The sequence below is a fragment of the Vidua macroura genome, chromosome 8, assembly GCF_024509145.1.
Source record: "Vidua macroura isolate BioBank_ID:100142 chromosome 8, ASM2450914v1, whole genome shotgun sequence".
Taxonomy (NCBI): domain Eukaryota; kingdom Metazoa; phylum Chordata; class Aves; order Passeriformes; family Viduidae; genus Vidua; species Vidua macroura.
Genome location: NC_071578.1, coordinates 24,478,469 through 24,529,928, shown reverse-complemented (window position 1 = coordinate 24,529,928; position 51,460 = coordinate 24,478,469). Strand labels below are relative to the sequence as shown.

At 41.5% G+C, this 51,460-nt stretch overlaps 2 protein-coding genes across 2 annotated transcripts; one reads left to right on the top strand and one right to left on the bottom strand.

The window, feature by feature from the left end:
- The first annotated feature begins 6,881 nt into the window (after window positions 1-6,881).
- Window positions 6,882-13,616, top strand: TMEM254 (transmembrane protein 254). The gene is made up of 4 exons (XM_053984390.1): window positions 6,882-7,053; window positions 8,598-8,701; window positions 9,878-9,937; window positions 12,068-13,616. The coding sequence occupies exons 1-4, from the start codon at window positions 6,952-6,954 to the stop codon at window positions 12,186-12,188; spliced, it is 387 nt and encodes a 128-aa protein (XP_053840365.1). The 5' UTR covers window positions 6,882-6,951; the 3' UTR covers window positions 12,189-13,616.
- Window positions 13,617-18,160: 4,544 nt separating this feature from the next.
- On the bottom strand, window positions 18,161-50,878 carry LOC128811117 (putative threonine dehydratase). The gene is made up of 12 exons (XM_053984432.1): window positions 50,745-50,878; window positions 45,893-45,919; window positions 42,349-42,691; window positions 38,113-38,229; window positions 36,968-37,209; window positions 32,673-32,838; window positions 32,134-32,230; window positions 31,158-31,233; window positions 30,405-30,530; window positions 29,024-29,191; window positions 28,655-28,712; window positions 18,161-20,981 (listed from the first exon to the last, which is right to left on the bottom strand). Exons 1-12 carry the CDS (start codon window positions 50,876-50,878, stop codon window positions 20,883-20,885), a joined length of 1,653 nt encoding a protein of 550 aa, XP_053840407.1. The 3' UTR covers window positions 18,161-20,882.
- Window positions 50,879-51,460: the final 582 nt, after the last annotated feature.

Sequence of the window (51,460 nt, the reverse complement as noted above, 5' to 3'; positions counted from 1 at the left end):
CCTTTAAATGTAGTGTTATTTCATGCCCAGTACAGTCTGGCTCACGGGCTACCTTATTTTATGGTAATCATTTTCCCTGCACTCTGTGCTGTCTCCTTCCCTGTCTCCTTTCCTTTGTGAGAAAGTGTCTGTCATCATCCTCACCCATGCTGTTTATGTAACTGCAGATACATCCTGTGACTGATCAGCACTACTGGACTCTTAGACCTGAGAGGATAGGACCTCTGAACTGCAGATGTTTTAGGAAAAGGACTATCTTTTTCTTGTGCTGACAGAATACAAGCACACCACATACTATAGACCTCAACACTGTAGTCTGCTGAACTTGATTATGATAACTAGTCACCTAAAGACGAGTGAATTTGGCCTTAAGGCTCGTCTGCTGGGACTGGAGACAAGTTGTCTGGAGTCTTCTCCTCCCAGTTTAAAGAACTATTGCTCTAACCTCCTTTGTCAATCCTATTCCTCCTCATCTCCCAAATAACATCCCCACCCATGTGGCCGTAGTGAAACACGCTTCCCACCTATCTCACCCATCTGCTAGTGAGCGACCCCATTTATTTGCTAGATCTGTGCTGGCTTTTTTCTACTGCATTTAGTTTTTCCATCACAATATTCCTATTCCAGACACATTGGAAAAAATATTCAGGACTATAAAACTGTGTCAATTGACATGACTTGTTCATTAACTGAGAAGCACAAAAAAGATCCATTAGTTGGTCCCAATGGACCCTCAAGAACAGTAAACTAAATGGAAGCCTTTCCTTTTTCTCAACATTGCACTGTCTGTTTACTGCCATACCACTTGGCAACATAAGGCAGTGTCTTTCCCAATAGCAAGCAGTAATAAAGAGTTAGGAATTCCTACAGAGAGAAAGAAGAAATAGTGTCAGATTCCAAACATTATGTATTAAAATACACATGCACTGTCATGAAGTGGTTAAAGGCCAGAACAAAGCATCAAAATGCTGAGGGTTTGCTGGAGATTTACTCTTTCATCCTGTTATAACCATCGTATGTGCTGTAGGACACTGGTGAGCAGAGTCTTGGCACTGGACCTGTATGAAATATGCTTTTGGATAGTCTAAGCTGCTCAGGTTTTTCCAACATGACCAATATGAATTAGGCTGTCTGTCACAATTTATCGTTGCAAAGTATATTCAGTTTTAATAAATACCCTCCCCAAATGACATAAAATCTTTTTTTGCTCCCATACCTTCAAAAAAAATCTTGTAAAATACTTGTAGTTCATATCAATTTTTTAAAATTCCACCAGATCCATGTAGCATAAATCCAACATTTATAAACTGAGATTTCAAATGAATGTTACTTGTTAATACTTCATTTTTTAAAGCTACCTCACATAATAAAAAAAGACATCAGAGATGTCCACAAAATATTTTTAGTAGGACTCAAGTTACTGACTTCCAGCAGATATGGGTAAAAACAAGTAGAGAACTGTAAACTGCACAGCTGTGGTCAAACTGAAGCTCTCTATGCAACCTGGACTTCAAACTGGTGAGCCTTGGCTGTCTCTTTACAAAGGCTTCTTAAGGCAATGTTGGTTGAAGCACATCATGATAAAGGTGGCTGTTTCACCTTCCTCTTCCCTTTTAAAAAGAGAAAAAAACCCACAGTGATATTGTTAGGATGAGCATATGGAACTCTGACATAAATTCACCTCTCAAATGCACAAACTGAATTTGTAGTAAAACCAATTACAATTTCATATGTTTATAACTTATAGGCGTTACCTAGTTATTAATCTTTGCAAAGAAAAAAGTATTTGGCTGGGACCTTTATAGCTGACAATCTCCAAGACTTGAGTTATGCTCATAATTGTGTTCAAAATATGATAGAAGAGAAGCAGTTTTATCAAACATCCAAGGAATCCAATGAGAAACAAGAAGGATACAGCAGACATATGCAAAGGTTAACTGACTTGAAGTTGCAAAGGCTATTCACCGCAGCAACAAACTGAATTAGTGTAGCAGATTGTTTCTTCTTATGCACATCTCATTACACTCAACATTTCCTGTAAGTATGGGAATCTGCTGAAAATCTTGTCCATGAACCTCAAAAATTTAATGCTTGTCAAATTGCAACACAAAGTACTTTAAAAGACTATACATTTTCCTTAGCTTCTCTAGTCTTAGAACTAAAATATTAAAGCGATACAATTCTGAGTCCCCATTAAAAATGACAGGTTAACTAGCTACATTAGGAACCAGACATTGCTTGCAGTGGTTTCATTATAGCACTGTGCCATTTAGCTCTGATTTACAGAAAAGTCCTGTTGATAATTCTATTTCCTTAGGTAGCTTTCCCTGAACAGATCCCATCTCTTTTATGCCAGCTTCAAATCCAGTTTAAAATAGGCTCCAGTTTATTTCCAAGTAACTTCCTAAGAAAAGCCCAATCTCTAAATCCTTACTTATAAAGAAAGTTGCTGTTTAAACAAGTCACCTCACTGACTCTAGCATAATGACTCATGCCATAAAATTTGTTCTGAATTTGACTAATCCTCCCTCTCCCTCCTCCTCTTTTTTTTTTTTTTTTTTTTTTTTTTTTTTTTTAAGGAATTTTGAAAGACAGAGAAGAGCTAAGGTGTCTCTATCTATTCTCTGGCATCCACTGAGAACACCAAACAAAAGAGGCCGACTACCTGGCAAATACCCTTTGTACTTCCCGATGGAAGTAAGATAGCCAATATCTCTAAGTTAGAGATAGCAAATGTTTCTAAACTGAAGAGGCAACAATTTTCTCCACTAGTAGGTGCAACAGGAACTTCAGTATTTGAAAATTGAAGAGAGTGATCTATTGATGTAAACAGCATGTGAAATGAGGCAGCTCTGTCTCAGGGATTAAGCAGAAAGAATGTACAGGTCCATCTGGTTGTTTCAGTAGAATTAACCCATCTCAGTGTACACACCCAGCCGCTGTGGAGACTTTGGGACCCCCTGGACACAGCTTCAATGAAAAAAAAAAAAAATTAAAAATTAATGTAGCTGTCTTTGAAACCTCAAAGAGGATCTTATGTCCCATCCTCATGGTACCATATGGTTACTTTAGCTATTGATTTCATAAAGAACATCTCTTTCAGTTTTAGATTCTTAATAAACACTTGAGTGTTTAATACCAACCTAATTTGAAAATTAAACCAAGTAATAGAAATGCAAGAAAAAGAAAGTTTATGTGCAATTATGAGGGAATAGGCTTTTTTAAGCTTTTTCTCCTTTCGAACTTTTTTTTTTTTTAAGATTATGCTTTCCCTCTTTTCTATGGCCTCGACTACTATAAAAACAGACTCAGTTTAGCAATCTCTGCAGGCTGCAGCAGGGTGAAGCTGGGGTAGCTCATCTCCAGGGCTTACCTGTCATGGGGCTGGCAGTTGTGTTGATTGCTCCCTACCAGTATCTGCGTGTTCTCCAGCACAGGAAAGGCCTGAGAAAGGACGGGAGGTGTGGCAATCCTGTCACAACTGCCCTGTGTGTTCCAAACTACAGCTCTGCATCTGCCTTTGGTAAGCATGGCCAGAGCTGTCTGCACTCAGTTTTGGTGGTGTTCTGGGGTGTGGCAGGCTGCTGAGAGCTGCCAGTTCATAACAGCATGCCATTCACTCACTTTTTGGCACTGATCAGGATAAAAGGAAAGGAAATCAAAGTAGAAATCTCAGAAGTTATGGTAAAATAGTTTTATTTTCTGTAAACTCGGCAAAATGAATTTGTTCTGCATTTCTTCAATAAATCACATAATAGTTTTTGGGATTTGTTGTTTCCAGTTTAGATTATACCTGTCAATAAATGCAATTCACTGACAAATTACATTTCCAATGCAGAAGCCACAAAGATAACTAATCTGTCAAAAATATGAGGGCAGAATTGCAAACCTTCGCAAAATATGATAAAGCAAGCTTTTCAGCTACTCTGGGAAATTACTCCCTCAAAATTAGTCATCAGCTGTATCTAACAACACCTAAGAAACACAAGAAAGATTAATCACTGAAAGCTGTGGACTTTCTGTTTTATGACACCTTCAAAATGCCCCTTGAAATGTATCCTGTAAGTGCAAGTCACTGACCTCTATTCAGAAAAACAAGGTAATATTTAATGGCGTATGCTGGCCAGACTAGATGATGCTACAGGTCTTCTGGCTTTAAATTATTAAAACTGGAACAATATTCAGCTTCTTAGATATTCTAAAGATTCTTCTCTTTGTCAAGAGAAATAGCCTGTTTTAAAAAGTCAGGTCAAAGATACTGTCCTGGATTAGAAATGGAATCTCTGAATGTCCAGCCCCCAGAAAAGGTCTGAGAAGGGAGTTGTCTTCATGATCTATTTCACATTCAGGTTCAAGGCTGTTGAGATGCCCAGGGCTGGTAGAGCTACCCGTGACAGTCAACAGGACTGGCAGCGAGTGGGGGCTGCTGCCTCACGTGAAGCTGGAAGAATATCACTTAATAAAAAGATGTATCAATTATTTTTGGCAACAGATAAACAAAAGTAAGCCAGCTCCCTGTCCTCTGCCCACGGTGCGGGCGGTCCTCGCTGGAGTGTGGCAGTACGGGAGACACGACACCTGACCCCATCTGGCCACTCGTCGCCACCAAGGCCCGTCTAACAGGGCAAAGGCAGCAGCAGCGGCTGGCGCTGAGGGCCCGTGCCTTTGCTGTGCATCCACTGCCCTCTGCAGTCACCGCCGCGCAGCAGCCCTGCAGCGCTGCCCTGCAGCCTCGCCCGCGCTGATGGTCCCGGGGCGGCACCAGCTGCGCTCTCCTTGTGCGGGCCGGTCCCAGGCTCTCCTACCACAAAGCTCGGCCCGTCTCAGCATCTCAGCACCGCCTTTGGGCACGGCATTACAGGCACGCAGAAGCAATTGTGTAAAATGTTCTAAAGTGGAAGAAATTAACTAATGGGCTACTAAAAACTCAAACGAAAACAAGGCAAGCCAAACAAACCCGGGAGAAAAAAAACACAAAAAGTTTAATTTCAGAAATTTCTCCCAGATGCTAAGACATTAAGTGGGGCCACATACTCTTCTCTCCTGCATCAGCAAAGCAACACAGGGAAGTTTATTAATCAGGTGTAAGTCCACATAGCCAGCCTCACTGGGTTTTGTAGATGGGATTCCCAGCAACAGTTTTACCACAGCAGGATTTTTTACCAAACTCTCTTGTAATCTCCAAAGAACACCCCAGAAAAAGGAGGAAAAAAAGAAAAGGGTGGCGGCGGGGAAGCATAGGCATGTCATTAACACATCAGAGCAGCCTGTTCAGCATTCAGGCAAGGAGAAACAAGCACAGTCAACATTTTATAGTGTGTCTACACTGTCAGTCATGCCAAGCAAACAGGTAGCAAAGCTCAAAGGAAAGCATAAACCCGCTCAACCCACCCCCCAACATTTCTACCCCTTTCCAGCACCTTTCCAAAGGCCCTGGTGAATCATCACCGAGACCACATTCCCCAAAGGGCACAGAATAGAAAATGCTGGACTTAAAACACTTTGAATCGCCAGTTTTCAAAAGGGAAGGTACTCTATACTGTTCTAGATAACGACTGAACTCTGGCCTTCCTGCATGGCTCTGTCCAGCCTCTCCCCTGCCTGGCCAAAGCAGGGCCTCTAGTTTCCTTTTTCCCCCGTTTATTTTAGGGAGCGGCATTTCCGCGGACACGGGGACGGTGCAGGGAACCTGTTCCATGCACCCCGCGGTTTCCGTACGATCTCCCTCCCTTCCTCCGTTCAGTGGTAGGAAGGTCAATAGCTGTTTATTCTGTCCCAGGAGCGAGCGCCACTGCAGCCTGCGAGCCGGGCTGTGCTGCGGCAGGGACAGCGCGCGTGTCCCAGGGACAGCCCCGGCAGCCGCCTCCGCCCCGCGGCGCCGCTCGGTGCCACCAGAGGGCGCTCCGGCCCCCGCGGCTCCGGCCCCCGCGGCGCGGGCTGCGGCCGGAGCCGGAGCTGCCCCGGAGCCGGGCGTGCATCGCGGGCCGCGTCTGCTGCGATTGTCCCTTTCCCTGCCTTTCCTCCAGCCCTAAGCAAACTGCTGCAGTAAAGTAGCAAGGAGTCAAGTTGAAAAGCTCACTCCAACTTCTGTGCTGTTCCACGCTGCGTTCGGTACAGAATCGCAGAATCGATTAGGTTGGATCTGTGACCGAGCACCACCTTGTCAACTAGACCATGGCACTGAGTGCCACGTTCAGTCTTTTCTTAAACACCTCCAGGGACGGTGACACCACTACCTCCCTGGGCAGCCCATTTCGGTGTCTAATCACGCGAAAGTTCTAGTGTGGTTCTGGACTATGTCCTTTTGTCCTGCCACTGTCTGCCTGGGACAAGGGACCAGTTCCCACCTGGCTACACCCTCCTTTCAGGCAGTTGTACAGAGTGATAAGGTTTCCCCTGAAGATCCTTTTCCCCAGGTCCTCGCAGTGCTTGTGTTCTAGACCCCTCACCAGCCTTGCTGCCCTTCTCTGGACACATTCCAGCAGCTCAAAATCCTTCCCAAAGTGAGGGCCCTGAACTGGACACAGCATTCGAGGTGTGGCCTCACCGGTGCCAAGTACAGTGGGATAAACCCTTGCCTGGTCCTGCTGGCCACACTACTGCTGGTCCAGGCCAGGATGCCATTGGCCCTCCCGGAAAGCGGGCACCCTGCCGGCTCACGTTCAGCCAGTGTCGACCAGCACCGCCGGCCTTTCTCCGCTGGGCCACTTCCCAGCCACTCTGCCCCCAGCCCCGGGCTTGTAGAGGCCCAGCGCAGGAGCCGACACTCGGTAACAGCGGGGCTCCGTCCAGCCCCGGCAGGCGGTGCCGGGCCGCTCCCCGCCCCGGGCCCGAGGGCAGGGCCCGCCCGGGGCTGGGCGAGGCCGCCCCCTCCGCCCGCCCGGCCCCGCCCCTCTCAGCCCGGCCTTAGCGGCGGCGGCGCGGCCTCCGCTCACAGCGCGGCCCGGCGGGATGGCGGCGGCGGCGGAGCGCGGCCGCGATGGCAGCTGCCACTTCCAGCGCTCCCGGCTCATCTGGATGGTCGCCATCATCTGCGGCATGATCCTGCTCGGTGTAAGGAGCGGCCCGGGGAGGGACGGAGGAAGGGAGGGAGATCGTACGGAAACCGCGGGATGCGTGGAGCAGGTTCCCTGCACCGTCCCCGTGTCCGCGGAAATGCCGCTCCCTAAAATAAACGGGGGAAAAAGGAAACTAGAGGCTCTGCTTTGGCCAGGCAGGGGAGAGGCTGGACAGAGCCATGCAGGAAGGCCAGGGTGAGGGAGAGCCCAGCTGGTCCGCGAAGGGAAGCGAGGCCGTGGCGCTGGAGGCGCGTCCCCGGCCCGGTCAGAGCATCCCGGGGCGCGGCGCGGAGCGAGGGTTTGCGGGCAGGTGCCCTGGGAAAGGGGCTGCAGCATTCCCAGAACTGGGAGTTGAGGCACTGAGCAGCAGCACAGCTCGCTCCGGGACAGCTGTGCGGCATGTCAGTCCATAAGGTGCATTTACAGGTGAGGGCTTTAGGCACAGGCTGTACAAACTGGTTGTGTTGGAAAACACGCGAGTTCAGTCACCACGTCTTAATTTCAAAAAACAGACTTCAGCTAAATTAGGTTGGATTACTGGAGCAGGAATATTAAGGGCTTTTTGATATATCTGACAAGGGATGACTTTCATAACCTCGACTTTCACATGTTGCAATTTTCTTTCTGTTTGCACAGATTTTCTAAACTTAAGAACCACCACTGTAAAAATGATGGTGAAGGCATGGCAAGCCGCTCACAAAATAGTGTTTGGGCTGTTTCAAGGAACAGAATGAGCTTTAAGCAGATTCCCTGTTTAAACTCACCACCTTGCCACATCTTTGGCATAGCTAAATTTACATATAGTGCGAATCTGCAGTGTTGATACCAGAAGCAAGATAAGGCAGGGTGAACTTTGGCCTAGCGCTTACCTTACATCCCCAGTGGACTGTGAAGTGCACAGCTCATCACTCACTGCCTGCTTCTCCTCCCAGCTTGTGAAAATCAGGGTGCACAGTGCTAAACACTGCGGGCAGCTCTGTGACAGGAAAGAAACCCAGAAAGAATTTTTGCACCTCTGGTCTTGGGATTCATGCTCCGTTTTCTTCTGTACCCTGTTAAAAATAAACAAAGATCTGGCATTTTTTTTTTTAGGGGACAAAAAAAGAAAGACCAGTCCCCTAGTTTTAGATAGTTATTCCTCCTAAACATTCATTTGGCCTCCTCAGGTCACTTGTCTCAGATTAACTTCTTCAGGACAAAGACAATGTAGGTTTTGCAGCTTCCATGTCTAATAGGTAATGAGCTTACAACTTAAATACTACTTACCGTGCAGATGCACTCTTGGTACCCAGACAGCAACCTTAAACTTATCCCCTTTGCATCTGGTATGTCAAGGAATAGAAATTTCCTAGTTGGAGGCTTTCAAAGGCTACTGGAAGAATATGGTCCTTGGACAAGGTTAATGGAATGAAAGAATTTAAGTATTATGAACAAATGAACTCTGAACTCATGGGGCTCAAAAATAAATCTGTTTTGAAGTTTAAATTGATAGCACTTCTACCTTGAAGTAAGATAACTAATTTTTTTTTTTTTTTTTAGTGGGTAACACTTTGGCCTTCAACTATACCTTATAGTTACTTGGGATTATTTGGTACCTTCCTTAATTATTTAGTGGAACACCACCACAAATGGGTATGCTACGGGTAAGTTATATTTGACTGTGTAATTATTTTGCCTCTCTGACTCTTGTACTTAGTCTGTGTTAAGCTTTCCTGTAACCCAGTTGTTAATTAGATTTAAAGATCTCTCCTTTCAAGCTCATTACAATTAAGGGTGTGGGGTAATAAGTATGTAGAGGACTAGACAGGCTAAGACTAGCTTGATAGTTTAAAAATTCAACTTCGAATTTGGCATCACTGATGGTTTAACAAGACAGGGAAGAATGTTAAGATACTACTTTTGATGACAGTTATTAGTCCAAAGTTATACTTGTAGCGTCTACTGCAAGTCTTTTTCTTCTCTAGTTGTTACTTGAGCAGTCCAGTTCTTAGTTTAGGAATTTTTTTTATCCAGCTTCAGTTATAGAACATTTTCTACCCTGGTACTCACTTCTGATCTACATGAGAAATAACCTGCTGAACAAACTGCATAGTGCTAAGTTTTGCTGGGTTACAAAACTTAGTTTTGCTACTTTAATTAACAAAAGAGCCAGAAAATATTTCCTTGAGCTCGCTGACTTTCTGTAAAGACAGAAATCAGTAGGGCTTTCTTGTTTATTTTACCATGCCTCATGGAGAATCTTCATATCTTCTCAGAGCATCTTTTGCTTTGGCAAGGTATTGAATTGATCCTAACTGAAGATCCTTTTTTTTTTCCTACAAAAGCTTCTATATAACAATTCGTAGGCCAAGTGTAGCTTATCGAGTCACATTATATATTCTGAATCTATACACACAGTTGTTTCTGTAGAACTAAATCTGTAAAAACTTAAGTAGCTCCTTAGGACCACTAAAAATACTTGTGTAAGTAAAAGGATAGATTTTGCATGCTTAACTAAGATTAACTTGTACTGCTTTCACTAAGCATTTGGCTTTTTGGCTTAATCTAAGTGCTGAAAATTTTGGAAGCCTAGTGGATGCTTCAAATAGCAGGTCAAGGCTTATTGCACAAGTTACAGTTGCTCTGATTTTCTCAGTGGGCTTCAGTTTCTTTTAAGCGTACACTTGTTTTTCATGATGAAAAACACCCCTTCCTTTCTTAGGTTAAGATAGGTTGTCGCTTCAGTGCTTCCAGATTTATATTCTCTGCATAATGCATCTTGGATACAACAGTCTTCTCCCTAATTTTCAGCAAAATAAACCATGTTTTCTTTCCACCAGGTTCTGGATATCCTGGTTGATTCACATAGTGGAAGCTCTCTACGGTATTAAGTTATGCCAGTAAGTTGTTCCCTCCTCTCACTCCATCAGAGATTCTCTGCAAAGGATTTCTGAATCAAGTAACATAAGCTATAGACTGATTGTGGTGGCTCTCAGCAGCAGTGAATTCAGAGGATGCTGGTAGAATGAATTCCTGCTGCAGTGATAGTTTGCTGTCCTGCACAGTTGGTTGCTGCCAGTTCTCCCAGTGGTTACTCTTGTGCAGGGCAGCAAAACCAAGGGCTGGCAACTTGCAGAAGTGGCAGCAGCAAGGTTTGCCAGAGCTTGTCTGGCAGCCTCTGAACTCCCTGTTCACTGGGTAACACTGCTGCTCAGGAGGCAGAGGGAACAATAGATAGTGTAGAAACAGTCTGATAACTTCAAGTGTTAAAATTTTATCAGATCTTACCTCATCAGGATTGCGATGAATTACACGCTTAAACAATTGCACTTGTATTGTGAGAATACAATTGGGCACTTTCATCTGGGACTCTTTCAGATCTGCTTGCAGATCTGCTTGCATCTGTGGGATAAAATACTTGAACTAGTCGGACCGTGCAAGCAAGGCCATCTAAGTCTTAGGTTAGGATAACAACTTACCTGGAAGAGAGTGCTGTCCAAGCACATCATCCTTCTGTTCATTTGACTTGTGGTTGCAGTAATTCAGAAGAATGTAGATACTCATTATGTTCTCATGCTTTACATAGTCAGGCCAGTCTGTTTGCCATGATGGGTTTCCACTTCATTTGGGTGCTGTCTGTCCCAGGCTTCTCAGGTGACAGCTCTTGGAAGCAACAGGATCTTCTTTCATGGAACACTGCATGAGTTCTTTTTTTTTTTTTTGGTTTTTTTTTTATGATAGTAGAATATGGATGAATAATTTCTGCCTTCAGAATGAGAGTTAGTAAAAATTTAGTGTTTATCAGACTCTAATTTTAAGTCTGAGTGTGCAAAAAAATGGGTATGTGGGCCTAAGTTGATTATTTTAAGTATAAGGAAACTTGACTACCAGTGAACATACCAAATAAGTGTGTTGTAATTAATTTTTCCAATGAAGTTTTAGAGAGTAGTGTTAAAACCCACAAAAAAAAAAAAAAAAAAGCAGAAATGGTCTGCCCATTATTGTCTAATCAGGAGTGCTGCTTTAGATTACCTAACAGTTGTAACAGTTGTACTTCTGTGAGCACCAAACACCATTTATTTTTACTTATGTAAAAGTTATGTCTGCTTGGCAACATCACAAAGGAGGCACAAGGAAAAACTTGTGAGGACTCATACAAATTTGTTAATCAGCAGTAGTATTGTCACTGGCTCTTGGCCTGTATTGCTGCATATGGTTTATTCATTAAGCTTGCTTTGTAGCAACAGGTAAATTTCTTGAGCCCTTGTTCTCCAGGTTCTGCACTAATTTGAAAACACTGCAGCTGGGATTATAAACAAAAAAGGTACAGCTATGCCTGATGGAATTGTTTACTGGAAATGTGAAACCCCTTGGGGTTTTGTGTTTATACTTGTTCCTTTCAGGAGGACTACTTCTCAAGAACAATGGAGGAGAAAATGACATTTTCTGTAACATACAGAAAAAGTCATATGTTACATTGAAACTAACTAACATAGGAAGGTCTCTTCTTCATAAATTAAGTGAAGTGCCTTCAGCCCTGTTACCTATCTAGCCACAAATTCAGGTACCAGTGTTTCTCCATCCCTCATTACACAGTCACTGTCAGGTCTCTGCCCTGCCAGCATTGTCTCCCTTGACTAACACAGTCAACAAGAAATTATATTCAGACTTGTGTATTAAGATCAGTATTAGGATACTCCAGTTTCTTGGTTCTTTGCACACAAACTTCTGGGCTAATGTCAAGTAGGACAGATGGAGATTGCAATTTATATATTGTTGAGGAAATTGTATGCATAGAATGTCTGAAAGAACTTTTGTTCAATAAATAGCTTAAAATCCTAAAACCACAAGAACTGGTATGTTTAGTTAGCACAACAAATGTCTCAGTAATGGAAACTAATGTGCTGAACTGAAATGTTCTAAGCAGTCTGAATCTCAAGGATGGGTAGAGATAGCTAACCTTACTTTCTAAGTACCAGTACAGCCTGCAGGAGCATAAGTTTTTTGACACATTTGTGTTTTTGTTACAGAGCTAAAGGAATCACTGACCCGTCTGTTCAGTTCCAGTGGTTCGTTCAGACCCTTTTATTTGGCTACGCTTCCTTTGGTCTCCTGGTGTCTTACAAGCCTGCAGACAAGAAGCAGTACTAGAAGACTATGAAAGAGGTCACTTCTCACGTACTTAATCTCGTTTTTCTAAAAAGACCCCCACATACATGTCTAGGTGCTGTAATTGTCTAAATTACATTCCTTCTGCATGATGCAGTGCCCTTCTACCCAAGCAGCTCTCCTCTTACTAAGCAACACAATTAAAATTCACAGGGCCCTGTGGATACTTCAGTAGAAAATCAGATCTTCAATCTTGGCACTACCAAATTTTAATCCTATTTGTTATGCAAGAAGCCAAAAGTTGCTCCTTTGCAGATTTTGACATGTATACTCTGTCACTGACAGCTGGTAGCAGTGGTTGATAAATTACCTTTTCATGAGGAGAATTGTTCTTCAACAGGGAGGGTTATTGACAGCCACAAGGCAGCTTGCGCCCATTTTGTAATAGGATTTAAATTTACCTATATTTTCTCTGTGGGACTGACATTGTTGTTAAAGCCTGCTCTTTGCACTTTGTTTTGTCTGCTTATTTTGTTCCACAAAGGACAGACCACTGTACTGCTGCAGGCACATTGAAAAGACCAGGTCTCAGCTCAGGCTGAGGTACAGTGAGCTTGGATACATAAAGCACTTTAACTTGGTTTAATACAAGTGCCTTAAAATTCATGCAGCATGACCTCATCTTTTTAATGAAGATTTTAAGTTATCAGTTATTATAGTATAAAGTAGCTTTGAGGGTAGCTTTTTTGTGGAGTGATTTATTATCCAAAGGGAAAAAAATTATCATTCAAAAATCTAGCTGAAAAATTGCTATTTGGGAATGAAATTAGATGTAGTGAATAAACATATACCATTAGTTCCCAGATGCTGATCTTCTGAAACCTAAGGTTGAGAGACCATCATAAGCACACCCCAAGAGTATTTCCTGTATGTGTAGTGAGTCTTCCATCAGATTGTCTTTTACTTTTGAATATTTGAACAAGAATTTAGCCTGTGTAGTTTTAGCACTTTTAAAACAAATAACTATTTAAAGTACTAACTCTGGTGTGGGGAGAAATTTTACCATGCCACTTGCCATGCTACTGTTCTGGAAGAAAGGGTAAGAAAAGGTTGTTCTTTCTCTAACCTCTAAGAGCTCCACAAGGTAACTTTGTGCCTCGTGCAGTACCTACAGGCTGTAACACTTCGATGTGGGAAGGCCTATTCAAGCACAGATACATAAAGATTTTGCTTTCAGTGGGTACTAAAAGCATAGAGAACTGAAGGGTTTGAAATGGTGGTTTGTTTATCATTTGGGTGTTTTTGTTGTTTAATGGCAAACTGTTTAACTTAAACATTTTATAGAGAAGTAGAAACTCATTTAGTGGCTAGAAATCCAACAGGAATGTTAAGAGCCTGAGCTATGTTTTACTGTGTAACCTTTTGTCTTAGTCTGTGACCCTGAAATAAAGATTTTTAAAAAGTGAAGAAGTTGTTTTTAATACATCCTAGAAATAAAATGCCCATACAAAATACATAGACACCTTCTTGACACCAATATCCGTGTTCACACTTAGAACGTGCAGGATCAGCTTTCCAAAGTAAGTCCCATCACTGATACCACACTGCCTTCCCCTCCCATGGCCAGGCTGCACTCCAAGCACTGCTCAGGCTCATTCTCAGCCCTTTCCACTGGGCTGTGGAGTGGCTACAGGTAAATCACAGCTCTGAGAAGTTAACCACATCCTGTTAGACTCCCTCTAATTAGACAGGCTTCCTTTTAGACAGGCAGTGGCAAAGCTTCCTCAGGGCAGCCCAAGGAAGCTACAGTAGAAAAAAATATGTACTGCCTTAGTTAAAAAAAATGACCAAGTTAGAACAAGTTTTAGCCAGGCACTGGCATCAGCCCCATTTTTTGAAGCCTCCCTGGAATTTTTGTTTAGCATGACAGATTTCAGCAGCTTTCTCCATGGAAGTTGCTGGGCATTGCTTATCAAAGATTCTAGAAATGCAACTCCCAGGTATTCATCCACCTTCAGACACTTTCTCTCTCCCCAACCTTTACTTCACAGAAGTTCAGTTGTAACACTTGTTTAAAAAAACCACAAAACACCCACAAAAATAAAAACCCAAACAGAAACGAACCAGTGTTTGCTGTCAGCCTCTGTCCCACAGCTGTAAACAGCACCAGTGCCTGTTTGTTGAAGTTTTAGAGGCTTCACAACACGATTCCCACTGCAAACGTGAGGATAGGTAATGGTGCCTGGCCTGGAGGAAAAGGAACAAACCCACAGCATCACAAGACTGAAAATAATATTGAGATACCATTTCTAAGTGTTTATAGTGCCCTTAACAGCACAGTAAGATAAACATACCCTTAATATGTTACAAAATTATTTTTAAAAGCCAGCAGGAACACAAATCCAGGTTGGCACCTTGCCTCACAAAGACACATTCCTGGCTTCAACAGACTCCCTGGAAATGCTGCTGGTTATACCAGGCAACAGAAGCATTTCTCCAGGCTAGTCCAATATCAACAATAAAGGATTACTCTTAATCACTTGGAGCAACTCTTTCCATTGTAATCAAAATGTCCTATCCACAACAGAAGGGCAGAGCCACAGAAACGCACCCTGCATTCCCAAAGGTTGGGCTGGGTGTCAAACCACCCCCATCAGAACCCAACCTGCCCCGCTTGCCAAAGGAAAATACTTCCAAATTAAGTAATTCACTGTAACAAAATGTTTCAAAATATCACTTCCCATTGAAGGGAAACCCCAGTGAAACATACAAAAGAGCTTTTACTAAGCTTCTTCTAAATAAGAAGGTAAATCACCAAAAAAGCTAAGATGACATTAATAAAGGTTTTTCAGGATGGATATTTCTGCCAACTTGGCTCGTGACAGCACTGAAAAATAAATCCTGTTTAGACATCCATTTCAAATTGGAAAGAAGAAAAAAACCAACCCTTGCTATGAAAGCTAAGTGCAGGACTGGGTATGCCTTATATTAACAATGTAAAGTAGATGCAAAGAAAATTGAAAAAGCAACCATGCCTGTTTTTTTCTAGACATTAAAAACCACCCCCATTCATTATTTATTTGGCCTGCATTGGTGATCAAAGAAATAATTTCATACAAGTCAGAACCACCTCGCTTAAAACAGTACTTTAATGCTGTGATTGCTTGGTAGTTTTGTTGCGGAAGAAAACAAAGAAACCACCCAGATCCATTTTCACCCTTAAATCATAATATATGGAAATGAGTGTAAATTGCTCCTTAAAGTCAGGTTATCCAGATCAGCACGTTTGGCAAATCACTGCTCAAATCAAGCTCTGTTGAGGAGTTCTGGATGTGTAGATCAGGACATGCAGCATTACCTCAGAAAGACTGCAGAGCCTGAACAGAAGCAGTGAGAGGTCTCCCACCCATTTTCAAGAACTACTTCTAAAGCTTTCAGGGCTGTAGCTCATTTTTGTGAGAGTGATGAAAAACTTTTCTCAGAATCTCAATATGTTGTCTTGCTTTGCCTCTTTTTCATGCTGACCTAGATTTTTCTAAACACAACAGGAGTCGACTGAGCCAGACTTTGGAATACCCAAGCACTGATTAATTAAGGACATCTAATTTGCTCTGGGGCCGGGCAGCTGGTCCCTGCAGAGCAGTAGAGCCCTGGTGAAGCTGGGGGAATGGCCTCCTTGGTCACTGCCGTGGAGTCTGCAGTGAATTTGCTACTATAGGCAAGTCCCACAGTCTGATGTTTGTGGGCATTCTGCTACAGTCTCTTTATGCAAGAGCTACATGAACAGCTCAGGAAATTACCATAGCTTGTTGAAAGCAAAAGAAACAAACTCCCTCAGTATTTCCTTCACTTCTGCTTCTCAGAAGAGCAGTAATAATATGGCACAATCCACATGCTGTGCTAGGCCTTACACAGCCCCTGCAACTCCAAACATACCTACAGCACATGCATGAGGGGAAGGAGGAGGGGAAAGGAGGAAATGGAGGTGCAAGGAACATTATTGTATCATTTATCAGCCTTCTTTGAGACCATTTTCACAAAGGAAAACCACTCAGGTGCCCCTTGTGGGAATACACAGGGTGACCAGTTTACTAAGTTTAGCAATTACACAATTTAAAATGTCCTTCTAAAGACACTCTAGGCCTCTTACCAAAAGGAAAACTGTGTCCTTCTCCAAAATTTCAAAAGTGGAAGGATAGGGATTTTCATCATTGCAATCTGCCCCTGCACCCCCCACACCAGACAAGCAAACCAGAAGGAAATCAGATTGCCTGCATTTAGAGGAGCTTTCAGACATCAACAGCACAGGACAAGCCCTCGTATCCTTTGTGTGGATGCACTCAGATGTGACTGATCTGGCTCTGTCCTTAAGGACTCTTGGTTTCTTTAGACTGACAGGCGGTATGGGATGTTGATCATTATTGACATACTTCACAACATTCATATTTGATTAGAATATTTTCCAAATACTGCCACCAGTTTTTGCTGTAGCTTTAAAAAAAAAAAAGTGCTTTTGAACAACAGGAAATTCATCACCTCAGGAGGGCACAACGTACTGAAGGATTCCTCCTCCTCTGAGACGTAGCAAAAGCTTGGGAGCATATGAAAGCAAAGATTTGTAATAGAAGAAAACTCTAAAAACTTCAACACCCTATACATGGCAGAATGCTTACACTTAAACAAACTGCAGAGAAAGTGACAGAAGAACCAAAGCCATCCAATAAATGACTGGCAGGAATTACAGCCCAACCCCTGAGTGTTGCATTTTACTTTTCCATTCAGTAAACCACACACCTATGTTTGGGTCCAGCAAAAGTTTAACAATAACGTGTCAAATGCACTTACTGTGTTGTAGGATGGGGAGTTTGTGAATCTCCCAAAAGCCAGAAGGCAAGGTGCTGCCTGTGAGGACATGCCATCTGCATGGGAAGATAAACTGTTCCTGATGATGCAAAAACATGTACTGGCAGAGATTTAGATGTTAATCCCCAGCTAACAGGACCTGGCTGAAAAAAATTAAGGCATTAGTGTGGGAAGAGATTTTGTTTCAATTTCAGATGCACCTTGTTGGTAGCAGTCCTCAGGGAAGGAGTTGTGCTGTGCCCCTGACAAGCAGTGTGTGCCTAGGACAGCTCCCAGAGTGGCTTAGCTCCAGTGGAGCTACCTGGGTCAAGGCATCTTGTGCCTCTGGAGACAGGACTGTGCATTTTAGCCAGTGGCACCCTGGAAGTGAAGGACAGGTTCCCCAAAGTTGGTGATGATTGCAGTGAGAATCCCAGAGAGCTGACTCAGCTGGTTGCAGGGACCTCACTGACCCAGCTGAGCCCAGCCCAGGACATGCTGCACCCACACCCTGCCCACTGCCCAGGAGCAGAGCCGGGCCAGGGCAAGGAACAGCACCTCCATCTGTGCCACTGAGCAGAGTCCATGCTGGTCTGAGCAGAGTCCAGAGCCCATGCTGGACTGAGCAGAGCCCATGCTGGACTGAGCAGAGTCCAGAGCCCATGCTGGACTGAGCAGAGCCCATGCTGGTCTGAGCAGAGCCCATGCTGGACTGAGCAGAGCCCATGCTGGACTGAGCAGAGTCCAGAGCCCATGCTGGACTGAGCAGAGCCCATGCTGGACTGAGCAGAGTCCAGAGCCCATGCTGGACTGAGCAGAGCCCATGCTGGCCTGAGCAGAGCCCATGCTGGCCTGAGCAGAGCCCATGCTGACTCCCACCACGCTGGGGAGTGGCCAGGAGCCTCCTCTGCCACCACACAGGTCCAGAGCAGCCATCCTGCCCAGCTGCACTCTCCTCCCTGGCAGCTCAGAGCTCCCCTCTCGCATGATTGATGTGGATTTTGAGCCAATGTCAATGACACATAAAAGAAAAATATTAACTCTGATTTTTTAAAGCGAGGCTGCTATCACTATCACACGAGAGAATGACAAATCTTTCATTGCTGAGGTGGCATAGCAGAATTTTAATTATTTTTCAAATAAATACAATGCTTAGATTTATATTTTGCTGATTTAACCAGTAGTGACATTTTTACATAATCATTAAAGTTATTTTTCAAGGTACACAAGAATACTCTATATAAAAATACTTCTTTAAATAAAACATTCAAAACCACATTATTAGATTTTTGAAATGTCATAGATCTTATTATATTTCATAATTCAAAAAGGAAAAGGTTAGCAGCACAGGTATTTAATTATTCTGTCCAAGCATACATTCATTTAAATGTCTCATTTTAAGTTTTTTTTCCCCCTTGGAAGATCTTAATTTTGTCTTTTAAGCCAATGAGACTTCAATGAAGGCAATATAGAATGTAAAACACCTCTGGTATTATTATATTCACATATAAAGTGTTTAGTACTGAAGAGTAATTTACACTTTAAACTGTGTTTACACTTAAAACAATAAAAATAAAACCAAACTGCAAATATAATGTTTGATATTTTAAGCACCTTCTGGACATCACCTTCCTTCCCCCCACCCCAAACACATTTCCAAAATCATATAGTGATTTCAAGTGCATTGATTCTTGGTTGCTCTATCTGTTATATCTTCTTGCCCCAGGTTTGTGAAGACTTGCTAAATGCAGTTCCCACTGATTAGGAAAGAAGCTGTTAATGCTCTGAGCTTCTAAAACAATGAAGTCCAGGATAATATAAAATTTTAAACCAAATACCCAGACAGCAGAACCTGTTGGCCACTACTGAGAACTTTGGTTATAAAGCTCCATTTTCTTCTCATGTAGGTACTTGAGACATCCTGAACATTTCCTGAGACTTTTGCCAAAAAACATGAGAGGGTAGTTAGACCCTTATCAATAGTGGGTTTTCATCCCCAAATCTGCTCTTTGATGTGGTTCATTTCTCATTCCAATGGAAGTAGCAAGTATGTAATATAGACTCTGTCATCTATTTCCATACAGATTTCTTAAACTCTTCTGACAGTGGAGAAAGGAGCTGTGTCTGACAAGACACAGCTGTGATTTACAGAACCAAGGCCTATACCCATCATTCTGGATGGCAAGAAGGGAACAAAACTATTGGGTCATCAAAAATTTTTAGTTCCATGTGCAAACCAATATGGTCCTTTCAAAAACAGACTGAATCTGTAAACTTCTATTTTTTGCCCACCATTTGTCAGACTCTGTGCTCCTGCTCCTTTGTGAACCACAAGAAGAAGGAACAGATTATTTCTCAGAAAAATACTACTGCAGAGACAGCCACAATGCTGCCCTTCTCATCCCATCTTGCTTGTATAAGCTGTGGAGAGAGATGGATCATGGAACCACAGAATGATTTCGGTTGGAAGGGACCTCAAAGATCATTTAGTTCCAACCTCCCAGTCGTGGAGTTCTGTTCACTAGACCAGACTGCTGAAAGCCCCAACCAACATGGCCTTGAATCCTTCCAGGGATGGGGCATCCATAACTTCTGGGCAACCTATGCCAGAGCCTCACTACCCTCACAGTAAAGCATTTCTTCCTAATACCCAATATAAATCTGTCCTCATTCACTTTAAAGCCATTGCCCCTTGTCCCATGCAGCTTTCCTGTAGGCCCCCTTTAGGCACTGGAAGGTGGTGTAAGGTCTTCCAGAGCTGAAGTTAAATGCTGCCTCAATGGAAAGGCACAACTGTGTTGTGTGCACATTCAGAAGAGGGCCTGGACTTCTCTTGCATTTCTTGCCATCCCACTCTGTTATATTATTAGTTGGTCTCTGCCTGTAGTGATAAAAATGGTATTTAGGTCAATGTGTTCTTTGTTAATTGCATTAGCCATGTGCCTAAGACTTAGGCTTCCTCTTCCCCCAGCACTGCCTTTGGCTGTTAACATGTGGTCTTTAAATATATGTGGCTATTAGCAGTGTACTCAATCTGTCAGGTGAGGTGGATAGAGCTTGTTTTAAACAGACTAAGATAATCAATGGAATGCTATTTACAAAATTTACATGGGTAGCAAGACCCCTTTTTATATAGAAATACAAGCCAGTTGTTACTTTTTATACTTTTTGAGCCTCCAAAAGGAGAGGGAAGAAATATATTTGTGTTCCATTTGTGAGCTCTAATCATACTCAATACTTTTTTTTTTAATTTCTGAAAAATATTTTGTAATTTTATTTTGCAAATAGGATCATTTTCCCTTGGGAAAAAATTATTATTCTATTGGCTTTTATCTTCCAAGGATTTTTCTGTGTTTAAATCATCTTCTATTAGCATAATTTTTCCTCATGTGGTAGCAAAGATCAGAACATATTCGTGTTCAACCCCACACACATGTATATACTTCCTGAAGCAGATTTAGCAAACAGAAAACTGCTCCTGGCTTGGAAACAGAAACTTTCTGCACTTGTAATGTGGTTAAGTCCAGCAGAAGGAGCTGCATTACTTCAACAATGGGCATCAAAATCAAAAGACCTTTGAGAGGTCTATATTCAGATGTAAAGAGAAATGGCTTCTCCCTGTTTATGGAATATCATTGGATTCTACAAACTAGCTAAAATCCAGGCAGCCAGCTGCTAATGAATAGAGGAATTCCAACACCAGCAGAGACTAAGAGCTTCCCTTAGCTAAACTGAAGTTTTGAGTTTAACATTTTTTTCCCAAAGACATTTACTACATTTTGAGCAGGAAATGAATATCCTGAAGCTATTTGCTAACTGTTCAGCTTTGAAAGATAATATTTGTTGTGAAAGCCTCAAGGCTGGCCCTCGTGCCCCCACCCCGCGCTGTGCCCGTCACCGCTCAGTCCAGGCAGTTGTGGGGTAGCGTTCCAAGAGCGCGTTCCTCAGCTGGGCTGTGTGGATCTTGTCTCTGGTCTCCACAGTGCAGATCACCTGGAAAAAGAATTAGGACCATTCCTGATGGCATGGCAGCAATCTCAGACAAAGCCATTTCCAACTTAAACCTAAAATACACCCATAAAAACAAATCAGTTCAAAATAAAAACTCTGGCCCTCACATCCGCTGTCTGTGCAGGTAAAAGAACTGACATTGCAGACATCTGGGGCTCTTCCAGCCCATCTGCATGGCCATAAAACCTTCCAAAACCCTACTTTATTGCCCTCAAAGTTTAAAGAAGACAGGCTGATCCTCTGCTGGCTCTTGGGCAAGGTACCTCTCTGCTCTTGGCCTCTCTGAAGACATCTGTTAGCAGCTTCTCTTTTCCTTTCCCTGGGGTATGTACGTGGCATTGCTGCCACCTCACCCACCTCTGACTCTTACCTCATCACATTTCTGTATTTCTGGCAAGTGTTTGTTCCAGTACCTCCACCTTTCAAGTTTTTTGTATTCTCCTTCTCTTGTCTGTCATGGAGTTATCCCCCAGTTCTTTATCATCTCTGCAGTATTTTGGCTGGCTTCACTTCTCACACACCTTCTTGCTTCATTCTGTTTTTTGTTTGCTTATTGCATCACTTCTAGTTTTCTTTTATAATTGTTCTGCTGCTAAATAAAACAACTTGGGCAAAACCAATCTTGATAGTTTTTTTTTATTTCTTCACTTGCCTCCACAGCTACTATTGAAATCCTCTCATGTAGCCACTAAAGATAATAACATCAATGGCATTTTTTCAATTTTTTAATAATCTCTCTTTTTTGCATACTCACATCTCTGCCCTATCACTTGAAAGCCTGGGCACTAGCAACGATGAGGCACCAAAGTAAAGGCACAGAAGGAAAATTATACTTCACAATTTGAGACTCCTAACTTTCATTACTGATAGTCCTGCTGGAATAATCACTAGTGTTGAAAGTGCCACATGGAGAAAAGTGGAAATCTAGCAAGGAAAGGACCCAAGAGGAGTCACAGTGCAGCTACAGACTTCATTGTGGCAGGAAAATCTACAGAGAGCAGAGAAACAACGAGCCACAATAACCTGATGGTGGGCTGCTCCAGACATGCCCTATCAAAATGCTCCTATCACAGCTGCCTCCCTTCTAGAAAGCAACAAGGCAAGAAATACTTTACTTTGTTTATAAAGACATTTCTAAATAAGAACTTCGAATTCATGTTTTCTGAAACTGCTTTAAAATAACAATAAACCTTTAGCAAAACTGTTGAATGACAATATTAAACACTAACACTCCAAATTAATCTAAATAGCTCACTTAATTAGAAAACTGGCTACAACTTCTCAAATACCCATCATAAAATAAGCCACAATTCTGATCTGGTCTTGTAATTCTTCGCCTCTTGTACTGCACGTAGTACTGTATTTTTGGTTCTTTGGAATGCAAATTAGATGCTAATTTCTTTCTTCTTCAAAAAAAGTGGGATTTAATCTCAAGACAAGGGCTGTCATAGAGGACAAGTAATAATGAGGAAGGGGGAGAGAACACAATGATTGGGAAAAGTATCTGAGAGTGCCAGTGTACCAAACACCCATTATCCATTCCCTGGTTCATATAAAATCCCTACAGCTTTGCAATCAAATCTTCAAGGGGACACACGCATCTCACATGGAGTCTGTAATTTAAAAAAGCAAGATTTTTCCTTTTCTATAATAATCATGCCTGTTTTGTCCTGAGTAAATCAGTTGCTGCTCCTGGAACCAGTCTGGATGTGACAGATTCAGCCTTGAATGTCTGGTAGCAAGCTGTTGCTCTGCCCTGGGAGCAAGCATGGGGAAGCATTTTGATTCATGGCTAATTATCCTCTCTACCCTTTCCTTTCTGCTCATGATGGAAACCAGGCAGAGCTCACTAGACTGGAGCCAGAGAGCTTGTGAGCAGGTTGGATAAACACTGTCATTTTGTTGTAAGCATGCACCACAACCAGCAGCTGATAAGGGAGATACTACGCTGTAGTGTATCATAAAAGTACTAACAGCAACAGCAGTGATAAAAAACAACCCCAGAAATTCACCCAGTTTTTCACAGTTGTCAAAGAAAGGAATAGAGAACATTGGGTCCCAGCAAGAGTGAAGAGGTACACAACACCTCAAGGCAGCTACAGATCTCAGCAGCAAGGAAGGCAAGAATTTACTTACTTGCTTAGATTAACCCAATTTACACTGCAGTTATCCTTTCACAAACTTTCTCTCTTGCTTGCTTCACCTGGGACACATAATTTACACGAGTGTCCAACAGAGCAACCCTCACATTCACAGGGAGTTTATGAGGTTATATTTTATGTGGGATGCAGAAGCACCCCAGTGCCACTCGCTATAGGAGGTTGCACAGCCATCGATGACCTAAGAGTAAGGGCCCCAAAATGGTCTTATTTAAGAATAAATGACAGAATCTATTGCCTGATCTTTCTTGTACACCAGACAAGGTAACTTATGACAACTAGAGAAAAAATTACTTTAAATATTTCATACTGATAAGCACTCAGAGCTACCCATGGGATTTTTGAACCTGCAGAGCTCTTATTGGCTGTGGGCCCAGCTGTGCACAGCACACCTTTCTTTACTGTGTATCAAAAACCCCACAAAACCATCAACAACAGAGTGCATTTTACGAATTTCTCTCCTACATAGAATATATTTGCTGGATTAATTAATTAATTAAATAATTGTCTGGTACAGTAAAACCATTAAAATAACCAGACAGAAGGATCTTTTACTGCATTTAGAGTTCCATTCCCTGTGACAGGCAATCTGAAGATAAATTTCAGCCAAAGGGTCTAGTCAACCTGTAAGTTTTTTCAGAGCAGGCCTACAAGTAATTAAAGACAGAAGAGATTTCACTGAATATTGATGGTTGAGGAGTTTATTTAATGACTAGAAATTATTGAGGAAGCAGGACAAAGGCAAAAAAATTAAACAAAAAAATTTATGACAAGTTATTAATGTGCAACACCAAAATCCAGATGCATCAATCCAAACACTCTTCAGAATTACACTGACTTCAAAGAGAGGAAATTCCATAACTTCACAAAAGGGAGAAATTTGCAAAGTTCTGTGCTGAAAAGGGTGGGCACCTCTACTCCCTTTTAACTGCAAGATCTCCTCGTGGAGACACTTCACCTTTTAGATCATATTTTCCTAGATTTTAAAAATGAATCTCAGCTCCCTGATGCCTACTATCTGTAGGCTACGTGTGCTAATAAAAACAGTGGGTGAACACGCTGAGCCAATGCTAGAGAGCAGAGGAAATGTGAGTAGTACTGCTGAATCAAGAGATTTCAGTCTTTTGTGCTTTTCCAGGCTTCATGTAAAGCTAATCCTAAATAAGTAATGTACTTCTTTATGTCTGTGAATCATCCATTGAACCTTTGTATCCTTCTTCTTTAATTCTAGAAATCATATTCATCATCTTAAGCTGTCTTTTTGCACAACTTAGTATTCATGAAACACCACATTTAGCAACATTATAGGTTTGTTTGCATGAAAGTCACTGGAGTTAAGAGTGAAAACTTGATTTATATACACTGGTTTCTGTTCTATATTTAGAAAAATGGGTTTCTTTTTAAAAAATTCAACAACTGGGCAATTTTCTGAATTATTTGGTAAACACCCAGTATAGATTACTTCACATTACAGATTATTTGGTAACAGCAGCTCAGTTGATGGTTTGGGGATCAGCTGCCAGATTGTCCGAGCAATGGAATGCTTGAGAAAGAGTGCAGCAGCTGTCAGCTGGTTGTGCAACCCGAGCCCTTATCTTTTGGCAATTGGGGCATTCAGGTGGGTGAGCACGAGCAGGAACAAGCTACAGCCACATTACATAAGGCAGGTAATAACCAACAGGAACACTCAGACCCTCCCCAGAGCCAGGCTCTCATTCTCCAGCTGGGCCAGGCCACCCTGTGCCACAGTCTGCTGTGGAATGCCATCGAAGAACGTGACAGAATTCTTCTGGAGGGGCCTCAGAAGAAATGGAGTGTTGAACTTCCCACTCCCAGTGTCTCTTCCCCAGTGCTGGGGAATGGAACATGGAAACAGAGCCTTGCCCGGGGTCATGCAGGAAATGCTTTGGGAATGATAGCATCCTTCTGCACATCCTTCTGTACAGCTGCCTGCTCCTATGTATTTGCTTCACAGCGCAGTAACAGGCAATATGTTGGCAACTGTGGACTCTAATCCAAAATATTCCCTTCTATCCTTTACAAAATGCAAGTTGGCCCAAACCAATTCATTCAAATTGACCAGAGCAGACTAAAATAATTTACTGAGTTCTGGCCTCAGGTGAATGAACTGTATGAGAAAAACAGGCAGCACACCACACAAAGCCAGGAATTTCAGCACCACTGGGAGAATGTGTAATGTTACTGAAAAGAAAAGGAAATATTTGATTTATGATTTAGTATTTTTGTGCACAGACAAGAGGGAGAAGTAATGTGGTGGATGTTCTTTTTACAGCTGGTCTCTTCCAAGTTCTTCAAAACCACAGCATAGTGAAGCTCCCAAGAGGTCTGAAGTGAACAGACCAGACAACCCATAATGCCAGACAGGAGTGAGCTTAGAGGAGCACTGCCACCACTGCAGTGCAAAAGCCACCCACTGAAAAGCTGCTGGGGCAGTTCAAGACCTTAGAGAACCCTCCTAGACCTGCCAGTTTGATTATGGTGCAGTTTCAGTGGTGAGAACACTTCTAGAAAATTGATGAGCTCAAAGATATTTTTTTTCAACTAGGTTGCCTGAATCCAAAAATTACACACTTATTAAGCAGGCAAGATGCTGATCTACTTCACAACAAAGAATGTCCTTACTTTATTAAGTTGCTTATTGATTTTGCTCATTGACTTCTCTCTGAGTCAATAGTAATATGAACTTAAAGGGACTTAAATGGTTTTAAAGAGGTTTACATATTGAAGCTATTTAAGTGATAAATTGTCCCAATTGAATCTGAGGAATATTACTGATGGAGAACACAGAAAGTTCACAGAAGCAAGCTGTATCTTCCTGCCATGAACTGGGTAGTCCTTTAGATATCTGTATCCAGTTAACTGGTGATATCAGATTATTTCATTAGCTCAGATCTTTTTTCTGTCTAGATATTCCCAGTCATATAGCCTTCTTCAACAAGTGTAAAATGTGAAGCTTACCAGACTGGTTATTTGTCTGATTTGTTATGAGTTATCTATTTCAATATAGGGACTTTGGAAGTAGTTTCCTTACCAGTCAGGTAAGACTGAATTAGGGTGTAGTCCTCTGTGAGAAAGAAATCCAGAATGAGTCACAAGGGAAGAGAATCTAAACTGGAGGTATGAGCAGGCAGAACCCTAAAGAAACTCCCATAATATTCCATAGAACAAGAGCAGCTGATCCCTCTGCACAGGGCACTTCTTACTCTAATATAGACATATTCCTTCCTTATTTTTTAGTAAAGAAAAAATCTCTTATTTTTGCCAGTAAAATGTTCCAAAAGCTTTTTTTTCCAGAATTTTTTGAACATAAAATTTCATTTTCGAAAGTCCTTTTTCATGAAATCAGACTATCAGCAAGGATCTTCCCACAGTGTGTTCCAAGTGTGCACTAGATGAACAAACACTAACCCAAAAAGGGATTTCAATAGAATAAGTAAAACCCCAACCAAAGCAGCTCTATCATCCTGATGAGAGACTAGAAGCCAAGTTTCCCTCTGTTAGAAATAGAAAGATAAATCTAAAAGGATGATTAAATACTGAGGCAATAATCTTGACAGGACAGATTTAGTGTTTCAAATCAACATCTATGCTCACTGCCCTGGTCTGTCAAACACCGCAGTCAAAAGTACACATTAAAGTGAGAATGAAATGGGTATAGCTGAAATGCCTTTCTTGTTCCTGCCAGTACAGCACAAGGTGGCAATTTTGGTTCTTGATCCAGGTTTAAACTCATGCCTTATTTTATGTGCTGTGAGTTATATAACAAATGCTTAAAACATTTTGATGACACAGGTCTTTGGCTCTTAGAAACAACAAAGAAAAAACCAAAACATCCCTCACAAGGATTAGCTTTACTCTGAAAATTGGTATTTTTTCTTGTACCTGGATAGAGTAAATTCAATTTGATGCTTACATATAAACTCCACATTTTACCCTTTTTGATTACACATGTTTTAATTTTCAAAGAACGCTTCACAATTCTCTAGATATCACCAGACAGAGCTGCCTGCAGAGGTCTGTATGGCTGGGTCACTACTTTGTACTTCACATCTAATTATCCAATAGCCTCTGCTAGACTGATTGAAAGCCATCATGCAAATCCAATATCCAATTAAATTATTCAGGCATGCAAATTCCTCCCTTCAACCCTTTTGTACAGCACTGTCCGATTCTTGAAGTGAAATTAAACCGTGTTTAAAGTGCAGAGAATAGTATATGGCACTGTTTTCATTCAGGGCCTGTATTTACTAAAAACTAAAAAAAACCCCAACAAACCAACAAAACACCCTAACAAACAAACACCTAAATAAGCAAAAAATAAACATTGAAGACAGTAGATTTAATTTAATTTGCTTAATAGCATTAGTAAAAATTACAAGCCTCACTCCATAAAAATAGCATTGAAAACTTTATAAGAGTTACAGGTTTTATTGAATCTAGCCTTCAGTGAAAAGCATTTCAGAGCTAAGTTAGTCACTCAGAGGGATTTATCCACCTCATGCAGCGAGTGTCACGAGTGTCACGCTATCTCCAAATCAGCCAAAACTGGCCTGTCATTATGGCACACTGCAGAACAATGTGGGTTAAGTCCTAGATGCTTGAGAGTATTGATGATATCATGTACTACAGTGATCTTTAATCTAGCTCTTCTTTGTATCTGCAAGTGAAAATATTGAGCAGGCTTTTGCATCCAGGCAGGAAATGAAATTTAAAGGCCAAAATCAAAGACCTTGCTTACCCAGTAACATTTCTGCACCCCAGTTACGAGCCCATTTAGCAAAGATCTCTAATTTGACTTCCACCTAGCAAAGATCTCTAATTTGACTTCCACCTGAGGTTTCACAAACTAAGTCAGGTTGGATGTGGACAGCAATAGCATGAAATCAGTAGGACCACACCTTGCCAAACCAGTTGAAATAAGAGATGCACCAGGAGAGAAATGGTCCTTTTAAGAGACACCATTAACTGCAAACACCTCTTCACTGTTTCTGCACCCAATACTCAACAAAGGGCTTTCCTCTGTTCTCTTGGTGGATAAGAAACAAAACGGAGTCCCTAGTTTAAAGCAAGGATTCCTTAAGAGTAAGGGTGTTCTCTCCATTGCTTTAAGGCAAACATGTCAGACAATTACAGCCAGCCTACACAGCTGGCTCTTCAAGTTCTGGATGGATGCTGCAGCTTGCTCACCTCCTCCAGCACCTGCCACACATGTCAGGAGGGTTCATACCAGCAACAGTGCAATACAACACCTGGAGTACCTCACCAGGGTGTTGCAACAGCAAGTAAAACTGGTCTTGTGTTATTTATATGCCTGCTAAGTGCTTGGCAAGAAGCTGTATAACACAGAGGAAATAATCTCTGACACTCTGCACACTCTGTTGGACTTCTTCAACATAGGCATAAAGAGACAGGAAAACAGAATAAACCAGGAGAGGCCAGCACTATTAGAGAAACTGAAATTGCACCTCCTCTTACCTTGACAGTGAAGAGCTCAGATGTCACAAATGTGCGTTCTTGTTTGATATCCAAAACTCTAGATCAAATAAGGGACAAATTAGAGATCACAACAATCCCCTGTCATTGCAAAACAGTTTCTGTAAGTGTTTGGAGAATAAATATCTTTCCTTATTTCTGAATTAGGCACAATTCTACGCTACAAAGGTGTTTTCAGATTGGAACAAAAATGAAGGAAACAAAACTTTTCTGCAATATAATAAGAAAAAAACCTTTGATTAATTAATTACTTACAGACTTGGCTTCAGAGATGTTTGGAAACATTTCCCAATCTTTAATAATCTCTGTGCTAGTCTGTGATTTTATTTCCCAACTATTAGTCTGATTTACCTTGCTTCTTCCCGAGCCAAAATCTCCAGTAGTTTTGACATGTCTCCTGGGCAGTCAGAAATCACGAGGGAAAACCTGCACACTCTGTTATCCAGGGTCAGGGCACGAGCTATGCACTGTTGCAGCAAATGTAATTCCAGGTTTCCGCTGCATATAACAACTGCCACTCTAAAAACAGACAGAAAAATAAGAGTTTTGATTAGCACTTGCCTGTGTAAAGGAACTATAAATCATAAAGACCGTGCCAATATCAGCCTAAGGTCTGCCAGAGCCTCCCCTCAATAACTATTACAGGTTAGAGGGCTCCTGCCTCAGTATCCATTGTGAGCAGGTAGGGGAGGCCTAGAAGTTGGCTGCATTAGTTGGTCTGAAATGTTTTCATTTCACATTTCCTGGAGATTTGAGTTTTGTTAGAGATAATTAGCTGGAGGACTGTAGGTCTGGGTTTCACGTTTTAAGAATTTGACATAATTCTCACCTGGAAGTTGTAAGTTTCAGCCTCTTACTGCTCAGACAATGTGTATGTTCAGACTTTGTGTAACTGTTGATTAAATTCATCACAACACCAAAAAAATGAGTGCAGAAATATTTGAAGTGCAAGTGAAGAGCCACATGATCAGTCTATGAAATTCTCTCTGCAGAGTCAAACCTAACCTCTTTGCATTTACCGTTTTATTTTAGCTGTACTGAAATACATTGCTGCTCTGTGTGTACTGTCAGTCTCTTCCAAAGAATTGTCTCAGTATTTTAGCGTACAATGCTGTGCACTAGAAATTTTATTCTGTCTTGAGGGCATGTATGTTTAAATGTTTAAATACATTCTGGACTATGACCTGAGCCAAGGCTCAATCCACTTAAGTGCTGAGTCCTCAAGCTGAGAGGCAAGGCAGCACTTGGCCACATGTTCAGCACTAAGCACAAGGATAATCCCCCTGACTGTGTGGACAGTTCTCAGGACTGGGAGGCAGGTGCCACTGGGTCACTGCAGCAGACAGCCTAGCTCCTGTCCACCACAGACAGGGCTGGATCCCACAAGTGGAACGAGAGGAGACAACAGGCTGAGCAGAGCAGGACACTGTCCTGGCAGGTGCAACAATGCCTCATGGAGCTGTGACTGCCTTTCCCCCAGATATCTGAGAATTGAGGAAAGGGACAAGATTTGTCAGGTCTCCAGGCTGGCATTTGTCTGGTTCAGCACAATCTTACCACCTGTGACAGGTCCAGTCAGTCTGAAGTTTCTGCCACCAGATGAACCCCTTGCCAGTTCAGGGGCAGGAACTGCCTTGTCACCCACAGAACAAGTAGATTGCCACCATTTCCTAGGACCAAGGTGCTCAGTCCCATGTTTTTGCCAGTTCCCTGTTTGCAGTGGCTGCTGTACCTTTTGCCCTTCAACTCAGGCAGCTTCCCTGCCACCAGTGCCGCAAGCCCAATGGCCCCTTCTGCATCAACCGTGGCTCGCTCGTACTCCAGCAGTCTCAGCATTGAAATGAGGATGTCCTCCTCCCTGAAAGCAAGAGACTTGGGTCAAAACAAATCACATCAATAGAGTTCCCAAAAGCAGAAGATAATACATTTATGTGTACTGGGTTCTTGCCATCCACCCAGATACATGTGATCCCAAGGTGGTGTTACAGCTGTGCTGCTGGGCGTGAATGTACATCTCAGACTCATTCTTAACTGAAAGACAGGATGGCTTTTTTACTAGAAATATTACCTAACTCCTAGTGGTAAGTGTATTTCACAAATGTGGCCTTTTTGTGAAGATGTAGAAGAGGTTTGTCAAGGGCTGCTTTCAAGTATTGTAGAACACAAGGACAAGTTTTACACCCAGAGCATGACCAGGTAGTGGTGGCAGGTGACATTTTGGCCAAAGGGTCAGTTTGGACAACACTTTTTGTCATATCACTTAGTTTTAGGTAGTCCTGTGAGGAGCTGGACTTGATAATCCTTCATGGATCTCTTCCAATTTGAGATATTCTGTGATTTCTACGGTATGTGGGTCTGGGTTCAAAGTCTTCAGTGCCCCTCCTGGAAGGAAAGGTTCTCCATCCTCACACTCTCCCACGTTGCATTTTTCTTATACAACAATGTCCATCCCATATTATCCATGTCACTGTTTTTCTTCACCTACCTCACAGCAACAACTTTATCCACAAGCTTCCCAGTCAGCTGCAAAGAATTGCTGCCAAAGCAAACTCCACTCACATCTGCAGATTTCAAAAGACAAAAATATGAATTTGGCTGCTTTAGACATATTCAACATTTTTTAGAGTCCTGGCTGGTTTGTGCCCTTAATGAGTGCAGCACACTGCTGGTACATGACCTTAAGTTGCTTGATTTTTTTCACATGACAGAAATGTGTTTGGTAATGAAAGACCAAATCTCACAAGAAGATTTGGCCACTTTGGACCCCTTCAAGAAACTTCTGATACTTCACTGGCATTGCTGCAGTGTGAGAGTGACCCTGCAGCCCAGTGCTTTCCACTGTTCAACAAGGACTGAAGGAGAGGAGACCCAAGCACAGCACTGGGCTTGTTAGCTCCAGCAGGACAGCTGGCTAGGAATGCAGACACAGGCAGAGCTAACCAAGAGAAATTACAAGTTTCTTACAAAACTCCCATTTAATCAAAAACTTCCAGAGATTTGAACATCAAGCAAACAGGATGTTCTTAAGTTGCTTAACAGATGAGGTTTTTTGAGCAAAAGATATGGAAACAACTCTACCATTTATAAACACTTTTGTTCTGAGAACAGTTTTGTGTCTAAATATTTAAGCACTGCATCATTTTCCTGCCTTTTCCCAAATCAGTTTTTTACACAAGAGCTTTCCCATTGATTTCACTGGTTTAGATGCTGCATTGTGAGCACAATGTTCAGACAAATACTCTCATATTTCTAAGTATTCATGTGCACTGGAAATAGTATTTTACCCCATTAAGGTGAGAGGAAAATGTGGCAGAAGGTGCTCTTACAGCTTGAACTAAATGCTGATTCTTCAGAGAACTCCCTTAAAATATGTTTGAACTGGAATAATAAGAAAATAATATAGTTGGAGAAATCTGTTACAACCTTTATTTTACCTCCAAAAGAATACTGCATTTTCTCACCTCCATAGAAGTGATGATTGTTGCAGGCCTGGTCGTCATTTGGGTGGCCAGCCTTTAAGGACTGTTGCAATACTGGGAAACTTTCAGATTCAACTCCCTGAGGAAGAGAGATGTTGTCACTTTTTTATTGAACCAGTTGTAACAGAAGTTGCCACCAAAGTAGATAGCAAAACCTACAGAAAGTTCCTCTTCAAATTAACAGTTAATTTCAAGTGGCAAAACAACCATGCTACTTATTCCGTGGCTTACTTATGACCAAATTTTTCCAGTAAGAACTTATTTCAAAACACAGAACCGGATTTTATTTGCTTAGGAAGAGTCTTCCCACACTTTTCTCTTAAATCCAGCCAAACAGCCAAGGGACAAGAACCTCCCTGGTTCTTACAGGGTCTTCTCTGAGGCAAAGCCCATGGGATCAGATAGTTCCTGTCCCCAGCACAGGCAGTCTCTGCAAGTCTCACTAGATACCAGCGTCTTGTGTAAACAGCTGTGGTGAAAGCCACCCAAATACGATGCTTAATAGGTGAAAGGCAACTTACAATTACAGAAATATGTGGGTTGAGGTGTTTGAGTGCAGCAGCTGACCCTGCCAGCAAGCCACAGTGGCCTCCTGCAGGGAAAATCACCGCGTCCAGCTTTGGCACCTGCTCGTACATCTCCAGCCCCACGGTTCCCAGGCCTGACAGGTACACAGCACTGTCCTCCCTGGGAGAGGAAGGGCACAGATCAGCAGAGGTCACAGCTGTCAATGCAGAAATAGTAAATCCATCTACTACTTTCAAGACATTGTTCAGCATATAAAGATAAATGTGAGAGTAAATCAGCAGCACATGAGGGGAGGAGGTGATGCAACAGGACGGTGCCATCAGGTGGACCACAGCATGCTGCTGCCTACTGGGAGAAAACCTGTGCCCTACTGGGAGAAAACTTGTCCCCTACTGGGAGAAAACCTGTGCTGTAGACAAGCTCCTCAAAGAGTCTTCAGACTGAAGAGCACTTAACTTCCATTGTTATCAGGGGTCAACAGAACTGGCAGGGAGAAGTCATATTTCCATTGCCATCACTTCCTTCAGCTTCATAAATTTTAAATATTGCAGTCTAAACTAAAAGCAAAGCCTCAAAAAAAATCCCCTCTTTACTTATCAGTGGATTTAGTGTTTGTGATGAATGGAAATTTTCATGAGATTTAAGCAGTGTGTTCAACAAATATCAAAGAGATTGCTAGAGTTGTCTTTCCACACTTCAGAGCCAATATCTGATACCTTTGCATTAAGCAAAGCATTTAGTCATGCCAAAATATTCACTGGTAAAATGCTTTCAGGCAAATGTAATATAAAGTATAGGGACAAGCAGCATCAAAAACATTGAAGAAAACTTGACTATACAGTCATGACTGACTTGGATCTATTTCTAAAAGCTGGTTTGCATTTTATTTACAAGTTAGCAATGATGTAAATGTAGAACATTTACATCATAGACATATAAGAAAAGAAATATGAGCTCTCTGTGCATTCTGCTTTTTCTGGGAAACAGAATTGTAGATCCAATGACTGTACTTGATTTACTTGATCCAAGGATGTTTGGGTACTAGGAAACTGTTTTTATTACTGTACCTGTTAGGCACAGAGAGGCTCAGTGTAGGAGCACAGAATTCCTGCAAGGAGGAGAGCAAGGCCCTTGAGAAGTTACCTCACATATATATCAAGACACAGAAAATTCCTCAGGGCAAGGGTCTATATAACTACATAAGAGAGGACAGGATTAATGAGCTTCCACTCCTGTAGCACAGCCAAAGACAAAGGCAAGGAATCGTAGTGGAATGAGTCCTTGTATTTACTGTCTTTATCAAGATACTGAAGGAGCTCTCTCCTCCTCTTTATATGTGGCAAAATAGATCACTGGCCTCCTGAACATTCTGGAGACTTATTCCCAAATAAGTTTCAGATCCAAGTTTGTGGAGCTATCCCTGCCATAGTTACATGGGGTACAAGGGGACCTGCAAAATGAATAAAGGCTTGGGATATTCAATGAAGAATAAAACCTCTCTAACAACTGAAAACTGTCCAAACAAGACTGCTCTGAACATGGAGAGCTGTTAGCAATTTGAATCAATATTTCAGATCATCATATTTTCCTTGTTAACATCCAGTTGAAACATCGGTTCACTGATTAGCTTTTATAAGAAAATGGGTGGGTTTTTTTGCATTTTGACCGATAGCTTTTGCTTTTTGAAAGTAAAAAATATATCATATGCCATTGAGGCAAAATGAAGGAAGAGGGCAGATAAATCTAAAGATTGTAGACTGAAACAAGCATTTTTGAGCCAGAGCAGCTAGAAACTTGGATATTTGCCTTCTGAAAGGTGTGATACATCAGCAATCAAAGATGGGCTGTCAGGCTTTAGTTTTCCAATGAAGTTTTGGTATGGCAGCTACAAGGCTCTGTTCCTATCTGTTCCAAGTAAAGGACTCAGAGTCTGTTGGATAAAGTAACAGAGTAACCAGATCACAAATGATCAGGTTTGGTCAGTATTTAGATATGGAGTTACACAAGAAAATAATGGGCTCTCAAGGATGGAAGGTGTGTAATTCAATCTGCACCACTCTTTTCTCCCTGATTCACAAAGGAATCTTTCTCACATCCTCACAGAGGTACTGAGTTAGTTATTGGCAATAGTCACATTGCATTTATAATGAGGCCCTGAGCCCTCGTAGTTAGTAAAAATTTCATGACACCTAGGCAGCAATTAGGCAGACTAAATGATTGAATTCCAATTTGAAAAATCACATTTCCTTCCTGGAATTCCCCAGGAAGTTGCAATTGAGCAACAAGTGTCCTTCATCTATTTGAATTCTTGCATGGTCGTTTTCATGCCACAGTGTTTTAATTGCACTGGAGCAATGGGCAGAGCTGGCAGTGACACACCCAGCTGCAGGGCATGGCCCGTGCGGGTACAGCCCAGCCCAGTCACGTAGGGTCTGCTTCAGGAAGGGCAGAATGAATTCCTGGGTGAGGAGACCCAGAGACCAAATTGTTAGGGATTGTATCCAAGCTAGAATTAAACTGAAATAAAATGACATTTCACAAGTTCCATTCTAACACTCGGGAGCTCAGCTGGTATTTCACAAACAGCTTTGGCAAGTGACAAGAATGTGTGTCAGACCCACATTGGAGAAGAGTGGCTATCCAAAAAGGCATACATTACACTGGGAAATATTTCCAGGTCTACACCTAACAAAATATTTTTCATATATCCCATTATGAAAAGCCTCATAATTGAAGTGGAGAATTTCTTCCTTTTTTTTTTTCTTTTTTTCAGTGAAAAATTGCATCTGTGAAGTTTTAATTAAAAACAGTCTCAGATTGAACAATTTGTTTCTTGTAACCTGAAACAAATCAGAGTATTGTTAACAATAGTGTGTACATTTAGAGTTCCTCAGTGTTGGATGCTGAAGTTCTACCCAGGCATTGCCCCTGGAGCTTCATGAACCTGGAAAATATCTACCTTATGTAACTTAAATGATTATTTAGGGATGAGGGGAAGATTAAACATCAAATTACAATAAAATAATTTAGTTCTTATGTGTGAACATGATAGTTGATGCAAGCCAACTGGAGGTTAACACATCAATTGAAAAATGGCTGACTGATATTTGGGAACCACCAAGATATGGAAAACTGTGGTTTTCAAAGGAGCTTAAAAGTGTTTAAAATTCAGTGGGATTCAGGGCACCCCATTCCACACTGAAAATCCCAGTCTGGGACAAGACTGTGCCCATGGTGGCACACCAGGCCCACGAACCAGCCCTGCGTGTCACTGGCTGGTGGCAGAGCTAACAGAAGAGTTGAACAGTACAATTTGTAGTATTGCCTTCCCAATACACCAGCTGGGAAAGAAGTGAGGACTTCTTCTGTTCTGCTCATTCTGGGATCTTCTTCCCAGCCAGCACCCCTCACCGTTACTGCTTAAGGCAGCAGTGCTGGGAGCTGGAGGGGAACGGGCACTCCCTGCAGGAGATGCCATACAGACACCAGGAGTGGGATGAAGCCTGCACAGAAGCAGCAATGGTAGAGGGACAATAACATTCCAGCCCAGGGTATCAGAGGGATCACTGTTAATGATTCACCTCTCTGTGCTTTTGGAAACCTTTCTTGAAGAAAGGTCAAAAAAGAAAGGGGGTGGGGCAGGGGAATGCCTAAGAGGCTACAGTGAGTAAAGAGAAAAGGGAAAAGGTATGAGTTCTAAGCAGTTTTGCCCATCTTATTTATGTTTTTTGTTGCATCTGCCTTGTCCAGTGACCTCAAATAGTTCAAATTTAGATTTATGCTCATCCTTAGCTACTTTAAATGTATGTGTGAAGTAGCCTTTTAATCATCTTTTTTTCAAGGCAGTATCAGTATTGTTCCTCACACCAGATATGTGAAAATCTTAGAGCATTAACCTTCTCTTGCTCCACATTATCCCACTGACCCTTTGCATTAAAGATTAACTTTTACCCTCCTAACTTCAGAGACCAGAAATGAGCACCAGCCTAAATGCTTTCTAACAGAGTTACTAAAGAATTAACCTATAGCCACCATCATATTAGCCCATAGAAATCCCTAATCACAGAGTTTGCTTAATTTAGGGGTAGAGAAGAATGTTTCATTTTGGTCTCCATCCCCAGCTGTTACAGAAAGACAAGATTTGTGCCTGGGAACACGTAACTGTCCATATTCCAGGCAAGAGGAGCATTTGGATGAGCTGTGATAACGTTTTAATGAAACTAATTGCTTTTGCAGAGCTGTGCAGGCATCCAGTGAGATCTTTCTAATGCACCTGGCTTTCACTCACTCTTCCAGGTAGAGGTAGCCGTTCTCCTGCGCCAGCCTCCGGGCGTGCACCTGGGAATCCTTGGCTGTGGTGCCGTAGGAGATGACCATGGCTCCGTACTCGCGGCACATTTTCACCCTGGCCGGAGCCGTGCTGGTGGACAGGATGACAAACACGGGAATACGGAGCTCTGAGGCGTGGTAAGCAACAGCCATGGAAAAGTTACTGTCCGAAGCCACGATCACCCCTTTTCTTTGCTGCTCCTAAAAACCAGGGTTGTTGTTGCACATTAGACAGTGTCACATAGCTGCCCCATATGATCCTGGATCATTCTAATGATCTGCCTTCCTTTTTTCCCTTTACTAGCTGACTGAATTGTGATATTATGGTACACTATATGCATGTCTGGTATGATCTCAGGATTTACACACAAAGCTAAAACAGCACGAGATCAATCCCTGTGCCTGCACTCCTCTGGGTTCAATTCTTGCTCCATGGGAAAGAGCTGAAAAATTCCAACTGATCACAGAAGAGCTGATAGCTGATCCCCCAGAGCTTATATCTCAGCTCTGCCTGTATGAAATTGTTTCATTTCAGGCTTCCTTTTAATAGAAGATTTAATTTACATTATTGCAAAAGGCAGGAATAACCACTGCTCTGGGCTGCTGTCTCATGCCTATTTTAACAATTATTACTGCAGAGACTCCTATGACAATGGCAATAACCTCCTATGACAAATGATAAACAAGCTATTCATGTAAGAAAACTGAAATTCATTACAAAATCAATTGGTGATCTAGATCTTTGTCATCACTCATTGTAATTCAATTTCATCACCACTCATCAGTTTGGTGGTTTCAACACATCAGAACTACAATACACATAAAAACACTTGCATCTTAATGCCTCAGGAAAACGCTGATGTTTCCATTTTGCAAGCTTTTGTTTCAAACATTTTAAAGAATTTCACCAGCAGATCAGCCAATTGTAAATAAAGTATTATTTTACATTCAGACCTGTCTCTGTTCACATGCTGTGTTCAGTACAATGATTCTAAAGACAAGAAACACTGTGATTTGATGGAGATTAGAGGTAAATTTATCTTCAACTCTGCTCCATTTTCATGAAGCAGAACAATCTGCTTCCTTTTGAATGCTTTGCTATACCTGAGGCAAAGACATCAGAAGGTAAAGTACACCTCGTTCCTTCACAGACCCCGTGTACTGGAGGAACTCCTTCTTCAGGTAGATGTCCATTCCATACTGCTTGGATAGCCTAGAATACTGGAGTAGATAAATAGTATTATGTCAATATATCTACTATTAAGAAAAATCTTCCACACCCCATCAGCTGCCTGGTGAGGCATGAATTCTACTGCTATGTATGAGCTCTAAAAAGGAAAATTCATCTTCTGGTTTCTTTATAAATTCACAGCAGTGTGCTGTTACCTACCAGGTCCTTCTGCTTTATGGAAGTGATTGTCAAACTGACAGCAGCGAACTATGGACCACATGCCATTAAGAACTCTGAAAATAGAACTTCCTTTGGATCTTACTGTTCAAACACTGGCATTAAAACAAATATTTTAAATTGTCTCAAAACCCATGCTTCTAGTACTTGCCAGAACTGGATATTGAATACCCAAAAAATAAGGTAATCATCTAATAGATACAAAAGCCATCAGAAAATATCTCCTTGAGCCCCATTATGGCTCTGCTATGGTTTCTGCCACTGATTCACTACTGAGTGTTGTCTATTTTGCATCCTAAGGCCAGTAGAATATTAGTATAGACATTTCTTACTCCAAGAAAAATGGAAACAATAAAAAAACAATTTCCCAGGACTGCATGTGCAAGGCAGCAGCTGTTTGGAAAAGCTTAGTGCTTGGAACAGAAATGATGCCTGAGCCGAGGCGAATTAGCAAGCACATTACATGTGATGCAGTGCCTAAGTGCATGATTTTTAAAAATTTTTGATGACAAATATTTGTTAAGCTTTATAATAAGACACTCCCAGCATACATCAACATATTAATTTCCCATTACCATTTTCATTAAACCAAGAGTTTTACCCAAGATAACTTGTGAAACAGAGCTGCAGTAAGCCTGTGGGTGCCAGCTCCCCCCGCTTACTGCAGCTCTATTTCAGAATTGGCTCCATCTCCTCTATTGGCTGCCAAAGCAAATGAGGCCCTGGTGATTTAGGAGATCAAGTCCTCATCTAAGATAAGTCATGAAGTGAGACAGATCCAAAAACAGCATGACAAAATATTTATCTCAAGCAATTATCTGGCAGTGTCATACATACAACGTATAGTGTACACACTAATATGTACTGACATGGTTTTCAGGCTGCAGGACTTTCCAAGTGAATTTATAAACTAAACATATCTGAAGCAGATACCTGCTTTAGAGTATACAGTCAAACTACATGTTTCAGGTGAACGATTCAAGGCTTTTTAGTGGATTTCCTAGCACATGTTAAGTTCCTCACCCATAGGTGGGGCCAGATTCTCTATTTTGCTCCTGAAAATCCTGACATAAGAGCTACCACTTGCTGCTCCTTTGCAAATCTGGCTGCAGAAACTGAAACAATGGAAAGTGCTTAGCACACTAATAGGATAATAGTTTATCCCTAAACATCCTAATCTATGGAGAATGCCTATGCAAAATAGAACAAGAACACCATAAAAGAAATGTTACTAGTGCTTCACATACCATACTTGTATTTGTAGAGAATCTTTGATTCTAGAGCAAACAATCAGAAAAAGGATTTAAGGAGATTAATCCTGTGCATAATAAATTTGCTAAGTCTCCTACATTTAAAACTGTGTCATTAAGTCACTCTCCTACAGGAGTGGTTTACTTTAGTTTGATATTTATCTTTAATTTTGATACCCGGGATTTTAATTCTTTAGGTTATCCTTTTTGTCTTCCTTTAACTGAGGATTTTTTCATATAGCCTAAATATAGCAATTCCTTCTAAGAAAGCATCTATGTGCTATTTGCAGTTGAACTGACCTGATGTGTGACCTCCTAAGACACATGGAACCGGCCTGTAAGATTTCCTTTTAGTCACTGTGATCTTATCTAAGGACTACAGATACCATGTCTAAGGCACAACACACAGCACAGCCTCCCTCTGGCATCCACAAAGCTAACACAACACAACCCTTACAGCTCCTTCATCAGTAGCCAAACCAGGTTCCAACTTGATGTCAGTTCCTAGTTTTCTTATGCTTACTTCCTCTTGGACATGTTACAATTCACTCATGATGCCATATCTCAGCTCCAAGGCAAACTCCTGCCTAAGGAACCAGGATGTTCCATCCATGGTTTTATCTGCAGGTTAGAAATCACCCTGCAAAGAGTTTCTCCCTTCAATTAAATAAATGGATTATAGTCACACTCACTCTTTTAGTCTAAATAAATGTCCTTGAAAGGGCCTCTTATCTCTATACAATGAGTTAAAATAAAGGTTTTCTGTTTTTCTTGACATCACTCTGTGCTTTTGAAACAATGCATGAAATGCACTAATAACTTCAGCAGGAATATTACTTTGAATAACAACAGTCATGGGCTATTTTCACACTAAAATATATTGGGGTTTATATGGATATAGGTTTTCCACTATTCTGATAATTTTAAAAGCATAGTTCATAAAAAAAGACTGAAGAAAGTGAGACTGTTTAGCTTGAAACAGTAAATGCAGAAAAGGGATACAACTGGGTTGTATAAATCTGCCAGGGACACCCAGGAGAAAGGAGTTATTTAAGTTGAGGGGTGTCATGGTTTAACCTCATCTGGCAACTAAATATCATCCTACCACTTGCTCATTTCCCTTCCCTGGGGGAGATGAGAATTGGAAGGGTAAAAGTGAGAAATCTCATGGGTTGGGATAAGAACAGTTAGTAAGAATAAATAAATAAAATAAAAAAAATAAATAAATAACAACAATGTAATTAAAAGGAAAATAACAAAGAGAGATAAATAAGACCCAAGAAAGACAGCTTATGCAATTGAAAACAATTGCTCACCAACAACCAGCTGATGACCAACCAGGCCCTGAGCCACAGGTTCCCAGCCAATTTTCCCCCTAATTTTATTGCTGTGCAAGGTGTCATATGGTATAGGATGTCCCTTTGGTCAGTTGGGGTCAGCAGTTCCAGCTGTGTCCCCTCCCAACTCCTTGTACATCCCCAGTCTTCTCACTGGCAGGATGGAGTGAGGAAAACACCTTGACTCAGTGTAAAAGCTGCTCAGCAGTAACAAAAAACATCTCTGACTTATCAAAAATATTTTCATCACAAACCCAAAACACAGCCCCATACCAGCTACTGTGAAGAAAATTATCTCTACCCTAGGCAAAACTTCCCTGCAGTCCAGCCAAATTTTTTGTGCCACCTTACAGCCGCAAGCTGTCTTGTACCACATCCTTTGGCACAAGACACACTTCTTCGGTAATGTGCTACAAAAAGCACAGCTGTCCTTATTTTGGGAATGCTAGGCTAAAAAACCCACAGTGGAATTAGTTATGATGTCTCTGGATCAGAAATTGGGAACAAAGACAACTTTGAGGACCTAACCACTACACTCCAGGGACTGCTAACCCCAAGCAGATTGCAAAGTTCTTACCCTGTGCATGCCAGAAAAACAACCCACAAGGATTCATTGAGAGCGTGATTTGGGACTGCTGCTAGGAATTGCCATTTGGCAAAGGCACTCTTTTCACCCACCAAAAGGAAAAGAGATTACCCAGAGAGCCCAGAGTAGCCTGTATGAAGAGCTCCCAATGGTAGAAAAACACTATGAAAAAGTACAGAAATACAGTACAGCTGGCCATTGTACTTCTCTTATGCTTTAGCAGGCCTTGTACATTGATGGGATATCTCAGTCATTTCTACACCGACAGGCGCACATATTTGTGTGCATCCTTATTTTGCTGAAGGCACCTGTGGCAGAAATACCTGGTTACAGAACATATCCTGGTTGGCCTGACTGAGAAGGCAAATCTGTACCTTCAAAGCCTCCAAATATGAGGGCTGGTTCCAAACCAGACCCTCCCACAAGAGTGCTTACCCAAGCACTCGTAGTCTGCCACCTCCAACTCAGGTTCCTTCTAGCAGGAGTTTTTCACTGGGAGCATAATACCACAGTGCATTAAGTCTATGCCTAATGTGGTTTATCCTTTGTTTACAGGTCACTGCAATCTTTGAGGATTTAGGTTAGTGTAAACAGATAAGAAGGAAATTATTATTGACAGTTAAATGCAATTAATATGAACATGAGTCTTCTTACACAGATCTATCTGCTGCAATTCACACATACCCTTCATTTCTGATCAACTTTCACAAGGAAAATGAAAAGAAACACAGAGAATACAAAACCATAAAGATTCCCTACCATGCAGGGGGTTTTCTGAACACCACACTGGATTTTGAAGGCTGCTGCACTAATATCTTCAAATCGAATCAGCCTGTTACAGCTTGCCAGGCTGGTCCTACTGCTTGGCTGAGGGATGCAGGAAAGGGCATCCCTAAGTAACTCCTCATTTCGGCTCACTATCTTCATTTCCCAGGTCTTCACATCCCCGTTCAGGTAATCCTCCTCACCAAAATCCTTCAGTCTCTCGGGGTTGATAGAGGGTGGCTTCTGCCCAATAAGGCCATTTCTTACGGGCACGTCCTTACAGCAGTGAAGATCACAAACTGCTGGGATATCCTGTTTCTTTATTTTATTGTCATCCCTGAAAACAAATAAAAGAAACTTGTTAGAAAGGCTTGGATGATTAAAGGCTTGATATTTAGCATTTTAGAAGGATGCACATCTCAGTTGCTCTTTGCAAGCCGCAAACAGGCAGAGTGAGTTGCTACTGACATAATACCTACCTGTAGGTGCACTGAAAAATATTGTAACCTTCCAGCTGTTAGAAAAGCCACAAATAACATGTGGGCAAACTGTGAAACTGTCCTACCCAAGAAAATAAGAAATATATCATCTGTGCTGTCTGGACAGCAAGACCTTCCTTAGTACTCAGTATTGAACCGGCAGTGATCCTAGTTCAGTGCTTCCAAAAATTTTGGAACAACTGGAATTCTATTTTCTGTACACAATTCTATCTTTTTCAAAAAAGGCAAGGAGTTGCTGCAGACCATTCCCATAAACTATTAATAGCAGCAACAAAAGCCACTACGTTGTACACAAGAGGTCTGCTCTCTGCCCTTGCATACTTGCAGAGCGTACTCTTGACAGCCATCAACTGCCTCGTGATGGGAAGGAAATTACTTTGATAAGATATAATAATTATATCCTCCTACAGAGCTAAAGAATTAGGTCTTCTGATCTGTGGGTTTACATTTCATGGGTAAATATCTGTGTAGATATGGCAGAAATGTGATGGCACAAAAAATCTCCTTCCCCAAGAAACATACGAGAGACAGCACTGCTAGAAAAATTTGCCAGATTTGCTACCTTCAACTGCCTGACTCTATGATCCACAGTGTTCAGTCCACAAGGAACAATGTACTGTAGTGCAGGATTTTGCAGTCCTGCTAGCAGATAAATGCAAAGCTTCTAGGAAGTCTTGGAATTTGGAGATTATTATGGGGAAAGGGAGCATTAAGCAGAAGACCAGTGATTTGGAAAAGAGCTGATACCACCCCTGGTTTGTGGCTGTGATTAGACAGACGGTATAAGCTCCTCTACATGATTCACTATTAATCTATTTGGTTGAAATGGTTTTCTAAAAACAAACATGTTAAATGATGCCAGAGATTCCAGCATTATCTCCAACAAAATCTATTTACCTTCTTCCTAAAATAATTTGGGTCTAAGTTTTGCAGCTATCCATCAACAGGACTGGCTAAGGCACATTTTACAACAATGATCAACACCATAATATGCTTTTTTAGCAACTTCCAAAAGAATTTTAAAATATTTAGAAACATCTCTTTTTTGAGCAATTGCCCACTCTGGGCAGTATCATCCATTTCCTTAATGGTATCAAATAATCTGTGCCAGTAGCTCTGGTTCCTATTACATTTCCAATTTTTCCACTGAGGAATTCACATAACAATATGGGAAACATAAAATGTTTTATTATTAGAATAAAGTAATATACCGTAGCATCAATCATTCTGCATATCTTCACAGGAGAAAATTTTTGTAGCAAGATCTTCTCTCTCTAAAATTAATGAGAACACTAATTTTCTAAGATAAATAAAGTATATGCACATTTGTAACCTCTTTATGTTGAAACTTGTGATCTAAAGTATTTTCCCAATACTGTATCTTTAAGCTGATACAGCCTAACACCAGGTGTTCTGCTTTCAGATCAAGTAACTTATCAAGGAGCTCTTTTCTACACTTTTCTGCATCTCTGCTCCATTGGGGTTAGACAGCTGGAACCCTTCATAAAGATGTTAAGCTTCCAGTGTTAGCTCGGGTGCACATTATTAGTCTGCTTAATGCAAAGCTGAGAACCAGATCAGATTGCCTCCCTGTGAACTTGATAGAGCACAGCCCCCAAAAAACAACAGCAGCAGCAGCATCCAAGAGGCCACAGTGCTGGTAGAGTCCATTCCATACGTCTCCCTTCCGAAAAAATATTTTCCATATCACAGACTCTCATAACCACTCCAAAAGGAAGAACAGATAGGTCTTATTTCTGAACATACTGTCTAAAATATTAGCAAGCATTTGCAATTAATTATGTTCTTACACTGGAAATGCTTTAAAGGGGTCTGTGTAGGGTAAAAAAATTAGGCAGATCAGAAATGTGCGAGTTTATGGGTCACATTTTTTTAACCAACTGGCATTTGAGATGGAAGAACAATTCTCATTTTTCATTGCATCTGTTGCAATCAATAAGTCTATAAAAACAACCAGCCAAAGATGACCACAAGAAGTTTATCAATGAAGCAGGATTCTGTGAAAAAGTAGAAGTGCATGGTAATGCCTCATCACACTAGTGCCATCAAATCTGAAAATAGACTAAAATGGTATATTGATTTTTTGCCCTAGTCTTAGGTTTCCCTTTTTTTGGCAGAAAAAAAAAAAGGAGGGAAGTGAATCAGATTCTCAGTCCTTGATGTGCAGTACCATTCTCATGACCAGTGAGTATCTACTCAGTACTCCAATGGAGAGAATACCTTGTTACCATTGGAAAAGAGGAACAGAAATCAAACAGCTGGAAAATATGTATAGGCTTTTCAGGCTTGAGTTAGGTTTAGAGCACATTTGAATTATTACCATCTTAATATTTAATACAAAAACTATCATACATCTGCATCTGAAAGTCAGCAGCCTCTTTATCAAGGGGATGTCATTCTACTGTATATATATGTATTGCATGTATTTATTTCAGAATAACTTTGATTCTTCTTCTACACCCACATGTTTCATTTACATTAGAGAATGACATTTTCCCATATTGAGCCCACATGGATGTGCCACAGACCCTCCTAGAGCTCTCAAGCTCCCAAGGTAAACAGTGGGCTGAACTTTGATCACATGTCACAAATGGGCAATTAATGGCCCTGTTTGGTCAGAGTATGTCTTGCCTCAAAAGCATTCTACATGCCTGGCAGAGATTTATATGGATTTCTTTTATAGGAACAGCCAAAGCAGGCAGCAAAGCATGCAAGTGCTCACAAAAAACACAGCACGTGACTTCTCAAGCACACTCACAAAACCAGCAACCATGTCCACCAGATGAAGATCTGAGCCAATATAAATACAAACCCCAGCATTATAAAGCACTGTTCCTTTCAAATGGAGCTTTTCCTTTTTTGGAGCTTATCTCAAGTTTTCATTAAAAGGTCTGTTTATTTCCAGACATAAAACAAATACCCAGCTGGCAAGCTTTGTTACATGGTTATAAATCACAACATTTTACCTTTAAAATGATTAGTAAAAGCAAACATGAAAATACAGTTTATAAACCTACTTTTTCAAGAACAGCTGCTCAGCATAACTGGAAAAAAATGAGAAGATCCATATGCAGACTTTCCATAAACAATTAAGGCACAGGAAAAAATATTATTTGTTTAAGTAGATAGCTATACATATTTTAAAATCTCAAAGTCAATGCAAAAACAGTATGTACCAAAATGTACTCCTACAATAATAAAAAGTAACAACTTGGAATGAATCATTTTTCTATTTCCAGTTTGGTTTTTCAACCATACTGATAATATTCATCAAGTTAAACAGCACTAGGGAAAAGATTTAAAAATAACAATATTAACAAACTAAGAAAATGATAAAACCAGCAAAAATAATTTTGGGAAGATGACAGGCAATAATGCATACTATACCTAAAGACCACAACTGTTGCCTTTGTTAGACAGAGAAGTGTCCAAGTGTGCAATGATGGACCATTACATGTCCCCATTGTGAAGCACATTCAGATTGCCTCCCTCAGGACCCGCAAAACACACAAAACAGATTAAACTGATGCACGGGATCTCCTCAGCTTCTAAAACTGAAAGAGCAAAATCTGCAAAATCACGCATGTCCAGGGAATAGCAAAGTGTGAAAGACTAGTCACCATTCTGCCCAGTATAAATGCTAGGGGGAGATGGTATTAAAGTATCAGGTAGAAAATTTAAAATTTCCCTTCTTAGAGAAAATAATTATCTCACAGAACTCATTGCAAGGGGACTCTACAAAGAACAACAATGTAAATAGCCTCCTAAAAAATGCACAACTAAATGGAAGTAGTGACCAATACACACATCATTCAAGAATTAATCTGTGACTCAGGAAGCCCCTGAGCATTTGGCAAACTCTATGAAAGCATGTGAGAGAAAGTGTCTTAGGTGGCTTTTATTTTTCTCCCAGTTCTGTTACTGGCCACCCCTAGAGAGAGGACACAAAGTACACACAGTAGGACTGCTCTTTGGCCTGACCCAGTGTTGCCATTTTATTGCAGATGTACCCAATGCCAGCAGTTGGCCCATTTGGCAGCTTTTACACTTTCAAAATGAGTCACAACAGCATGTTTTGAGGCAGACATGAAGTGAAATTATAGACATACATTCCCATGTACTGGTTCACAGATGGAAATTCAACTGTCACAAAATGAAACTAATTTTAATATAAAACTGAAAACTCAGCCTTTCTTTGTCATTTCTACAGCAGCTTTTCTCATCTGCATTCACAGTGATACGCATTCACTATTAAGAGGGACTGACAGTGTTGCAAAATGTGCAAGTATAAAAGTTTTCTTAAGCAAGGATGTTTTTGATGTTTGATGCTTGTGTATTTTCAAGTCTAATCAACAAGAAGGGAGATTTAATCCGTGAAACAGCAGCTAACAAGCTCTAAGTGATGTTCATGTGCTAGAAAAGTAAATTACTTGTTGGTAGAATTGCCCCAGTAATGTTTAAGGCTTGACATGCTTCAGTGATCTCAGACCTCACAGGAGATTACCAAAGCTTGGGGAGAAGGATGTACCACTGATAGTGGACACAAAAAAAATAGAGAATTTATGGGCCCCAAGGGCATTTGGCAGAATTCTCAAGACAAAGGAGAAACTAACAAAGCCAACTCAGCAGCTGTGCTGAAATCAGCTCGGACTGGGTACAAGATGATCCTGGAAGGGGCAGATTGCAACCACGAACCCAAGAAACCACTGACTCAAAAGAAGAGAAAGACTGAGCACAAGGACTAATTAGCATGAGAAACAAGAGAATCATTAACCAATAGAAGAGAGAATGCTAATTAATAAGAGAACTTGTAGCAAATGAAAGCTAATTCTTTTGTTTGTTAAAATGTATAGATAGTAAAAAGCATTGATAGTTGGTGTGCTTGATTTGTGGAACCCACAGAACACCCAGGCTTGTGCAACTGTCAAGTATAATGAATGGCTCTCTCAGTGTGTAATTACTGGCTTGTTGCACACTAGGTAAGGAATTGGATTTTTGTGGACAACAACAGTATGGCACAAGTTCTGTGGAATACTTTAGCATCCTTATAGGCCTGTGCCACAACAAGAAGTTCCAGTTCCAATGCCCAGCTTGGGCTGAGCAGTCACAAAATGTTAAGCTTGAATACCACTTCAAACTCATATGCACATGTTCTCTACGTGTGGATTTTAATTTTGTCCTTTTTTAATGTTTTGGGTGTCAGGGTCTCTTAAGGTCATATGTATATGCTGCCATCATCTTCAGGCTCCCTGAAGACTTTCCTGGAGCATGCTGACCAAGAGACATTGGTAAGATTCAGCTTTAGACATGTTTGTCATCTGCTTTCAGGTAACTGTGCTCAGATCTTACACCTGTAAGTTCAGAATACGTGTTAAGGCAAAAGGTGACCCCATTTAAAGTCACTTCTGCCTCTTTCCTCAGTGTTGAGCAGAGATGGGTGATGTACAGGGGGCAAGGCAGGGTGAGCAGCCTGCTGCAGGTAGCAGTCTGCCTGGCTTATGACTGCAATGTGGCTGGGGCTGGGATCTCCTCTTACAGGAGTGAGAAAGAGGCAATCCCAGGATATGACAGAGAGGGCCCTTTCCCTCATCCAAATCCCTTTTACCCAGAACCTCTCCAGCTCCATTAATCCTTCTAATTCCATGTCCCAGCGCTGTCTCCTCTGACCCTTCTCGCTACCTGAGCTTCCCAGACCCTCTGATACTTTCCTTGTTTGTTGCAATCCCCTTTTCCAGTAGCTCATAAACATTCCTGTTCCATCTCAACTCCTCCTCTACCTTTTTACCCATTCCCAAATACATCCAAATACTGCAAGAGCAGCAATTCTTTAAAGCACCTCAGCAACTTGTGCAAGTGTGACTTTATGAAAGACAAATAGTAGAAAAATAGAGGCTTGCTGAGATAAAAGTATCAAGAAGGATCATACCAAATGTCATCTTCATTACCAGAAATTCCAGGTTATGCACTCAATAGTGTCTGAGTGCCTTGCACACCACTACAGGGTGACAAGTAAACTCCTGCAGGCACAGGGAAGGAACACAATAAATTTGACAATTCTCTCTCTTTGACAATAAATTCAAAACAGATCAAGACAATACTGCACATTAAATATGACTGTCTTGAATTGTCATTATTTTGATATTGAATTATCAGTATTTTGTGTAATACTAGTACTTAGAAACACCCATTCAAGACTGCATCACTCCAAGTAGTGGCACATACAGGATGGAAATATAAAATGCATGTCTGACCTTTATATACCTAAAGCCTTTGCAAAGTGATTGTAACTAAATCACATAGGAATCACCAACACCTTCCCCTAAACAGAAGGACAAGTTCAGCAAATGTGAGCTCAACTTTATTGATGGAAACTGGGACACAGCCAGATCCAGTGACTTGCCTAAGACTTCCGCAGGGCTATTTATCAGTGTCTTAAAGACAAGGTCGGGGCAGAGTAACCAGCTTGGATGGCAAAAGTGTAAAGCACTGTGACCATCCAGCACAGCTACATAATAACCAAGCCTTGACACTGAGCAGGCCTTTAGAACTCTACTCACCATATGCTGTTCTGACAAACCTGTATGATGCTGCACCAGCAACACACACAAAGCAAGCTCAAGCTCATGCAGCAAACAACCAAGGTGTATTATCACCTCTGATAAAATCTATCCTTACTTTTAGCAAGTCAGATCTAGCAGAGCCTGAGCCTAGCACTATATATGCTTCCATCTGTGGTCATAATCTATTGCCATTCTTCTGTACACACTATGCACGTGTCATTGCTTACTGCTGGCAATGGCAACTGGGTGTCAGCTGCTAAATAGAAAACACTAGGAAAAGCAGTCCGAAAGCAAGAAGAATTCACAAGGCCACCCATCACAGAAATGCTGAAGCAGAGGTAACCAACTGTCCCTCAAACAGACTCATCCCTCTCAAAAGTTCCTACAAGACATTCATGGCTGTGAATGTCAAATGATCACTATTCAACACTGCACAGAGTTTGGCAGCTAAAACTTATTAAGCAATTAAACTTTTTCCTAAGTTGAATGTATTCTGAGTCTAGAGGTTTTCTGGTGACTAACACATCTCCATAATTCACTTCCAATTAGGAACTAATAGCATAACTCAAAATAGAGGAAAGAGTGGTCCTGTGCTGAAAGGAGAATCACAGTGCACTGCAGAACAGGTCATATCATGGGTGACTTTGGGCAAGCCCTTTTCACAGTGCAGACGACCTTGTCTTCTCCTTTATTAACAGCATCAGGCCCACTGAAACAATTTATGTCTTAAATGTTAATAACATCTGTGACAAGGAGATGCAGGAAATGAGAATTGTTCATTGTTTGTACCACATCTGGCAAAACCAGAGAGTGATCTCAATAGTGGTGTCCAGATAATAAAATGGAGGGGAAAACAAACTATGGAAAAGGTTAAGAATGAAGTTACACAACACCACCATGCCATGTGTGTGCACAGCTTCAGCTCATGCTACACAAGGACACTAGATGACTCAAATTCCAGCTGCACCATCCAAGTCTGAAAACAGGAATTTAAGATCACCGTAAGCACCATAACAAAGACAACCACAGAACTGTAATAACAGGATCTGACAAGGGCTATCCCAAGACAAATTTTCAACAGTGCACTGGCCTGTCTAGAGTTATTTCTGATACCGTACTCATGAAGAAATAAAAAAGCTGAACTCTGTAGGCTAAAAATATTCAAATCTCCACCACTTCTATGGATAACTCCAAGAGCAACCCATATCCACAGAACCCTGGGAGATTATGGAAAATTACAATTTCCTGGATTTTTTTGTTAGGTTTGATTTTCTTAAAGAAATTAAGGAAAGGAAAAAGAAAGCATTACCTATACAGCACAGCGACTAAATAAACAACGAGGTGAAGCAAAACTCCAACTACGACACCATAAGGAGGCAGGAGGGGTCCAGGGGTTGTCATGTCCGTGGGCCTGGCCCTGGGTGGACCCCGAGGGCTGACCATGACCCCTGAGGGGGATAAAGGAGCACTCTAGCTCTAAGTCAGACAGCAATATTCTCCAACCTTTGCCAGAAAGGATCGTAGTCTTCGTCTTCCCTGGAGCGGTCCCTGGGACTTCTGTTTTTTAAGACCCTGAAGTAGATAAACTGTGCTGCAAAATTCATTGTAATTCCTGCTGCAAAGCAAAGCTGGGAGACTGCTGGCAGGGGACACACTTGCCTGTGAGAAGTGTCAGCCCTGCACTGCCTGGGTGGGAAATAGCAGGCAATGTGCTGTAAGCAGCTCTCAGGGCTGGCTGGGGGGGGAAGTGCCTTTGGAAGAGATGGCTGCTGCTATTTAAAGAGATTTATTCAGAGCCCAACCTGTCCTTGTCAATTTGAGTCAGGGCCTGGATTATTCTTGGGTGACGCTCTGTTAGCAGGACACTTGAAGCTTTAGTTACTTACTGCTTAGCTGTGGAGCATGATCCCAGCCAGCTGCAGGGCCCATGACTGAGCAGCAGGACTCTGCTAGGCAGAGCAGCAGCAAAGGGATGCCAGGTTTGGGGTGGTTGAGTCTCTGCAGGGATCCTTTAAGGCAGCACCA

What these genes read in the sequence shown, in the direction of transcription:
- TMEM254 (XM_053984390.1), top strand. Translation starts at nt 6,952, where the DNA reads ATGGCGGCGGCGGCGGAGCGCGGCCGCGATGGCAGCTGCCACTTCCAG. An exon ending in GCGGCATGATCCTGCTCGGT is followed by an intron (nt 7,054 to 8,597) that starts GTAAGGAGCGGC and finishes TTTTTTTTTTAG; the next exon opens with TGGGTAACACTTTGGCCTTC. An exon ending in TACGGTATTAAGTTATGCCA is followed by an intron (nt 9,938 to 12,067) that starts GTAAGTTGTTCC and finishes TTTTTGTTACAG; the next exon opens with AGCTAAAGGAATCACTGACC.
- LOC128811117 (XM_053984432.1), bottom strand. Translation starts at nt 50,878, where the DNA reads ATGGTCAGCCCTCGGGGTCCACCCAGGGCCAGGCCCACGGACATGACA. An exon ending in ACCCACATATTTCTGTAATT is followed by an intron (nt 32,231 to 32,672) that starts GTAAGTTGCCTT and finishes TCTCTTCCTCAG; the next exon opens with GGAGTTGAATCTGAAAGTTT. An exon ending in CCTGAGTTGAAGGGCAAAAG is followed by an intron (nt 29,192 to 30,404) that starts GTACAGCAGCCA and finishes GTCTGTTTTTAG; the next exon opens with AGTGGCAGTTGTTATATGCA.